The 72,089-nt window shown below is 42.9% G+C and overlaps 1 pseudogene; it reads right to left on the bottom strand.

Moving 5' to 3' along the window:
* Positions 1-53,511: 53,511 nt before the first annotated feature.
* LOC117348035 lies at positions 53,512-54,477 on the bottom strand (annotated as a pseudogene).
* Positions 54,478-72,089: the final 17,612 nt, after the last annotated feature.

The raw sequence follows: 72,089 nt of genomic DNA, 5'->3' as shown, positions 1-72,089 counted from the left end.
GTGCTAGCGATCTTTGTACTTCTTCGGAGCTGTTTCCTCTGTCGCGATCCCGCCCCTCCTCTGACGTCAGGGAGAGATGGTGTACCCTGGGGTGGTGGGAAAGGAGGGAGAGATGCTGGATGAAAGGGTAGTTGAGAAAAGGTGGATCTGTGGAGGGAGATGAAAAAAAGGAAAGATGCCAGACCTCCAGGGGAGGGAAGGGAAACGGAAGGGGAGGACAGAGATAGAAGACGGATGGTTTACAGGGAGAAAGAAGAAAGAAGGAGACCCTGGCAAGCAAGTTATCAGAAGACAACCAGAGCCTGAGACCAACAAAATTTTAATAATGACCAGACAAGAAAAGGTAGAAAAACTAATTCTATTTTCTGTTTTGTGATTACAATATGTCAGATTTGAAATGTGTATCCTGCTAGAGCTGGTGTTAGGATTTAACAGAGAGTTAGGATTTAACAGAGAGAGGAAAAGTCTTTTTTATTTATTTATTTTGTTTACACCACAGCGGCAGTGTGGTTAGGAGAAGGCAAAGGGGCTGAAGAGGGTGAAAATAAACCCACCAGGATGTTCGAAAAAAACCCACCCAATTGGGCAGGAAAATCGAATCGAATTGAAAAACCAATTCAAAAGACTGAATCGAATCGAATCAAAATTTTTTTTCCTGAATCGGGCAGCACACTAGTGTGCACATGCACAAACTCTTATGCATGCATTTACAGTCATACATAAATGCACTTGTGAGCACCATCTGGAAAAGAATGTGCATTCTTGAGGACATAGCTCTCATACCCCCTCCCCCCATTTTATGAAGCCATGTTAGGCTTTTTATCGCCAGACAGGGTGGTAAAAACTGCAATGCTCATAGGAATTCTATGAGCGTCAGAGTTTTACTGCCCGACCAGCGATAAAAAAGTCTAATGCGGCTTCATAAAAGGGGGGAATAATGAGCAAATGGCCAGGAACCCCCCAAACAAACAAAATGAATTTTCCTAGAAATGACATGGGAAACAAAACAAATCTTTTCTGGCTGTTTATCCCTACTTTCAGAATACTGTAAGTTATATTCAGCCCTGCTGCACTTAGGTACTCACAGTAACACCAGCTCTTTAGCTGCTATAAATGCAGGTGTGCCTATACTGAATCACACTAGTATCTTATAATAGGTTGTCAGGTGCCATTATAACACTATCATTCCAAGCAGGCAAATGGAACAAATGTTTAACCAACTTTATTTCAAACGCACTTTCTTATCAACTGTCAAAACTTAACTCTGACAAATCTCTCTGACTATACTTCTATTCCTAAAACACTCCCAGATAAACTCGATTAATCTCAACATGCTATTATAAGTTTGAAAGTTTTATGTATAGTCGCTGTCTGTATACAGTCTGTTCCTCTGTAAACCGCTCGGAACTATTTGTGGTATTGCGGTATATAAAAATAAAGCTATTATTAGTCTTCCACTGTCCCTTCAAACCAAATTGCTTTTACATATCAGTGCAACTCCATTTTCTTACTCTGGTAGTAGCAGCAGCTTCAACATGAAGTGTGATGAATTTTGGCAGTTTTGTACAGTTGAAAGACATTTAGAAAGTAAGGAAGAACTTGCCCAGGAAGTTGACTTCCAATTTTCTGCGTTGAGTTTTCCAAATTTACTAAAATTATTCATAAATGTGTATCTTGTTAATATTTTGGGGTTTTCTTCAGACCTGTTTGTTTTTAAGCTCTTGAATATGAGTCTTGCCAAATGAATTTCCTTCCAGAAATCTCTTAGGATATTCTGTGGAAAGAAGGGGTAGGGAAGGGATGGCTGCAGCATATGAAAAGCTGCTGTTCTGGTATAAATCCTTTAAACAATCTCTATTATCTTATTTTTTTTATCAACTAAATACTACTTATAGTCCAGTCTCACAAGACATCATATATAGTGCCAGAGATTACCCTCTGAGCAGCATAGCTCTGAAGGGTTACTTCCTCATTTTACCCGTGGGCACATCTGTTTCTATTATTCTTATATTTCTTCTTCTTCTTCACTTTTATATATTACTCTTTCATTTTATAAATATCTTGCTTATTCTTCACTTATATATTAATCTTTCACTTAACTTAGCTTTCAGCCATTGCTGGAAATCCCCTCAGCCAACGCGTTTCGCTCTCTTTTTCAAGGCTGTGGGGAGGCTATTTACTCTCATGTCACTCGTACAACCGTCTGCTCTCAAAATGAGGAAGTAACCCTTCAGAGCTATACTGCTCAGAGGGTAATCTGATATCCCTCTGGCACTATATATGATGTCTTGTGAGATTGGCCTATAAGTAGTATTGAGTTCTGGTATAAAAGCAGGTCTTGAATGTACAGTATGTCAAGTTTGGGCAACATTTCCTAGAAGCTGAAAGGACCATAATGGACTTCTAAAGGCAGCTATATGTTAATTCCTACTCTGCATTTTTGGAAGCACAAACAATGCTCTCAAGGTCATCAGTTTGCCTCACAAAAATCCGAGCACTTGCTTAGTATATCAGTCTTTGGGCACAAATGGAGTTTAAATGATAACAATGCAATATTCCAGCTCAAAATTGTACTCTTAAAAAACAACTATGCTATAGGTAGGACGTGACTAAAAATCTAGAATTTATTTTTAAAAAAGAATTTGCTTTGCTTTTTTTCTTTGTATTATTTGCTATGCAAGCAGTATGTTTTTTTGATAAATGTTCTATATAAATAAAATGGCTATTGTTGGTATGTCTTCTGGATATAGATAATTTTTGAATAGCCAACAGAATAATTAACTTGTGAAAACACAGTAGGTAGGTACAAATGGATAAACTGTGTAGATCACTATGCTTATCTATCATCTTCAATATTTCTCTGTACATTTCTCCCTCCATATAGGGCAGAGTGATGGGGGAGAGTTTGGCACAGTGGTTAAAACTACAGCCTCAGCACCCTGAGGTTGTGGGTTCAAACCCACGCTGCTCCTTGTGACCCTGGGCAAGTCACTTAATCCCTCCATTGTCCCAGGTACATTAGATAGATTGTGAGCCCATCGGGACAGACAGGAAAAAATGCTTGAGTATCTGAATAAATTCATGTAAACCATTTTGAGCTCCCTTGGGAGAACGGTATAGAATATTGAATAAATAAATAAAAAATTTTTTTTTAAAAATGAACAGACTCGCGAATACAGAAAAACCGCGAATAACTTTTTCATATGTTATTCGCTGTTTTGTATTAAAAACCATTGTGAATATGGTGAAACCGTGAATAACATGGTGGGAGACCTGGCCTGTTCCTGAAGGAGAGGCAAAACATGGTGAAGAAAGTGCTGGGAATCAGCGATTTTCTCTGTAAACACTTAGAATCAGCAATTTCTCTATGCAAGCTGATGCAATTTTGGGGGAGGAGCCAGCAAGCTAAAAACCACAAATAATCGAAACCATAATTGCTGAAACCGCGAATATGGAGGGAGAAGTGTATCATGTTTTGATAAAATTATTTATTGTTGTATATTTTGAATATACCAGGTGGACGTCAATCTATGGCCCAGAAATATCAAAGAAGAGACAAGTTAATTTAATCATGTATTTTTAATGAGAATAACTAATGAACAGACTGGATGGACCATTCAGGTCTTTATCTGCTGTCATTTAGTATCCACCTCCTTTACAAAGCCGTGCTAGCGTTTTTGGCGCTGGTCGCAGTGGGTAGAGCTCCGACGCTCATAGAATTCCTATGAACATCCGAGCTGTTACCGCTGTGGCCGGCACTAAAAACACTAGCATGGCTTTGTAAAGGAGGGAGTATTTTACTATACAACAGTAAATAACTTTATCAAAACATGACAAAGAAAAGAGTTTTATTGTTTCAAGAAAACTTTTATGAAGGCTGTTTCCTTATATAGTTGTAAGAATATGTTACACCCTCAGCAGGAAAGGAAAATAATAAAATACACACTAGTTGCTTTATATAATTGATAGTTTGAAGTATTTCCCTTATTTTGCGTAAATGTTACATGATGCCATGGCAACATGCTTAGTAAAATTTTACAGACAGTATTATTCAACATGGTAGATATCATATTCTGCCTTTTGTTCTGAAATGATTGTAAAACCCTAAAGTAACAAATTTGTTTGGAAATTTAATTAGTAAAAAATAAAATTCAGTACTGTACAATGTTAACCAACCTTTGATTAACATCAGAGGACACAGAGGGAACATATGCCACATAAGTAATAAATGATGTTAGTCTCTAATCTAATCAGGGAGGTGGAATTTCATATGATGTAAGTGAATAATCAGATTCATGCTGCATTTTTTCCCCACAGAGATAAGATTATAGGTTTTGATCAGCTCACTAATCCACTCTTTTTTTCAGGCTTCTCATACTGGCATACTAGTGCATTCACTTTGCAGCTCCTTGTTCTCTCTCCTCTGTTATATCCCCATATAACCTTTTTCCCAAACTTGATTTGTCAGGCAGCTGCTTTTATTTGTGCCCTTCTCTTCTACTGTTGGATCTCAACTATACCTTCTACTTTTATTTACCTAACATCTGTAATTAAACTCTGGAATTCGTTGCTGGAGAATATGGTGAAATCAGTTAGCATAGCGGGTTTTAAAAAAGGTTTGGAGAATTTCCTAAAAGAGACATCCAAAAGCCGTTATTGAGATGGCGTGAGGAAATCCACTGCTTATTCCAGGGATAAGCAGCATCAAATCTGTTTTACTACTTGGGATCTAGCTAGGTACAGTGGTGCCTCACACAACGAACTTAATTCGTTCCAGGAGCAAGTTTGTTATGCGAAAAGTTCGTTATGTGAAACGCGTTTTCCCATAACAATACATGTTTTAAAAAATAATTCGTTCTGCAGCATAAAATATGCTAAGATGACATAAAAAAAGATAAATTTGTCAAAATGGTGAAAATGGTGGTCTTGCTGAGGCCAAACTCTTTGACGAGGTCACACTGTTTTACCCCACATTCACTCCTTCTAATTATTTCCCGTTTCATTTCAACAGAAATCACCTTCCTGCTTTTTTTAGAAGCCATGATATATAAAAAATATTGAGTTTATCTTAAAAGGACGACTGTATACAGTGAGAGAGGGCAGTTAAGCGCAGTGACTAACGACTGCCTGCAGTGCCTGCGCGGAAGGATGCAATACATCGGCAGCTCGGGCGACTTCGTTGTGTGAAACGAAGTTCGTTGTGTGAAACGAAGTTCGTTGTGTGAATCAAGACATGAAGTTCGTTGTGTGCAGCGTTCGTTGTGCGAGGCGTTCGTTATGCGAGGCACCACTGTACTTAGGAACTTGTTGGCCACTGTTGAAAACAGGATACTGGGCTTGATGGACCTTTGGTCTGTCCCAGTACAGCAATTCTTATATTCTTATGTGAGCCTAGTATAAGACAATCAAGCCATTGTGACATCACTGATGAGTTTGACTCTTAGGCATTGGTAGAATGAGGCATTATGACATCACAATCTCAACTCTGGAATGTTGCTATTCTCTGAGTTTCTGCCAGGTACTTGGGATCTGGGTTGACCACTGTTGGAAACAGGATGCTGGGCTTGATAGACCTTCATTTTGCCCAGTATAGCAATTCTTATGTTCTTAATGACTGCATCAGGCTTCTCTTACCAGCTTCAAATCTGTCTACAAACTCACCTCTGAAGCCACTTCAAAAACTTGAACCTTAATTGCAATACAATACAGTGTCTTACATACCGCAGTTCTCTGCAAGGAATCTATGCGGTTTACAATAAGATTTAGATCAAGTTTTAGAAGTCACATTTTTAGAGTGATAGATGGTTGTTAGGAGGAGAGAAGGGAGATAAGGGAGTGGCTATAGAGCAGGGGTGTCAAAGTCCCTCCTGGAGGGCCACCATCCAGTCAGGTTTTCAGGATTTCCCCAATGAATATACATGAGATCTATTTGCATGCACTGCTTTCTTGTATGTTAATAGATCTCATGCATATTCATTGGGGAAATCCTGAAAACCCGACTGGATGGCGGCCCTCCAGGAGGGACTTTGACACCCCTGCTATAGAGAGAAGAGGTATGTCTTTAGTTTCTTCCTGAATTCAAGGTATGTGCAATGTTGTCTTAATTGTATTGTCAAATTGTTGCAAATGAGGAGACCTTGGTATTTAAAGAAAGCCTCAAACATCTTCTTCCTGTTCATGGCTTTTTGACTTTAATCCTTTCAGAATAATCCCAAAAATCTTTTTTTTTTTTTGGTCTTATTTGAGATACCATCATTTTTTCTAAAGCAGTTTACAAACTAAAAAAGAAAAATAGAGACCTCTCAATACAAAGAAACAAAAGACAACTTCAAAGACAGTCATAAGCACAAAGAGGGGATAAAAGTTATATTTTGCTGATTTTGTCATGACTTGAGGAAAGGAAATACCAAAATATGTTTTGAGGTAAGTATTTTGCAGGATAGACAACAAAGTGAAATTATGCAATTTAGACACTTTGAAATTATATATACTGTACATTCAGCAGAGCTAGCCACATAGCAAACACTGAATATACATGTACATGAGGGGGCCGCTGAAAAGTTCTCAGCCCAACCATAAAGAGAATGATGTGGAGCCATGAAACTTATATTCCACACTTTTCTTGACACTTTTCATTTCAATGATAGCAAATGAAACGAAAAGTGTGCAATAACTTATAAGTTCTATGGCTCCACATTGTAAGTTTCAAGGCTCCACAGCCTTCTGTTCTTGGCTTAGCTGAGAACTTTTCAGTGGTCCCTCATAAGTGGAATGTTCAAAGTAGACACTTCATTTATATCTGCTCTCTGTACACAGCTAGATGTATAAATTCATCTGGTGTGAGATAACATTAGCTGAACATTAGGTGACCTACCTGTTGGGAATATTGATTGGATGGTGGGGTGGGTAAAAGGGAGGGAGGTAAGATGTGTGATTAGGTGTTGTTAAGAGTATGTAGAATAAAGTATGTTGAGTGTAGAAGAGAATGTTAGAAAGGGTTAAGAGACAGAGTTTGTAAGAGAAAGGGATTGGGAAGATCTCAGAGGAGATGAGGGGTGGAGCAGTGGTGGGATTGGTTAGATGTTTGTGGAGGGAGTTCTGTAAGGAAAGGGGAAGAATAGAGTAGTCTCTTACAAAAAAGAAGAAGAAATTATCCCTCCCTTTTGTGTGTGTTGATGGTATGTTTTGTGTCGGTGTTGGGGGCGGGGTTATTGGTTTTATATGGATTTGGGTGGGTCTGGTCGAGCTTTTGGGGTTAGGGGAGGTGGTCACAGCTTTGGAAGGGACAGAAAATAGGGTATTTGGCCCAGTTTGAGTAGATGACACTACTGCACGGGGAAGCATGGTCTCTCGTCACCGTAGGTCATGTTTGGGGGATGTTATAGAGTTTAAAAGACTTAATGGGAGCTAGATTCGACACTGAATAGCTTTCTAGGGGTGTGTGAAATATGCATAGGGGGTTTGTTGGTTTTGGACATGGATTGTATTGTAAATGGGGATAATATTATGATAGATAATAAAGCTGCAGCCAAATATTTATTCCAATAAAACATTTGAGTTGTGTATTTATTGGTTGATGTTGTGAAGCTGTCACTTGCAGGTGACGGAGTGCAAATGCTAATGTTATGCAAGTTTCTTCTGCTTTTTTCTCTATAATTCTGCACTTATAGCAGTGTGTACATCCAGAATTACATGCTCAATTGTTCTGAAATTTTTTTTAAAGAAACGTATGCATTCTGCACAAGCAGCAAACACATAACCACTTTTCAATATTGACTGAACAAATTAGGGCTCTTTTTACTAAGGTGCGCTAGCGTTTTTAGTGCGTGTTAACCCTGTGCTACGCACCAGAAACTAATGCCAGCTCAATGGAGGCATTAGCGTCTAGCATGCGCGGATTGCAGCGAGTTCTAAAACCGCTAGCACAGTTTAGTAAAAAGAGTCCTTAGTCTAATAAGAAAACATCACCTTAAAGTATTATCCCCCTCCTTTACTAATGCGTAGTGTGGGTTTAAGCACTGACAGCAGCAGTAACTGCTCTGATGCTCATAGAATTTCAATGAGCGTTGGAGCAGTTACCGTCGCTGCCGGTGCTAAAACCCGTGCTATGCGTTAGCAAAGGAGGGAGTATATTTTTATTTAATCTTTATTTCTTTTCATTATACTGTACATGTACTTTGTTTCCCAGGAAATTAAAAAAAGGAATAATTATCTTGTTATGAGAAGAAAAATAAAAACTATTATATTGAAGCCTATTCCCCCCCCCCCCCCATCTGTTGGAATAGTCTTTTGGAGCTGTTTGTAGGGACAGATGAGTCAGATTGCATTAATCTCGTCACTTTCATCGAGATGTTTGGTGTGAGGGGCGCCAGAACCAGTTGTTGGAAGCCAATTATTTTCAAATAACAATGAAACTCCTTCTGTTTTATTTCCACATGGGATTTCTGATTAGTAGAATAACCCTGGCGATTGTGCCAGAACTCTAGCACACTGCAAACCTGTTTGCGATGTTCGTGTCAAAATTATTTTATTCGCTGACTTCAATGACAATTCCCCGATGGTCAGAGCAGCCCTATAAAGTTATTGGCGTGATCTTTATTTTCATTCTTACTTTTTAAAAACGTGACAACTTGAGTACTCCCTTTAGAGATGGAAAGAGGATGAATAATTAAGATGTAACCTTTAAACATAATAGTAGCTTCTTAAATCATCCCTTCTAAACAGATGGACTGATATTGTCATTGTCAGAAATAAAACTATTCTGATAAAAGGAACTGAAAATCAATGTGATATGAATTCTGCAAAAAAGTAATTAAGAGCTAGAAAAGTATCATAAAATAATCCCATGTATATGCTATAAAAAAAAAAAAAGCAAGCAACAGATAAGTTCAGCCCTCTTCTATTTTCTCTGCCTCAAAACTAATTCAGAATGACACCTGATGAATTCCAGATTTTGACCTAGAGTAAAGCACTCATGCCTGAACCACTCCAAGCAGATAATAATGCTTTCACAGAATCATTGTGCTTGTTTCTATAAAATGGTTTCTTAAAAAATATTTATGTAGTCAAAAAAAACTAACTAATCGATAGGTGGGTAAGGCATTGTCGCTGATGGAAGCTTAATAGCAAGGTCCTGAACAGTTGCACCTTTAAACCTTATCCATCTCTACCAAACTGCTTTGTTGGCTTAGAAGTCTGACACTGCACTCTTTCTACCTTATGACAGCAACTCATTGTGCGAAACAATTTCTTTGTTTTTTTCTTTTTTATTGATTTGAGACTTAAAAAATACTGGGTGTCAGAAATAAAAGGCGCTAATCTTGTGTTTCTTTTGGTAGTTTTTTTTGGGCTCTGGGCACTCAAATTCAAGAACTGGAAACATTTTTCAGAAAGAAAGCACTGGTATATTTAGGACAGCTGCATAGTCATTTTTCTGTGGGTATAAAATAGAAAAATCCTTCAGTATATCTGGTCCTAAATGCCATAGGGAGTGGGTGTTGTGGTCTGTATCTTGGAGGCACTGTTCCCTATTCTGGATGTGCCATGAGAGATTTCAGAATTTTACTTTATTTTTAAAAATTCCCTTCATAGGAGAAATATCACTAGAATAGATGACAGGAATGTCGCATACACTAGAGCAGGGGTGCCCAACGCGTCGATCACGATCGACAGGTCGTTCGTTCAGGCGACCCCAGTCGATCGCACAGCAGGTTCCCTTCTTCCCTTCTCTTTTTTTCCCCTCCTGACTGGCCCGCCTCTTAAAGAACGCTGGCCAATCAGAGTGCTGGAAGGGTGGGGTGAAGGTCGGTGGGGGACGGAGCTCAGCGCATCACAAGAAATAGAAGCGCCTGTAATGATTGAGGTAAGAGCGAGGCCTAATGCTACCCGATATACAATTTTAAAAATCCCAAAATCGGCCTCCCAATCAGTGGCGTACCTAGGTGGGGAGGTCCTCCCCCGCCCCGGGTGCACGGTTTGGAGGGATGCACAGCCGTCCGGGTCCTCCTGCCCTTCCTTTCCACCGGTCTGCCCACGGGGCTTGCACCCGCCGCCTAAATGGTGCTGTTGGTTATCACGAGACTCGCGGGAGTTGATGGCACCATTCGAGCATTGGCGCGGGACCAGGCAGGTGCAAGCCCCGAGCGCGGACCGGGGGAAAAGAAAGGCAGGATGACCCGGACCTGGCTGGCTGTGCACCCCTCCAAGCCGTGCACCCGGGCGGATCGTCCCTCTTCTAAATCCATTGTACTTGTCTTTTATTCAGTTCCACTAATGAGCATTGTGACAGGCAGTTCTTATGGGGCAGTTCTTGGAAGTATTTCTTTGTTTTTCTGTGCCTAAGTATTCTATTAATTTAACTTCCTTATTCCTGTGGGGATCTCCAAAGGGGACGAATGGGAGACGGCCGGTGGCAGGTGGTACTTTAGCAATTCTTACAGGTTGCCATAGGCCTCAGGAGCTGTCTTCCCTCTGCCGTGGTCCTGCCCCTCCTCTAAGTCAGAGACAGGCTTGGGGCAGAGAGAAGACATCTCCTGAGGCCTATGGCAACCTGCAAGGATCGCTAAAGTACCAGCGATCCTCTCTGCAGACTGCTCCCTGCTGGAATTAGGTAAATGGATGTGGGGAGGGTAGGCCTTCGGGGGGGGGGAGTGCAGTCCTTCAAGGGGTAGTGCAGGCCTACAGAGGGGGAGTCAACCTTTGAGGGGGAATGTGCAGACCTTCAGGGGGGGTCAGGCCTTCGGGGGAGGAGGGCTGTATAATAAAAAAATATTTGAACATAAATACAAAGTACACTCGGTGTGTATATATATATATATATATATATATATATATATATATATATATAAATATATATTTTTCCCTAGCAACAGCAGCAGATGAATCCAGAGACCAATGGGATAGCTCACATCTACCAGCAGGCGGAGATAGAGAAACTGATTAACAGGTGGTCCTATTGGCTGGCACTCCTCCTGTCTCATCAGTAATCTCTATCTCCCAGCAGGAAAAGGTCGCTATTCAACTAGCTCCTGAATTCTGGCTGTGGCTGGAACTTTATTTTCTCCTGTTGAGGTTTCTCTTCAGCGAGACTGCCATTCTGTTTCTCCTGTTGAGATTTCTCTTCAGTGAGACTGCCATTCTGTTTCTCCTGTTGAGGTTTCTCTTCAGTGAGACTGCCATTCTGTTTCTCCTGTTGAGATTTTCTCTTCAGTGAGACAGGGGTGTCCGGCTGAACGGTGCCAGCTTTAGAGGTTACACTTGGGCCCCCCCTTGTCCCTGCCTCTCTCTCCCTCCATTGCTAGAGGGTCTGACTGGGTCTCAATTTTTTTCTTCTTTCCCTTCTCTGTAAAAAAAAAAAAAAAAAATAGACCACAGTTGCTACATTATGCCATGCTTTTGCTGCAAATTGGCTTCAACCGGCCCTAACAACAAGCTGTGAGTATGTCTGGCTTTTACAGTTGTTTGAACTTCAGGTTCTGTTTGGGGGTTCGGTCATCGTACATTTAAGGCATGGATATTTTATTGTGGCTAAGTTTTATGACTAGAAATCCTTGGAGGGAGCCGGGACTTCCCGCCCTTTACATGCACGCGCTTGGTTTCCTTGTTGGTTACAACGCGGCAGTAGTGGTGCGATTTCTTGCTCGCACTTGTTCTCATTGTTGGGTTTCAGTGCAGCAGTAGTCCTGTTTATTCTGAGGCTCTCTTTCATCGGTGTTTGTCACGGCCAAATGCAGCTGATTGTGCAGGTGCCAGTTTATAGCAGCATGAGATGGGACATGTTTTTTCCGGCGCTGTGGGCCGTTCTTCTGGTTATTCCCTGAGTCTGATTTTATTTCTATGCAAGCCGCAGCAGGGTAAATTTTGCGGGGCTTGAATCCGTTGATGCAGCGGCCACGTGTCAGAATCAGGCGTGTGCTTGGGTCTCCGGCGATGGCAGGAGAGCTGTGGCGTTCTGGTAATTTATTTCCAGCTGACTTTGCTCAGGGTATGCCGAGGCTTCTCTCCTTTCCGGTTCAGACAAGTTGTATGTGTTTCACCAGCTTTGGGACAAGCTTGGGCAGCTTTATATGTCTATGTCTGTGTTCCTGCTGTACTCCCTTGAAGGAAGCTGCTTGTTTAATCGGACTCTGGGGTTAGCACTCAAGGGGTTTACCAGAGAGACTCTGACCTGTGCTAGGTCACCCAGTCTCGGTTTGTCTCCGGACTGGGGCGACATACGGCAACTCACGGCACGGTGAGATCAGCAGTAAGATAGTGCCCTGTATTTCACACAGGTATCTCATTGTCTCTCTTGGGGGTCCCTGCAGATTGAGTCTTTTTCTGTTGGTAACTGTCCTTATTTGGGCCTCTGTGCTGAGCTGCATGTGTCTAGTAGTGGCACAGGATATATATGCCTAAAGGTAGTACAAACAGTTTCCAAGTTTGGGCTGTCTCTGTGGGCATAATGACACTGCGCATCTTCCTGTGGCCAGGACTCTCTTTCTCTATTTCCGAGGGGGACTGGACTTGAGATTTCCATGCTTATCACGCTGGTTTCTCCTGTCACCATTTTCTCATGGCACATGCTAGACGGGCCCCCTCGAACAGACAGGAAGAGCTGTACAGCTCCTTTTAACCAGGAGCCAGTCACCTATTCTGTCAAATCCACGGAGGATCACGCGCTATGTGGCTGTTAGCCTCATTCCTGAAGCTCTCATTAGCGATGTGAGCTTTGTCTGCTACCTGTAAGGATGCTGTTGTTTTCCACAGGGCGGTATATGCAAAACCTTGATTGAGTCTAGTACATATTCACTTTAAAGGACATACGTATTTCGCTCATGTTGCATGGGGTTAGTACTGTTTTCATGGTTCCAGTATATTCCTCTTTACATTGTGAAACTTGATTTTTCCTAGGAGACTCTTCTTGCAGATCCTACAGTCTCATCCTGCCATTCCCTGACCTTCTGCACTTCATTCTGAGGGGATCTTGACTTCTTCCAATGACTCTTCAGGCTTTCTCATGAGGGAGAAGATGCTATAATGTCAGGTCAGGGGGCTGTGAAGATTTTTCAGGATGCTTGCATCTTTGCATCCTCCTCAGGTTTCCAGTTCGTTCTTGGAATCTCTATGTTTTGTATTTTCCTTTTCAGTGTTACTGGTCCTCAGGACAGTTCTTGTAGTCCTTCAGGAACTAAGGGACGTTGTTCCACTTACTGCAAGGTGCCCGAGACGGGGCCATTGGACAGGCTGGATCCCATTCTGCTGAATTAGTTTCTCGGGGTTACACATTTCTGCAGACAACCTGGGAGTATATTTACATTTTCTCTATGGACTCCGAATCGGCACTTGGTTTGCCTGCCTCTCTTGGAGCGGTGCTTTCGGTTTTGGCACATGCCATTTCGCCTACCCAAGGCTTCACGAACGTTTTAGGTGATGTGGGCGGTGGTACCGTTTTGGCGCTACCAGGCGATTCATCTAATTTCTTCTTGACTGCCTGCTTGATTCGGACGACTTCCAGTCGGGCCATTTGACTGACACGAAAAGGGTGATATCTTTTCCTCAGTTCTTTACACGTGCATCTTTGAATTTGTACAGCGCTCTTTTCTCCTGTACTATTTATAGGTATATCTGGGTGATGTTTTTATTCATATAGGAGAGACATGTGTTTTTTTCCGGAGACTTGGGCGTGGGGTCTCGGTCTCAGATTGGTATTCTTCTTCGCTTACCATGACCAAGAGTATGGGATTCTGTACAGTTTCTGGGATCCATATTGCTGACTCCACTGGGGACTTCGGCTTGCTTTCCCCTTCTTACGCTACAGCAGTCACTTTTGTTCCGGTGGTTCCTGGTATCTCAGGGCACCAATTATTTGGTATGCTCCTCCTGCATCACTCTGTATGATTTGGTGGCTCAGCGCGATTTCTCTTTTCAAGGCATGCCTCGGTCTTTGCTGGACTATCTCATGACCACCGACCATCCCGGGCTGTCGGGTTGGGGGGCTCTGTGGCTTCCATCCTCAGCTCCTGGAGTCTGGTCTTCAGAGGCGACTCAGTACTTGTTCATTCTTCTGCTCTTGAGCAGGGTCAGGCTACCTTTCTGGAGCTTCAGATCATTCTTCCGGATTGCTGCTAAGGGTCCTTTTGGTCAGTATTAGGATGGGGGTATTTCTCTACTGCTTGGGCAGTAGGTGTTGTACTCATTGGCAGGTGAAGTTGTTCTGCTTCAATGGGTGGACTCTCATCTTCGTCTTCTGTTGGCAGATCCTTTTATGGATCAGGATAAGAGTTTGGATAGACTTTCTCTCCGCGGAATCTGAGCATGGCCCATTTCTTGTATGTGACAGTGTACAGCGCTGTGTACGCTCTGGAAAGTGTGCATGTTAGCAATAGTGTAATCTTCTGCATCCTGGATATTGAGATTTGTGGCTCAGCGTTCTAGCTCTTTTTATGGACGTGAGATTTGCTTGACCTAGACCTCATGGCCTCGTCTCTCAATTCTAAGCTTCCTAGCTTCTTCGGTGGGCCCAGGGAGTGGGAATTAGAGGGGGTAGCTGCATGGCTCCTTTCTCGCTTCTGCCTTCTCTTTTTCAGTGTTTTCCGCTGGCTGATGATGGCTTGGATTTGCCACCTCGAGCTCGCTTTCCGGGCACAGTATTTGTAGAATCTCTGGATTGGCGGCGCCATCCTTACTTTGCGGATTTGATGAGTCTTTCGACAGCCGGACTTAGAAGTTTCCTGGTATCTCCGGCTTTGCTCGCCTAGGGTCCGTTCAACATGGATATTTGTACTACTTTAGTATTACGACCTAGTTTTTTTGAAAAATCTTGGCTGATGTGTAAGGGTTATGCGAAGCAGGTTGTTTCTTCTCTTATCCAGGTGCTACGGACGTCTTCTCCTGTGGCTTCTGCTTCCTTTTGGAGGTTTTTCCTTTTTTGGGTGCTTCTTAACGTTTGAACCACTCCAGAGTTCCTTTTTGGCACAGGTGTATTGCCGAGGGCTTAGCGTTCAATTCCCTTCAGCTTCTAGTGCCATTCTTGGCTTGTTACAAGGGCTAGGTATATTGCTTTTCGCTTACTTCTCAGCTTCATGTAGTTCAGGTCCTAAACAGAGTGCGGTATATTCATGCGCCTCTTAGAAAGCACGGTTTGGAATACAATCTTCACGTACTTCTTCTCAGTTTACCGAAGGCTTCATTTCATCCTTGTCTTTGGGACTCTAAAGAGCTGTACCGTTGAACATGGGGTTTCTTGTGGCCATGCTTCAGCTCTGCAGTTTTCTATGTTGCAGGCCTTGTTCAACGGGGATTCCTATTTCTGATTTCCGAAATATGGGGTATCAGTTCGGATGGTACCATTATTTCTTTCTAGGGGGGTGTCATCCTTTCTTTTATGTCATGCTCGCTTTTCCTTCCTTCTTCCTGGGAGGAGAAATTGGGAGCAGTGCTTTTATTCACTGCATTTTTTGATATGTACGTAGCGTTCTCTGTGAGCTTGGTTTCTAATGACTTTTAGTTGTTTATATCTCCTTTTTGTATTCTTCAAGGGACGCCTCAAACGTTTGGCAGCGTCCGAAGCCTCCATCGCTCAATGGGTCCAGGAGGACATTCTTTATGCTTGCTTGCTGGCAGGGAAGCGGTTGGCGAAAGAATTTCATGACCATTCCGCTGGAGCGATGGCTACTTCTTGGGCTCGGCCCAGAGGTTTTTTCCTTGGAGGAGATTTGTCTTGTGGCTAATTGGTCTTCCGAGAGTGCTTTCTCTCCGCATTTCTGTTTGGATGTGGGGGCGCATGCGGTAGGGGCGTTTTGTGCTTCGGTTGTTGCGGAGGCGGTGTTTGCTTCCCACCCAGATTGAGGATTGCTTTGCTACATCCCATTGGTCTCTGGATTCATGTGCTGCTGTTGCTAATGGAAAAATTATGTTCTTACCTGTTAATTTTCTTTCCCTTAGACGCAGCAGATGAATCCAGAGCCCCACCCTTTCTGGATATTGTCTCTCGGTTTTTTTCTTTTGCAACTTTCGCAGTTTGTTATTATGGCAGGTTGTTTTCTGTATTATTGCATTTTGAGATGTGTTATGGGAAAGAAGCTTTTTACATGCTATGCCTATTGCTGGTTACGTGTGCTTGGGCAAGGAGCTATACTGATGAGACAGGAGGAGTGCCAGCCAATAGGACCACCTGTTAATCAGTTTCTCTATCTCCGCCTGCTGGTAAATGTGAGCTATCCCATTGGTCTCTGGATTCATCTGCTGCGTCTAAGGGAAAGAAAATTAACAGGTAAGAACATAATTTTTCCTTATATATATATATAAATAAATATATATATGTTTAGCATTTTTATTGTTGGTAGATCATTTTGACTTGGTCATTTTAAAAGTAGCTCGCAAGCCCAAAAAGTGTGGGCACCCCTGCACTAGAGTCTGTCAATGTTATGAGCATATGTGTGAGTAAGGATACAACCGCCCAGACAAGTATCATTCTTTGACGTGATTGGTTTTTGAAAACTAATGGCAGATAATTTTATTTTTATTTATTTATTTTTTTTCCAGTAGTTATCCTAACTTGAGCAACAAAGCAATCAAGGCTATGTTATCTTTGTGAACTTAGATTTTTAGCTCTGAGAGAAATTAAATTAAAAAAAAGGAGAATGACTGCAGATGGTAGATGATGAAATGCGTGTTTGTTTGTCGATTACCGAGCTGCATTTTGAGTTAATTTATATTCAAAAGCAAGCACATCCACCGCATTGATTAGCAATTCTATTCTATCTACTTTAGTTTTACTGTTATTGCAATTACCCATACATGGCTTAAAGAACTTTTAATAAATAACTCTCAAATTTAATTTTTTGTTGGTTTTGCAATTTTATAATTTCAATTATAATGTGCCGTGCAAAACATTTGCTCCATTTAGTGTGCCAGAGCTAAAAAGGTTCGAGTGACACTGCTCTAAGTTTTCCAACTACTTTTCTGCCAATGGAGGGAAATGTTTCAATATTGTGTTTTCAATTGTAAGTCCTCCCCCACCCCGTGGCAGTGATATGGCAGGAGGGATGCCCACTCCCTCTTGCCACCAAAGGCTCACTCCCGCACCAGGTGCCCCCCAAACATCCTTTACCCTCCCCCTTCCCCCCTGAAAAAAAAGGCAGGAGGGATGCCCACTCCCTCCTGCCACTGGAGGTCCCCAACTGTTCCCTGCCACCCCACACTCCCCGTACCTTTTCAGAGGATGGAAGTTCAGTCTGTCTTGCTCTTAGGCTTGCTGCTCCAGAATTGGGAGGGGGAGCTTTCCCTCCCTGGTGCATCATATGATGCACAGGGAGGGGCCTAAGGCCTTGATCGATTCATAAGCCTAAGGGTCTTAGGTGTCTGAGCCAATCAGGGCCTTAGGCTCCTCCCTCTGTATCCCGGGATACAAGGGGGAGCAGTATAAGTTTCTTCTAGTGCTATATGAAGATTGCAAGCCAGATTTCGAGTTCTTCTTAGAACTTTGAAGAGATAAATGAAATAATGATGGCCTCTTGCAATATTATTTTGGAATTTATTTATATGGAGAAATATTAAGTGATAATTGTGCATACTGAGATGATAATTGATTGTCATAACCTTGTTTCTTCTAGTTCCATATTTTAGCTAAGAACCTAACTCTTCCCTCTTCTCGCTTCCCCCAGACTTTGTTGCGAGGGCTAAATGAGTCAAATAAATATGGGTTTTTTATAGTTTCCAAAGTGTCCAAAGGTATAAATATGATATAAGAAGAAAATATGGCATAGAGACCCTATAATCTTATTATACTATGAACTTGCAGTGGCCTCTAGTGGTGCTACAAAAGTAGTGAAGATTAACTTTTACCTTGCAGTTTCCAGAAAGGAGGCATTCCCTTTAATAAGGGGAGGGGACTCATTTTGGAGGGACTTGCCTGGGGTATAAAACCCTTAGCAGAATTCTAATTCTTGTCTTTGGCTCCTGCCTTCTTCGCCATTGACCTGCATGTGAGAAGAAAACCCATCCAGCTCAAAGGGTCCTAGCCATCTAAGCCCAAGCAAATGTGGAAGCCAAAGATACTTGGTTGCCTTAAGCCAAGACAGTCTGTAAGGAGAAACCTAGAGCCTTTAACAGTGACAGTAGTCACTTAAGCTTTGACAATGGGAATGGGGAGCCCATTGTTTCTATTCATGGGATAAAGAAGAAAAAGAGAAATTGAGCGAAATTGAGCATAATTGTATATGTCCAGCAGGATGCCCTGGACCACCTATCAAATTCAAGAATCCTGGAACAGTTCTAGAGGCTGAGGATATAAGAACTACTTATAATATATCCAACTAAATCTTGGGGATTATTATACATCTTTCCAGAACCAATGCTAGCGATTGAGTTATTTTCATTGCTGAGATATTTTAATGTACTCTTCCTCAGAAATCTGTAATTTTATCTTCATTGCTTTAGACTGTCATACGGCTGTTATTGACTGTTCTTGCTCGTTATTAATATGTACAACTCTGTCAAGTGTTCAATTTTTCTTGTATGATTTCATAAACAATAAATATATTGAACTTAAAAAAAAAAAAGTTAATGAAAAAAAGTAATGCTGCCAAGGACTGATTATACAGTCTGTCAGTGGTAGGTGCATATACCAGAACTCCAAGGACTGCAAAATGATTTCCACAATCATCAACGTCTGAGATACCAGTGTAGGATATTTCATTAATGTCTGAGGCCTTGCACTTTTTGCTATTAGCAAAATGGTCCTGAATAGCTGTAATTTTTATTCAGTCCTCTGTGACAGCATTGATACTTTTACCTGAGATCTAATTTGTGCTGGAGGTTACCTGCAGGTTTGTGTATCTATAGAGCAGGGCCAATAATTTTAAAGAATTCTCATAAAGGCAAAACCAGGAGGAAAAATATAGGCTCCATAAGCTACAATAGATTCTTTAAAAAGTAGGGGATGGATCTAATCTAATCTAATCTAATCTAATCTTCAATTTATATACCGGGTCATCTCCCAACGGAATTCGACTCGGTTCACATGTAATTAAGACTAGAGCACATAAGAGAGCATAAAAGAAAAAAAGTTGGATTATCGTCAATTCCCTAGCAACAGCAGCAGATGAATCCAGAGACCAATGGGGATAGCCCACATCTACCAGCAGGCGGAGATAGAGAAACTGATTAACAGGTGGTCCTATTGGCTGGCACTCCTCCTGTTTATCCAGTATTCTCTATCTCCCAGCAGGAAAAAGTCGCTATTCAACTAGCTCCTGAATTCTGGCTGTGGCTGGAACTTTATTTTCTCCTGTTGAGGTTTTCTCTTCAGTGAGACAGGGGTGTCTGGCTGAACGGTGCCGGCTTTAGGGGTTACACCTGGGCCCCCCCAGGTCCCTGCCTCATCCTCCCTCCAGTGATAGAGGGTCTGACTGAGTCTCAATATTTTTCTTCTTTCCCTTCTCTAAAAAAAAAAAAAAAAAGAGATCACAGTTCCTCCATTCTGCCTGGTTACTGCTGATCAACCAGATTTAACTGGCTTCAACTGGCCCTAACAACAAGCTTGTGAGTATGTCTGTTTGAACTTCAGATTCTGTTTGGGAGTCTTAGTAATGTGGGTTCGGTCAATGTACGTTTAAGGCATGGATATTTTATTGAGGCTAAATTTTATGACTAGAAATCCGTGGAGGGAGCCAGGACTTCCCGCCCTTTGCATGCACGCGCTTGATTTCCTTGTTGGTTAGAGCGCGGCAGTAGCGGTGCAATTTCATGCTCACACTTGTTCTCATTGTTGGGTTTCAGTGCAGCAATAGTAGTCCTGTTTATTCTGAGGCTCTCTTTCATCGGTGTTTGTCACGGCCATGTGCAGCTGATTGTGCAGGTGCCGGTTTATAGCAGCATGAGATGAGACATGTTTTTTCTGGCGCTTTGGGCCATTCTTCTGGTTATTCCCCGAGTCTGATTTTTATTTCTATGCAAGCCGCGGCAGGGTAAATTTTGCGGGGCTTGAATCCGACTAAGTTTCTAGGAGCGTTGATGCAGCGGCCACGTGTCAGTGAGAATCAGGCGTGCGCTTGGGGTCTCCGGCGATGGCGGGAGAGCTGCAGCGTTCCGGTAGTTTATTTCCAGCTGACTTTGGTCAGGGTATGCCGGGGCTTCTCTCCTTTCCGGTTCAGACACGTTGTATGTGTTTCACCAGCTTTGGGACAAGCTTGGGCAGCTTTATATGTCTATGTCTGTGTTCCTGCTGTACTCCCTTGAAAGAAGCTGCTTGTTTAATCGGACTCTGGGGTTAGCAGAGAGACTCTGACCTGTGCTAGGTCACCCAGTCTCGGTTTGTCTCCGGACTGGGGCGACATACGGCAACTCACGGCACGGTGATATCAGCAGTAAGATAATGCCCTGTATTTCACACAGGTATCTCATTGTCTCTCTTGGGGTCCCTGCAGATTGAGCCTTTGTCTGTTGGTAACTGTCCTTATTTGGGCCTCTGTGCTGAGCTGCATGTGTCTAGTAGTGGCACAGGATATATATGCCTAAAGGTAGTACAAACAGTTTCCAAGTTCGGGCTATCTCTATGGGCATAATGACACTGCGCATCTTCCTGCGGCCAGGACTCTCTTTCTCTATTTCTGAGGGGGCCTGAACTTCAGATTTCCATGCTTATCACGCTGGTTTCTCCTGTCACCATTTTCTCATGGCACATGCTAGACGGGCCTCCCGACCAGACAGGAAGGGCTGAACAGCTCCTTTTAACCAGGAGCCAGTTACCTATTCTATCAAACCCGCGGAGGATCATGCGCTATGTGGCTGTTAGCCTCATCCCTGAAGCTCTCATTCGCGATGTGAGCTTTGTCTGATACCTGTAAGGATGCTGTTGTTTTCCACAGGGCGGTAGATGCAACATCTTGATTGAGTCTAGTACGTATTCACTTTAAAGGACATACGTATTTCGCTCATGTTGCATGGGGTTAGTACTGTTTTCATGGTTCCAGTATATTCCTCTTTACATTGTGAAACTTGATTTTTCCTAGGAGAATCTCTTGCAGATCCTGCAGTCTCATCCTGCCATTCCCTGCCCTTCTGCACTTCATTCTGAGGGGATCTTGACTTCTTCCAATGACTCTTCAGGCTTTCTCATGAGGGAGAAGATGCTATAATGTCAGGTCAGGGGGCTGTGAAGATTTTTCAGGATGCTTGCATCTTTGCATCCTCCTCAAGTTTCCAGTTCGTTCTTGGAGTCTCTATGTTTTGTGTTTCCCTTTTCAGTGTTACTGGTCCTCAAGACAGTTCTTGTAGTTCTTCGGGAACTAAGGGACGTTGTTCCACTTACTGCATGGTGCCCGAGATGGGGCATTGGGCAGGCTGGATCCCATTCTGCTGAATTAGTTTCTCGGGGTTACACATTTCTGCAGACAACCTGGGAGTATATTTACATTTTCTCTATGGACTCCGAATCGGCACTTGGTTTGCCTGCCTCTCTTGGAGCAGTGCTTTTGGTTTTGGCACATGCCATTTCGCCTACCCAAGGCTTCACGAACGTTTTAGGTGATGTGGGCGGTGGTACCGTTTTGGCGCTACCAGGCGATTCATCTAATTTCTTCTTGACTGCCTGCTTGATTCGGACGACTTCCAGTCGGGCCATTTGACTGACACGAAAAGGGTGGTATCGTTTCCTCAGTTCTTTATACGTGGATCTTCGAATTTGCACAGCGCTCTTTTCTCCTGTACTATTTATAGGTATATCGGGGTGATGTTTTTATTCATATAGGAGAGATATGTGTTTCTTTCCGGAGACTTGGGCGTGTGGTCTCGGTCTCAGATTGTTATTCTTCTTCACTTACCATGACCAAGAGTATGGGATTCTGTACAGTTTCTGGGATCCATATTGCTGACTCCACTGGGGACTTCGGCTTGCTTTCCCCTTCTTACGCTACAGCAGTGGCTTTTGTTCTGGTGGTTCCCGGTATCTCAGGGCTCCAATTATTTGGTATGCTCCTCCTGCATCGCTCTGTATGATTTGGTGGCTCAGCGCGATTTCTCTTTTCAAGGCATGCCTCGGTCTTTGCTGGACTATCTCATGACCACCGACCATCCCGGGCTGTCGGGTTGGGGGGCTCGGTGGCTTCCATCCTCAGCTCCAGGAGTCTGGTCTTCAGAGGCGACTCAGTACTTATTCATTCTTCTACTCTTGAGCAGGGTCAAGCTACCTTTCTGGAGCTTCAGATCATTCTTCCGGATTTGCCGCTGAGGGTCCTTTTGGTCAGTATTAGGATGGAGGTATTTCTCTACAGCTTGGGCAGTAGGTGTTGTACTCATTGGCAGGTGAAGTTGTTCTGCTTCAATGGGTGGACTCTCATCTTCGTCTTCTGTTGGCAGATCCTTTTATGGATCAGGATAAGAGTTTGGATAGACTTTCTCTCCGCAGAATCTGAGCATGGCCCATTTCTTGTATGTTACAGTGTACAGCGCTGTGTACGCTCTGGAAAGTGTGCATGTTAGTAATAGTGTAATCTTCTGCATCCTGGATATTGAGATTTGTGGCTCAGGCGTTCTAGCTCTTTTTATGGACGTGAGATCTCCTTGACCTAGACCTCATAGCCTCGTCTCTCAATTCTAAGCTTCCTAGCTTCTTTGGCGGGTCCAGGGAGTGGGAGTTAGAGGGGGTAGCTGTATGGCTCCTTTCTCGCTTCTGCCTTCTCTTTTTCAGTGTTTTCCGCTGGCTGATGATGGCTTGGATTTGCCATCTCGAGCTCGCTTTCCGGGCACAGTATTTGTAGAATCTCTGGATTGGCTGCGCCATCCTTACTTTGCAGATTTGATGAGTCTTTCAACAGCCGGACTAAGAAGTTTCCTGGTATCTCCGGCTTTGCTCGCCTAGGGTCCGATCAACATTGATATTTGTACTACTTTAGTATTATGACCTAGTTTTTTGAAAAATCTTGGCTGATGTGTAAGGGTTATGCGAAGCAGGTTGTTTCTTCTCTTATCCAGGTGCTACGGATGTCTTCTCCTGTGGCTTCTGCTTCCTTTTGGAGGTTTTTACTTTCTTGGGTGCTTCTTAACGTTTGAACCACTCCAGAGTTCCTTTTTGGCACAGGCATATTGCCGAGGGCTTAGCGTTCAATTCCCTTCAGCTTCTAGTGCCATTCTTGGCTTGTTACAAGGGCTAGGTATATTGCTCTTCGCTTACTTCTCAGCTTCATGTAGTTCAGTTCCTAAACAGAGTGCGGTATATTCATGCGCCTCTTAGAAAGCCCGGTTTGGAGTACAATCTTCACGTACTTCTTCTCAGTTTACCGAAGGCTTCATTTCATCCTTGTCTTTTGGGACTCTAAAGGGCTGTGCCGTTGAACATGGGGTTTCTTGTGGCCATGGCTTCAGCTCTGCAGTTTTCTATGTTGCAGGCCTTATTCAATGGGGATTCCTATTTCTGATTTCCGAAATATGGGGTATCAGTTCGGATGGTACCACTATTTCTTTCTAGGGGAGTGTCATCCTTTCTTTTATGTCCTGCTCGCTTTTCCTTCCTTCTTCCTGGGAGGAGAAATTGGGAGCAGTGCTTTTATTCACTGCATTTTTTGATACGTACGTAGCATTCTCCGTGAGCTCGGTTTCTAACGGCTTTAATCGTTTATATCTCCTTTTTGTATTCTTCAAGGGACGCCTCAAACGTATGGCGGCGTCCGAAGTCTCCATCGCTCAATGGGTCCAGGAGGACATTCTTTATGCTTGCTTGCTGGCAGGGAAGCGGTTGGCGAAAGAACTTCATGACCATTCCACTGGAGCGATGGCTACTTCTTGGGCTCGGCCCAGAGGTTTTTTCCTTGGAGGAGATTTGTCTCGCGACTAATTGGTCTTCCGAGAGTGCTTTCTCTCCGCATTTCTGCTTGGATATGGGGGCGCATGCGGTAGGGGCGTTTTGTGCTTCGGTTGTTGCGGAGGTGGCGTTTGCTTTCCACCCAGATTGAGGATTGCTTTGCTACATCCCATTGGTCTCTGAATTCATCTGCTGCTGTTGCTAGAGAAGGAAAAATTATGTTCTTATCTGTTAATTTTCTTTCCCTTAGACGCAGCAGATGAATCCAGAGCCCCACCCTTTTTTGATATTGTCTCTCGGTTTTTTTTTCTTTTGCAACTTTCGCAGTTTGTAATTATGGCAGGTTGTTTTCTATATTATTGCATTTTGAGATTTGTTATGCGAAATAAGTTTTTTACATGCTATGCCTATTGATGGTTACGGATGCTTGGGCAAGGAGCTATACTGGATAAACAGGAGGAGTGCCAGCCAATAGGACCACCTGTTAATCAGTTTCTCTATCTCTGCCTGCTGGTAGATGTGGGCTATCCCCATTGGTCTCTGGATTCATCTGCTGCGTCTAAGGGAAAGAAAATTAACAGGTAAGAACATAATTTTTCCTTCTTTGATACTATAGTTAAGTCATATGAATTTTGTGTAAACAGCAGAGTTTTCAGGGCTTTACGAAATTGTTGTAGCTGGCCTATCAGTCTAATGAAGTCAGGCAGTCCACATCTCTACCAGCTTCAGGGCAAAGATTGACTAAGCTTTCCTACAGATTTAATACCCTTGAAAGAAGGGAAAGATAGTTTATATCTCTGTGTATTCTTCAAATGACAGGATCTGAAGGGGTTCCAATATAAGGGAACTAAAGGATCAAATATTGCATAGAGAAACTTAAAGATAATGCATACACATTTAAATTGAATCTTGAAGCAGACTGGAAGCTTGTGAAGCTTTCTCAACAAAGGAGAAACATAATCGTACTTTCCCTTCCCAAATATAAGCTTAGCAGCTGTATTTTGTATCAGCTGAAGTCGTTTTAGACAGCCCTGTTTAATGCCTAAATAGACTGAATTACAATAGTCTAGCTAGGCAAGCACTGTAGATTGTACCAATACTGAAAAATGTTCTTGATGGAACAATGATCTAACTTTCCTCAACATACGTAGACTATAAAAACACTTTTTGGTCAAAGATTTTATTTGTTTATGAAATGAAAGTGATGGATCAATACTCTATAGGCAATGAGATACCTGTATTCAATATAACAGAAGTAGGAAGTTTTTCTAATCTTTGTCCAATCCAAAGCAATTTGGTTTTAGCAACAGTCAAAGAAATTCCAGAGAACAAGGGATTAAAAGCTTCCCCGCCCCCTTTTTTTTTTACAAGCTAAATGCTAAGCCACCCAAAGGAATAGAATGGACAGCTTGGCATTTAGCTTGTGCTGCTCGGCTTGATTAAAAGGGGGGGAGGGGGGATGTATGTTAGATATAAAAATGAGTGTGAGAGGTGCAATCGTAGCAAAATCCAATGTAAAACAGCCACTAGGAATTGCCTAGAGATGTCTTTCAATAGTGTCAGAGGTTCAAAATAACAAAAAGTGTGGCCCATATCAGGTTTTTGTAAAGTTGGTGCTTTTGTTATTAAAATTAGTTTTTTTATTCCTTGGTCTCTGGAATTTCTTCGGTTCACCCTTACCTTTTTTTTTTTTAATTATTATTCTTTTTATGTGGGTTTTTTTTTTTCCATACTTGGTTCTATCTCTTTAATATATTCTTAGCCATTAGTATGTACTAATTCTTAAAATGATCCTTTTGATATCAACAATCAATTTTATCATGACCAAGATGCTTCTGACTTATTTAAAAAGTATTTTATTTCTATAAGCTGGCCTGCAAATGGCAGTAAAAACAATGCATAAATGGAATATTTCAGTGCTGGAAATAATCTAAAAATACAGGGATATTGGAGAGAGAGATATTTTAACGATGGCTTCCATACTCTCCTGAAATAGAGGAATGCCACTTTTCAGACAGCACAAGGGTGAAAATGTGCACAGCAATGGAAAAATACTTTCTCATAACTATTTCTGGTCTATATTATAAGCACTGTGCTAGAAGTGAGGCTGAGAGACAAGAGTTCTTGCAAATTATATCCGATATATCTATATTGGTTGATGTGTTAAGCATCGGATATTCGGCATACGCATATGTAATATGATAGCATTTTGTGCCCTTAGCTTTGAAAGATCATTCAAAACCTAAGTGGACAGCATTGTGCTAACTCTTGTATTCATCTCATGTCACCACTATTGAGTATGTAAGTACAGTGGAATCTACAGAGAATACAAATGTATCTCTTACTTTGAATTTGTAGAACCTAGCAGTGAAAAGCACATTTCTATACACTATTAGTCATTGCATGGTGTGATATGATATATTCTAATGAACTATTATAATTTCTTTTAGTGGGTTGTTGTCAGGTTTGTTATTACACATCTGATCAAGATATCAAAAGAGAGAGATTGGAAACAAAACATAGCTTGAGGGTGCCAGCAGGATAAATCAGTAACACCCCCCACCCATTTACAAAGCCGCGCTAATGTTTTTAGTGCTGGCTGCTGCGGTAACAGCTCCGACGCTCATAGAATTCCTATGAGCATCTGAGTTGTTACCACCCTGGCTGGCACTAAAAACACTAGCACAACTTTGTAAAGGAGGAGGTAAAAGAGAAAGAAATGAAAATATTGAATAAATTCTGAGGGTAATTTTTTGAAGACATTTTCATGCTTTTGCATGTAAATGACCTCTTACAAAATACACACTATGACATGGTGGCATATACTTTGCCAGTAGGTGTACATAAGAGTGGAGTTTGGCCAGATCATGGGCAGAGTTTGCAAATACACACGTAAATTATAAATAAAGTGTATCTACAAGCATACATCAATAATTTAGGTATGCGTATTTATAACTGTTTCAGAGCAGGTATAACTTCCTCTGCTGCCATATAGCTATCCATGTCCCTCATTTTGCCCTGTTCATAATCTGGACTTTTCAGTATAATAACCATGCCTGAGAAACTCCCTATCCCCCTACTTGTCTTATTTGTCTGTTTTGTTTAGATTGTAAGCTCTACTGAGCAGGGACTGTCTTGAATGTTTTAATGTATAGTGCTGCTTACATCTAGCAGCACTATAGAAATGATAAATAGAAGTAGTAGTAGTAGATGGACACCTATTTGTGAATACAGAGTGGGATGTCTTTCCTAAAGTGCCCCTCTTAGTGTTTAGGGCTCTCTGTAGCTCTCTCAGTGTATAAAAATACTGCATTAGTTACTGACGAGGTGCCATTTCAGCAAATGTTGCTTCTTTCTTCTTTCAAATACCTTTGCAGTGTTCTCCCCAGAAATTTTTTCCAGCCGGGTGGCATGAAAAAGTAGCCGGGTGGGCGGGGTGGGGAAATTTGGTAGTGGGGAAAATTAAATGTATACTATTTTTATTAGTTAATTATTATTATTTTCCAATGCTCGATATGACTTCCTTTTTTAAGGTTTGACACTTTACTAAATTTAAGAAGTATCCAATTCTAGAAGTGAATAATTAGATATTCACCCTCTTTCAAATAGTATAGAGGTTTAAAAAAGAGAAATGCGTTAATGAAGTCATTAGGTTCAATCTAACCATTTATTTCTGCATGAATTTAAACAACTAAAAAAAAAAGATAAATATAGCTCATCCAGTCATACAAGAAATGGCTGTACAACACCTCTAATAATGTTTTGATCACTAGGTTCCTTCCTGAGGTCTCACTGAGGATATGAAATAGATGCTATCCCCACTTCCAGTCCTCTTCCACATAATTTATGCAGAGGTGTTACTGAGCCTTGAAGGGCACCTGTGTGATTGATCTTTATCTGCTTCTTTTTTATTTTGCTATACTGCAAAGTAAGAGCTAGGGCAAAACAGTATAGGTAAAGGTGCAGGTAATAATTAGCAATGTATAAAAAATATTTTATTTTTATTTGCTTATAATGTCATTTGAAAGCTGCTTGATGATAATACAACTTTAATTCTTTATAATGGGTGTGTCTGTGTGTTGGGGGGACAACACCTATGTCAACAGTAAAGTTAGAATAGGGTCATTAAATCCAGTGGTGTACCTAGTATATATGACAGCCAGTGCTAATCATTTTTTTAACAAACCCTCCTCTATATAAAAAAATATATTTTTTAGTAATAATCCATGAGTCACACAATAAGGGTGCATCTAGGAAAAGGCAGCATCTTAAACACTGCAGTGAGCACGATAGCACCAACACACGCATTGTAAAACTAAACAAACCAGATCCTACACAGTCAATTGATCCCGTAGTCGATGCTATCAGAAAACCATGTCCTTTTCATACACACAGAACACAGATACACCCTCGCCCAATATGGAATAATCACAAACTAAAAATAGAAATATGTAGACAAAAGTTAAACTGAACAAAGAAACCAGACTCTGCATACAATGCAACACTATAGAAACAGTGACACATGTCCCCTAATACTGTGCAAAATATAAAGACAGTAGATGTAAATTTGAAAAAAACTTCTACATAACAGTCACCACTTTACAAATTAACAAATAGAAATAAAATAATGAGAAATATGAAAATACCATTTTATTGGACTAATCCATTTTTCAATTAGCTTTCAGAGGCCAAATCTTTCTTCAAGACAGTACAGTATACAGCTGTTATGGTATCCTGTCCTGACCTGAGGAAAGGGGTTTATTCCCCCCCAAAATTGCCTTATTTCCATTTCCTATTGATAAATTTTAATCAATACAGTTACAATACTACTTGATTCTACGTAAAGCAACAAAAATATTTTTTTTCTACCTTTTGTCGTTTCTGCTTTAGTCATCTTCTCTTCACTCTCTTCTTTCTATTTAGCATTTGTCCTCGCTCCCTTCCATGCAACATCTGTCCTCTCTCTTTGCCTCTTCCACCCTGCCTCTGCCCTCTCTCTCTCTACCCCTTCCATCTACTGTCCACCCTATCTCTGCCCCTTGCATCCTCTGCACTCTGTCCACCCTTTCTGCCTTTTCCATCCAGTGTCTGCCCTCACTCTGTTCCATATGGTATCTTCCCTCTTTCTATGTCCCTTCAATAAACTCTATATCCTGTGCCCTTTCTCTCCTTTGTACATGATTTATTTCAGCTTCAACCCCTCTCCATTTTTTGTCTCCACCCTTCCCCTATGCTCTGGCATTTCTCTCTTCTCCTTTCCTTCCTTCCTTCCTTCCTTCCCACTCCACCCCATGGTCTGACATCTCTATCTCCTTGCCTTTTCTCCCCCCTCTCCAGTATCTGCCTCCTGTCTTTCCCCTTTGGTCCAGGCTTCTCTCTTTCTCTCCGTCTTTCTTCTGTGAGGAGATCATATTGATCTTGAACACTGAATAATTCTTCCACATTCTCCATATCACTGTACTGTAGTCTGGTCCAGCAGACTACTTTGGCACTATTACATGGGTGATAGTAAATTCATTATGCATCAGCTTTCCACACAGAATGCCACAAGTCTCTATTTCTTGTGCTGTGTTTACATCTGCTAGTAGCAGAAACTTGTGAGACAGATCCCTTGGCAATGCTACACTTCGGAGCCCTTTGACCATCTGGTTCTGTATGGCTGCAGGCTTTAAAGCTCTGTTTACTGGATGAGACTGTCCAGCATACATAGTTGCATCGCTCTTAAGGATTTGATCAGAGATTACATTAGACAAGGTAGTATTTTTAGGCATGGAAAAACAGGACATGTTCTCCTCAATCTGCTCAGATGCCCTTTAATGTACATCTGATCTCGGGCTAAATCTTGCCTCCTGAGCTGATCTTCAAAGGAGAGCGGAGTGAGAGCCATATCGGCAGTGAGATCCATTTTGGGCCGCATGTTGTGCAGGGCTGGACTAAGGCAAGTTGTAAGCTTCCTTCTATCGCTGACCTAACTTCCATAAGTCAGCAACGGAGGGAAGCTTACAACTCGCTGCTCTCGCTTGCTTCGGGCCTTCCTCATTGCCGGGTCCTGCCTTCACGGAAACAGAAAGTAGGCAGGATTCGCACAATGTTCCCTCTAAGGATTGATGAGGTGTGTGCAAAAAAAAATATGCATGAGCGACAAGTTACATATTCCACAAATTAATGAGCAGGCACGGAGGACGCATTTTTAAACAAATGTAGTTTATCCTTGTACTCCTTATGTAATTTTAATCATCTATGGATATGTTTGTATGTTTATTGTTCAAATGGTTCTATTTATTTCCCAAAATTTATTTTTGTTATACACATTGAAAATATTTGATATTGTGTTTAAATCAAAATCTCAATAAACTTGAAACGAGTGCCCATGAGATTGTGGGAGGGTTAAATACTCAAAACTTAGAAGAATAACAATTTACTAAAGTTTTTGCTTCGCCAGCTTTCTGGTATCTTTACATAATGCAGTGGTGTACCTAGCATATGTAACACCCGGGGCCCATCATTTTTTGGCACCCCCCCCCCCATCTGTACGAAAAACATGATTTTTTAGTAACAAGCCACACGTCACACATGAGTACCTAGGAAAAGGCAGCATCTTACATATTGCAGTGAACAGTACATCAATACACCCATTGTAAAACTAAACAAGCCAGACCAGCACAGATCAATCCTACACCGTCAATCCTAACAGAAAACTATGTCTTTCGAACACACAGAACACACCTTCGCCTAGTATGGAATATGTAATCACAAACTAACCCCTCCCCCTTTTACAAAACTGTAGTGTGGATTTTAGCTACGGAGGTAACAGCTCTGATGCTCATAAAATTCTGAGCATCAGAGCCGCTACCACCACGGCTGGTGCTAAAAAACGCTTCACAGTTTTGTAAAAGGGGGGATAAAATAAAAATACATAGACAAAGGTTAAATTGAACCAGCAAGAAGCTGGACTCTGCATACAATGCTTCACAGAAACAGTGACACATGTCTCCTAAAGCAATAAATAAATATAATTTTTTTTCTACCTTTGTCTTCTGTGGTTTCTGCTTTCTTCATCTTCTTGTAACTCTCTTCCTTCCATCCACTGTCTGCTGTCTCTCTTCCCCTATATGGCATCTTCTCTCCTTCTATGCCCCTTCCAGAAACTGTATGCCTCCCCCTTCCATCTCTCCTTTCACCCCCATTGGTCTGGCATCTCTCTCCTCACCTTCCCTCTCCCACACCTCTCCTCTGCAATCCATTTCCCTTTTTTCCCTCATTTCCCTTTTCAATTTATTTTCTGCATCTGTCTAGATTATGTTCTTACTACCCTCTCATCAATGTCCTTTTTTACTGTCTACCTAAAGCTTGCCACCTCTTTCCCTCACCCCTCCAGTGTTTCCCTAACTCAATCCTTTTCTCCCCATCATGTGTCCTCCTTTTATTTATCCCCTCCTTCCATCATGTACCCTCTTTCTCCAACCTTTCCATCTAGTACCTTCTCCTCTCTCTGTCCACTTATCATCCAGCATCTGCTCCCCTCTTTCTCTCCTCCCATTTCCTTCTGGCATTTGCTCCCTTATCTCTCCCATCTGCACTTCCATCCAGCATAGGCTCCCCACTACCATCCAATGTCTGCCCTTTCTCCCTCCATCCACCCCTCTTCAATCAGCATCTTCCCCCTTTCTTTCCCTCCAATATCCTTCCCCCTTATGTCTCTCCCCTTTCTCTGTAGATCAAATTCCATCAGCACCACCCTTCCATACCACCCTGACCCCCTTTCTTTCCCTCCACCACTCTTCCATTCCAGCAGTCCTGCTCCTTTCTCTCCCTTCATGCAGCAAGGTCCCGCGATGATTGTAGCTGCCTGCTGCCAATCCACCCCACTCTGATGTACTTGCTCTAGAGCGGACTCAGCAGCCGCATGCTGGAAGGGCCCGCGATGACTCATCTGCTGGCTCTGCTCTGGAAGAAGTAAGTTACGTTGGAGGGGGTGGACCCGGCAGACGCAGGGAGTTGCGGCAAAGTCCCGCAATGACTGCGTCTGCCGGGTCCACCCCCTCCGACGTAACTTACTTCTTCCAGAGCAGAGCCAGCAGACGAGTCATTGCGGGACCTTCCTGCACCTTAGCGCGGATGCTAACTCTGCTGAAGAGAAAGTAAGTCAGTGGTAACGTGACCATTTATTTTTTTCATCAAAAGGGGACATCTATTAATTGACTGTGTATCCTTTCTTTCTTTCTGCACTCAGACCCAACAATTGTCCCTTTCTATTCCCTCCCTCCTTCCTTCCCATGTCCTTAGTGCCCCCAGTGCCTCCTTCCCGTGTCCATAGTGCCCCCAGTGCCTCCTTCCCATGTCCTTTGTGCCCCCAGTGCCTCCTTCTTATGTCCCCCCACTGCCTTCCAGATTTTGCCCACCCCCAAAGCCAGTCAGCTCTGCCACCTCTCCATTTTTTTCTCTCTGTCACCAACGCATCCCCTATGCTCTGGCATCTCTCTCTTCTCCTTTCTTTCCTTTGCACCCCATAGTCTGGTATCTCCCCTTCCCTGATTCTCTGGCATCTCTCTCCTTTCCTTTTCTTCCATCTTTCGCTCCCCCTCCATGCTCTCACATCTCCCCCTTCCTTTTCCCTTAGTCTGGCATACCTTCCTCCTACCCCTCCAAGCCCTGGCATCTCCTTTCATTCCCTCCCTCATCTTCCTTCTCCCTCCAGCTGGGTACCGCAACACTTCCCTGCAGCTCTGGACTTCCCCACAATTGCCATGCTTCGGTTCCTCTTCTTCCCCCACGGGACCCTGCGGCACCATCAACTCTTACTCCCTCTAACGTCAGCCCTGCAGCTCCGGACTTCCCCGCACCTTCTCCCCCCCCCCTCGGATCGCTATTATTTTAAATATTATAGCCGCGGAGCTGTATCCATCAGTGGAGACGTCTAACCTCGGCCTGCCCTGGAACTCTTACCGCAGCAGCCGCCCGTCTAGGCAGGAACAGGAAGTCACTGTTGCAGTAAGAGTTCCGGTGCAGTAAGAGTTCCCTGATATGCTGAACCGGCAGGGAGATCCCTGATTCCTCTCTCTTTCACTTCATCCCTCCCACCGATCCCCCAGAGACCCCTGAGCCCAAGTCCAACATCCTCACATATACCCCTTGTACCTTTGATGGAACATCAGCAGAAGGGATGCCCACTCCCTCCTGCTGGAAGGTCCTCCTCATCAAAATGGCAGGCTTTCCCCTTTCTGGTTTACCCTCGGATGCACTAAGGCCCTGATTTGCCCAGGTTCCTAAGACCTCTCTTATGGAAGGGGCCAATCAGGGCCTTAGACCTCTTTAATTGCATTTCAGGGTGTACCAGGAAGGGGAAGGCTACCAGCGAGCCTGCCAGCAGGAGGGAGTGGGGTATCCCTCTTGCTGATGCTCCATCAAAGATACAAGGAGGGTGTGTGGGGATGTCAGGCTTAGGATCTCTCTATGGAGGGGGTACTGAGGGGTTCAGTGGGTGGGTGGGAAGGAAGGAGAGAAAAATCAGGAATCTCTCTGCCAGTTCAGCTATGTATGCGCGATTCTGTCACCTTTTATTTAGGCGCTGGTAGGCACTTCAACCATGCCATTTCTAACAGTATTCTTCAATTAACTTAGGCACAGTAGGGCAGCTACCTGTGCCAGTTTTAGAATTTCCTCCTCATTTCCTATTGAGATTTCACTGTACAAGTTTCTTATCAAAATAATTCATATACAGTCAAACCTCAGTTTGCGAGTAACGCGGTTTGCGAGTGTTTTGCAAGACAAGCAAAACATTCCTGCAAATCGTGCCTCACAAACCAAGTGTTGACTTGATTTGCAAGTGCCCCCCCTGCAATCCGGCATCCTCCTCCCCATGATCCGGCATCCCCCCTCTGAGTGCCCAAACACCATCCCTTACCCTGATTTGGCACCAGCACCAACGCACAGGACATACCGGTGATGGTGCCTGAAGATCCTCCCTCTTGGCAGGGCTGGGCCTTGAGTATCTGCACTTGCTCAAGGTCTTCTGGTTCTCGATCTCTCCGAGATTCTTGGAGAGAGCCGGTGCTAAATCGGGGTAAGGGATGGTGTTTGGGTGGATATGGGATGCCGGATCGCGGGGGATGGAGGGGCAATGCCAGTTCGGCGGGGGGGGGGGGGGGGGGGTATGTGGCAGTGATACCGGTTCTCGGGGGGGGGGGGTGGAGCAGCGCCGGTGGGCCTTGAGGGTGGGGGGTAAGGTGAAGCAGCACCGGTGGCCTTGGGGGGGGGGGGAACGAATCAAGCGAGTTTCCATTCATTCCTATGAGGAAACTTGCTTTGATATACAAGCAATTTGGTTTACGAGCATGCTTCTGGAATGAATTATGCTCGTAAACCAAGGTTCCACTGTATATTCTTTGACCTTGAATAGGTTAGACAATTTCATGACACTAACCCCCCCCCCTTTTATGAAGCCGCGTTAAGCATTTTTATCACCAGCCGCAGTGGTATTAGCTCTAATGCACATAGGAATTCTACGAGTGTTGGAGCTAATACTGCCTCGGCTGGCGATAAAAAAGCCTAACGCCCAGATAAGTTAGTAGACAGGAATAGGATTGAAAGCAGTGCATGCACATAGATTTCATGCATATTCATTGGGGAAAGCAAGAAAACCCGACTGGATTGCGGCCTTCAAGGAGGGACTTTGAAATCCCTGCCCTAGATGTACAGCACCCAATGATCAGTTAAGGGTGCTTGCATGCACTTGTTCTGGACACAACACAGGTACTCAGATTTAACAGGTCTTTTGGTCCGCCCTATGTAGTAAAGACCACATGGGCAGACTATACAATATATTACTTGTGCTGAGTTACAATCTGTGTGATTTGATAAAAGGAACCGCTGATCACTATTGGGAATTACCACACTTTTAGTTTGTATGGCATGTGCACAAAACTTACAGTGTGCACAACAAAAGGGACCTGCAACAAAAGGGACCTGCATTACTTACTTGCAGGGTCACATTTTTTTGTTTTATAAGATACAGGCCCACTTATGTTGTGACCCCTTGTGTATGCAAATTTCAGATATCGCTGTAATTGTGAGTGTACTTGCAAAATGGGCCAATACTTATAAAGTATGTCTCTTATACCTCACGATTCCCGGGAGTATGATAGAACCATGCCTTGTTTTGTCATACAATGCTTTGTCATACTATCACCTTTTCTCTCTCATTCTACTATACTATATATTGTATCTTCCACACTATACTTGCCATACTATGTCTACCATGCTACGATTTCTCACACTATATTTGCTACAGTTTGCCGTTCCATGCCTACGTGCTATGTTCTATCATACTACGTGTCATATTGTCATGTCATACTAGGTTAGCCATGCTTGTAATATTATGTTTTCCATGCTATGTTTTGCCATACTATGCTCGTCATGCTATATCTCGCCATACCATGTTTGCCATATTATGTTTTACCATGCTTTGTTATGATGAAACACACTTTCACAAAAAACGAAAAAGAACAATGTCATATATGAATGTAGGCAGTGCTGCTTTAGTTCAAAGGAGAAAGTTCAAACTGAACTGGAGGAAAAGCCTCAGACAATAGCCCTCCCACCACCACAATGGTGGATAAAAAACTATAAGCAGGGCTGTCTATGCTTGATAGAAGAAAAAACTTTCCACTTATCTCAGTTGATCGGTACACCGACGATGGCCAGCGTTTCACTAACTTGCTGCCTCAGGGTGTATCAAAAGTCCGATCAAAACTAGGGCCAGAAAAGAAAATTACATCAGTATACTGGACTTAAGCATGACTTCAAGACAATCTTAAGAAGCCACTATGACATACCTTTAAGCAGGACGCCGCAACGTCTCATCTGATCAAAAAGATGGCTGCACCATAACTGTACCGGGTTATGAACTCCCGGGGAATGACGTCAAACCCCGGAAGTGGCTATGCAGTAAAACAGCTGACTAAGCTACTGACAGCCAGGGCCAGCGCTAAAAAATGCACTACAGTTTGAAAAAAGGGAGGATTGTAAGAGTGGAACTCAGAGTGGTGCCTAGTGATGTCTAACGACGTCTACCTGAAAAGTTGGTGTGGTTAGGGGTGGAGAATATGCTTGGTTGACTTAGGCATTGCTAGGCGTCCAAGTTAGGCCTAATGTACCAGCACCTACTTCTAAGATGCCTAGGCACCGCTAGGCAGGATTGTATAAAGCACAGTTCTTCAACCGCCGGTCCGCAGGAAATTTTTGCCGGTCTGAGCAGGGCCGGCAAGATTGACTCACTTCAACTTCCTGCCGGTCCGTGCAGGGCCGGCAAGATCAACATGTGAAGCGTGCGCTGGGCCGGAGAGATCTTGGGGAGCCTCCGACAGTGGCTTTCTCCCCTCTCTGCAGCTCTCCTTTACTTCCCAGCGCAGCGATTAACGAAGGCAGCCTTGGGGCTTTTGCTGAGTCGCGGCTGCCTCTGATGATGCAACTTCCTCTTTCCTCAGAGGCGGCGCGACCCAACAAAGGACCCGAGGCTGCCTTCATTAATCGCTGCGCTGGGAAGTAAGAAGAGCTGCTGGGAGGGGAGAAAACCACTATCAGAGTCTGGGAAGCTGCTGGGAAGGGGAAAAAAGGGACAGCTGCTACTGGAGAGGGAGAAGGAGAGATGCTACTGGGAGGGGAAGAGGGAAATGACTCTGGGAAGCTGCTGGGCAAGGAAAAAAAAGGGACAGCTGCTACTGGAGAGGGAGAAGGAGAGATGCTTCTGGGAGGGGAGGAGGGAAAGGAATCTGGGAAGCTGCTGGGCAACGAAAAAAAGGACAGCTGCTACTGGAGAGGGAGAAGGAGAGATGCTTCTGGGAGGGGAGGAGGGAAAGGAATCTGGGAAAGCTGCTGGGCAAGAGAAAAAAAGGACAGCTGCTACTGGAGAGGGAGAAGAGAGATGCTGCTGGGAGGGGAGGGAAGAGAATTACTGCTGGACAGGAGGAGGAGGGAAGGGAGAATGAAAAAAGGAAGGAAACAGCTGGCAGAGAGATTAGAGGAGGGGAAGGGGAGACACAGGCATGAGAAAGTAGAGAGATTGATGATAGGAAGGGTGTCAGCAGAAAATAAGCAGAGAGGGACAACGATGATAGATCTGGTGTAGGAGAGAATAAAAATGAAGAGAGCAGTGAAGCTGGAATGAATCATGTAAAAGGAGAGAGGGGGCACAAGCTGGATGGAAAGGAGGAGAGGGGCATAGAAAGAAGACAGATACCATATGGAAGGGGGAGAGGACAGACAGTGGATGGAAGGGGCAGATGCTGGATTGAAGAGACAGAGAGGGCAGGCGCTGGAAGGAAGAGAGTGAAAAGAAGATTGAAAGCAGAAACCAGAGACGACAAAAGGTAGAAAAAAATAATTTTATTTCTATTTTGTGATTAGAATATATCAGATTTGAAATATATATCCTGCTAGAGCTAGTGTTAGACATAACTGGGGACTGCAAAACCCAGGCAGTGCTTCTTTAGCTTCCAGCTGGCTTAGGGCGCTCTCTGACCAGGGGGCAGTTTCCCTAGTTGCACTCCCCTAAAACTATTTCTGTCATGTGTGACTGCAGTATTCTGTTAGCATGATATTTCTGTGTAGCATTCTGTAATAATTTGGTTTGTTCAGTTTTCTTGATAGTAGAAGGGATATATGTGAAGGGGAGGGGAGATAGGGGTTTTGTTGATCCTGCTCTGAATTATTTGTATTTATAAAATGACAATTGTACAGAATTGTTTCTTTTTATACTTTAATAAAATACATTCAATATTAAATCATAACTGAGGCTTGTGTGGATGGAATCAGATGATTTGTGGGGACCTACTCGCGGAGATGGGGCGGAAACGGGGTTTTTAAATTTTAGTCCTAGTAGTTTGCCGGTCCACAAAATAATTCTTTTTTTTCTGCCGGTCCACGGGTGTAAAAAGGTTGAAGAACACTGCTATAAAGAATGCCTAGCGGTTGATTGATAACAGCATGGAGCAACACATACAATGTAGGTACACTTGGGCGCCGTTTATAGAATCTGGCCCTAAGAGTTCATGGGTTATCCCTGTGCTTACCAGTTAGCGCACAATAATGTAGATGCATTGACTAGTCAGGGCAAGAATGCTCACTCTCTGCCCATGACACACCCCCTCACTAAAAAATAGAAAATTTTAGTGCATGGTTAGTGTGTGCACATTTTGGAGTTACTGCAGGATGCCTGAGTCTGTCCCACAGTACTCCATTTTTAGCCACGTTAGGTACGCATTAGTACCTAATGTAGCTTTGTAGAAGGGCCCCAAAGTGAATGTTAAGTAACACCAGTGTTGAAGTCAGTAGAGAATAATCATATATTATCAGTTCTGAATCCCACTTATTGCCTCTGTCTTTCTTTTCCTTCCTGATAGTGAAGGAGAAAGGTGCCAGACCATCCCCTCTAGGGTGTAAAATAACCATGGCAATATTATGAAATATTTCTCACATGCATATTTCATGGCAATAAATAATCATGAATGCTTCGTTAAATATTCATTGGACGAATGGTCTTGGAAATGCATTGTGACTTAGGGATGACTTTTTATTTTGCATTATAGTAGCATTTCAAATCAAGCTATTCCTAGGGTTGGTATGAATGTTATGAATAATTATGTTGTGAATCAACAAACTGAAAGTACAGGCAGAATTAAATAGATATAGGCACCATGTCAGCAAATATGATTAGCATTACAGACTAAGAAACTAGATTATATGTAAAGTAGTCAAAAAAACATTTTTTTGTGGATAAATGATGCAGTCAACTATATAAATGAAATCTGGGCAGCATAATGTGTTCTATAGAAAGTCACAAGGGGGATTTCCTAACTTTTTAAAATTACTACTACAAGTCACTTCTGTAGTGCTTCTAGATATACAAGATCTGACAATTAAGTTTGTGAGCTTGCCTCCATATGCTTACATTGGCAGCACTATATAAACAACTTGGTAAGGTTTCATAACCTTGGTATATCAGTTTCTCACAGCTGTGTTCGTATTGACGTGTGGCGGTGTCTTGAGTGACGTTCATTATTGTTGTTGAGTGTTTTTGTGTGCCGTTGTGAAAATATTGGAACTTGAATTAGAGCAACGAACAAACATTAAATTTCTTGTTAAATTTGGCAAGAGTGGAAGTGAAATCAGGGATATATTAGTCCAAGTTTATGGGGATAATGCCATAAAGAAAACAGCAGTGTACAAATGGATTAAACGTTTTAATGAGAGGAGAGAAAGTGTCACTGATGAAGAAAGGCCAGGGCAGCCAGTAATGAACAGAACTAATTAAAACATTGCAAAAATTAATCGAATTGTGCATTCAAAATTGTCAGCTGACTGTGAGAAGCATAGTAGAACAAGTACCGTATTTTCACTCATATACCGCGCACCCGTGTAAAATGCGCACACGGGTATAGCGCGCGGGAAACTGTAATTTATGTAAATAAATTTTTATATACCGCGCACACCCGTATACCGCGCATGCCGCCCCGACTCTCGCGTCGCCGCCCGACTCTCCTTTCGCCCGCCCCGACTCTCCTCTGGCCACCCTGACTCTCCTTTCGCCCGCCCCGATTCTCCTCTCCCCCTTGAAGTCCTATCCCCACCCTGAAAGCCTGATGCCCCCCCCGATGTCTGATTTACCCCCCCACAAGACCGCTCGCACCCCCACCCCGAAGGACCGCTCGCACGCACTCGCACCCGCACCCCTACCCCAAAAGACCGCTCGCACGCACTCCCATCCGCACCCGCACCCCCGCCCCGAAGAACCGCTCGCACCCCCACAGCCTCCCAACCCCCCCATCATGTAGATGCTCCTACCGTTGTCCTGCTGCTTCTTTTTGGCGGTCCCGGCCCTTCTGTGAGCCCTGTGTCTGCGCTGCTTCCTCTTCCGGCGGTCCCACCCTTTCTCTGATGTCAGAGAAAGGGCGGGACCGCCGGAAGAGGAAGCAGCGCAGACGCAGGGCTCACATAAGGGCCGAGACTGCCAAGAGGAATCAGCAGGACAACGGTAGGAGTTTCTACATGATGGGGGGGGGGTCGGGAGGCTGTGGGGTGTGAGCGGTCCTTCGGGGTGGGGGTGGGGGTGTGGGTGGGAGTGCGTGCGAGCAGTCCTTCGGGGTGGGGGTGCGGGTGGGAGTGCGTGCGAGCGGTTCTTCGGGGTGGGGGTGCGAGCGGTCTTGCGGGGGGGTAAATCAGATGTCGGGGGGGGCTGTGCGAGCGGTCCTGTGGGGGGGGTGAATCTTTTGTTTTCTTTATGGCATTATCCCCATAAACTTGGACTAATATATCCCTGATTTCACTTCCACTCTTGCCAAATTTAACAAGAAATTTAATGTTTGTTCGTTGCTCTAATTCAAGTTCCAATATTTTCACAACGGCATAGTCGGGGGGGGGACTATGTAAAAAAAAAGTTGTAAAATGCGCAAGGTTATGCACGGTTTGTAAAAATCGTGTATAATGCGCGCGTTATATGCGTGAAAATACGGTAAACATAGACCAAGTAAACATCAATAGAGAAATAGGAAAATCTTAACATGAGAAAGATGTGTGTAGAAATGGTCATGAAGGAGCTCACTGATAAACAAAAGCAAAGGAGAGTTGAAGTTTGCCAAGACCTTTTGGAGAGGCAAGATGATGTTTTGGATCATGTTATCACTGGTGATGAAAAATAGGCATCAAAGTACACAATGAAAGTCAGCCAATTCTCCACGAGCAAAAATATTCCACTAGTCCAAATAAAAAATCAAAACGATGTAACTAACCTTTTTTTATATTGGAGGAATTGTTCATTATGAATTTGTATCAACTGGACAAACAGTTAACCAAGTTTACTATTTGGAAGTGCTGAAAAGGCTGTGTGAAAAAGTTAGTCGAAAATTACTTTAACTTTTCGCCAACAACTCGTGCATCATGATAATGCACCAGCTCACACAGCACTGTCTGTGAGGGAGTTCTTAGCCAGAAAACAAATAACTGTATTGGATCAACTGCAGCAGACAGATCATGGTCTCAATTCCCCAACATACAATGGTCTGATCTCAATAAACTCTACAAAAAATACAGCCACGCCTCCTGTGACCTCAACCATTGCCCATCATACCTCCTCACTACCTCCAGTGTAAAATTTTGTACTCTACTTCAACAATGGACACAAGCCATGTTCACAGACAGCATTTTCCCCACTGACCTCAGCGAAATCATCATCACCCCAATTCTAAAAGACCCTAAAGGTCCAAAAGACCAGCCATCCAACTACAGACCAATTGCCTCAATACCGCTATACATCAAACTTACAGAGGGCCTAGTAGCTAAACATCTCACCAACTACCTAGAAGACCATAACATACTCCACCCCATGCAATCTGGCTTCAGAACCAACTTCAGCACAGAGACATTACTAGGTTCCCTTATGGACACAGCCAGACAACACTTTAGCACAGGAAAAAAAATGCTTCTCATACAACTGGACCTGACCGCAGCATTTGACCTAGTAGACCACAACATCCTCCTGCAAATCTTGGATGCAATAGGTATCTCAGATAAATTTTACTTTTGGTTTGAAGGCTTCCTAAAATCCAGATCTTACAGAGTAAAATCAGACAAAGAAAAATCTGAACCTTGGTCAAATCCCTATGGTGTACCACAGGGATCCCCTTTATCCCCTACTCTCTTCAACCTATACACTGCCTCTCTTGGAACACAGCTAGATAATCTAGGCATAACCACCTATAGTTACGCGGATGACATAACCATTCTCTTACCATTTGATCAGCCAAAGACCACCATGACAAATATACTACACCGATCACTAGAAACTGTTATGACTTGGATGAAAGATCACAAACTAAAACTCAACCCTGACAAAACCAAATTTATCCTCCTTGAAAATGACAAAATCCCAACCATAATCAATATAGAAATCAATTCAATCAACTATCCCATCCAAACCACTATAAAGTTACTAGGAATGATAATAGACAGATGCTGCACCATGCAACCACAAATAAATAAAACAATACAGAAATCCTTCGCAGTCATGAGAAACCTGAGACAAGTCCGGAAATTCTTTGAAAGAACACAATTCCAGCTTATAGTGCAATCCCTAATCCTAGGTCTGCTAGATTACTGCAACATCCTCTACCTCCCCTGCCCCACTACCATGACCAAGCAATTACAAACAATCCAAAATACAGCTCTGAGACTAATCTACTCACTGAGGAAACATGACCATATCACAGAAGTGTACATCAACTCACACTGGCTACCAATCCAAGAAAGAATACTATTTAAGTTCTACTGCATGTTATTTAAAACCCTATATGGAGAAGCCCATCCTACCTGAACAACCGCCTCATCCAAGCAACCTCAACCAGACAGAAAAACGCAATCCCCATTCATACCCCTCTTGATCAAAGAAGTAAAACGGAAAAAACTACACAATGGCCTCCTAGCCACTCAAGCCGCAAAACTAGATAACCAGATCTCTAACCTACTGATAACCACCCCAGACTACAAGATATTCAGAAAAGAATTAAAAACCATACTCTTCAAGAAATTCCTGAAACAATCCTGACATGTTCCACTCTTTGCAACTCTTGAAATGACAAAAGATCTACGCTCAACAACTCTAGAAAGGACAAATGTTCTTCCATTGTACAACCTGATAAAAAAAACAAAAAAAAACCCCAACAAATGATCTTCCTTAGTTTCCCTGTCTTCCTAAATTTCGACCTACTCCTCTCCACTTTTTACCTTTCAAATACTGACAAATGTTCTACTCCTTACAACTCTTGAAATGACAAATGATTTACTCTTTTCAACGTTAGTAATGACAAATGTTCTTCCATTGTAACCCCCCTTTCATAAATCTTTTGTAATCCGCCTTGAACCGCAAGGTAATGGCGGAATAGAAATCTCTAATGTAATGTAACACCCTCCCTACTCACTTGATCTGACCCCCATTGAATTTTTTCTTTATCTGAAAATAAAGGAAATATTGAAAGAAAGACATTTTAATGACATTAAGGACATCTAATATAATAAAATGATAGGCCGCGCATGCGCACTAAAAAAATGTGTTCCCTGATCTGTCGCGAAAAAACAATTGCGCATACGCGGCCCCGGCGGCGGCTTTCAAATAAAAAAAAATTTACATAGCTGCGGCGGCCTTCTTCACCCCCGGCTCCTCTCTCGAACTGGACCAGGATCGACAGAGAGGAGCTGTGGCGCGCAACCCGGTCCCCGCGTCTGCCTACCCTTCCCCCCAACCACAGCGCATTCCCCCCCTCCAACGAATCAATAAATGGAACTGGGTCGCCCTCCGCAACAGACCAGAGGAGTTCTTTGCCGCTCACCCCCCTTCCCTTGCTGCTGACCCGAATACCTACCCGGCGATTCAAGAAGTCTGTGCAGCAGTCTTCACACGCTGCTTCAGGCCCTTCTACTGCCCTGATTTGCTCTGCCGCGTCTCTGATGATGTCATCAGAGACGCGGCAGAGCAAATAAGGGCAGTAGAAGGACCCGAAGCAGCGTGTGAAGACTGCTGCACAGCCTGCTTGAATCGCCGAGTTACAAGGGAAGGGAAGGGGGGGGGAGGGCGCAAGGACTCTATCCCAGTAAATAAAAAACTCTGGACAGGGGGAGCAGGAAGAGGTGATGATGGACAGGGGGGGAAAAAGGAAGGGAGGCCTATTGTTGGACAGGAGGAGCAGGAAGAGGTGCAGGGGGGAGGTAAAACAAAGGGAGAAGGACTGCTGCTGGATAAGGGGAGCAATGAAGAGGTGGTGGTGGACAGGGAGGAAAAATGAAGGGAGGCCTACTGCTGGACAGGGGGAGCAGGAAGAGATGCTGATGGACAGGGGGGAAAAATGAAGGGAGGCCTACTGCTGGATAGGGGGAGCAGGAAGAGATGCTGATGGACAGGGGGAAAAATAAAGGGAGGCCTACTGCTGGACAGGGGGGGCAGGAAGAGATGCCGATGGACAGGGGGGAAAAAAGGAAGGGATGCCTATTGTTGGACAGGGGGAGCAGGAAGAGGTACTAATGGACAGGGGGGAGGTAAAACAAAGGGAGAAGGGCTGCTGCTGGATAAGGGGAGCAGTGAAGGGGTGGTGGTGGACACAGGGGAGGTAAAAAGAAGGGAGAATGGACAGGAAAAAGTGGCTAAGGAGACAGAGAGAGAAAAAATAAAGACACACACACACACATATTCTAGCACCTGAGGGAGGAAAATGCTGCACAGGGAAGTAGGGAGGGGGGAAATGCTGATGCACAAGGAAATGGAGGGGGAGGGAATGCTGATATGGCTACTGTACAGGAAAGTGGACAAGGGGAGATAAATGCTGCATAGGGGGCAGAAAGAGAGACAAATAGAAAGAAAGACAAATAATAGGAGGGAGGGAGACAGAAAGAAAAGAAGAAAGACACAAGGGCAGGGAGTGAGACAGAAAGAAAGACAGACAGACATATATTCTAGCACCCGTTAATGTAACGGGCTTAAAGACTAGTCAAGGGTAATATGATGACAGCTCTGATGGGCATTCTAGAAAAAGAATTTCAAAATTGCTTTGAATGGAGGACTAGGCGCTGTTGTCTGTGCATAGCTTCCGAAGGGGAGTATTTCGAAGATGACCGTAGTGATATTCAGCAATGAGGTATGTAGCACTTTTTCTAGAATGAGTTTGCAAACTTGTCAGACCTCATCCACACTGCTATACACATTATATGCAAGTACTTTCTTTGTTCCTACTGGGCTCAGAATCTAACCCCACTCCCTTTTATGAAGCCGCATTAGGCTTTTTTTATTTGTGCCTGTGGTGGTAAAAACTCCTATACTCACAAAATTCCTATGAATGTCAGGATTTTTACTGCTGTGGCCAATGATGAAAAAGCCTAATGCATCTTCATAAAAGGGAGCCTAAGTTTTTTGTACTTAGGGCAATAGAGGATTGAGTGACTTAACCAGGATCATATGGAGCTGTGACAGGAATTGAACCCAGTTCCCCAGGATCATAGTCCACTGCCCTAACCATTAGGTTATTCCTCCACCCCTATTGTGGGAGCAGATGCTGAATATTGACCTTATTATTATTTTTAAAAATGACTATGTGCAAGATCACCAGGATTAAATTTATGCTGGGTTTTTACTAAACTATAATCTAACTAACTGCACCTTGCGCAGTGGTTAAAGCTACAGCCTCAGCACCCTGGGGTTGTGGGTTCAAACCCATGCTGCTCCTTGTGACCCTGGGCAAGTCACTTAATCTCCCCATTGCCCCAGGTACATTAGGTAGATTGTGAGCCCGCCGGGACAGACAGGGAAAAATGCTTGAGTACCTGAATAAATTCATGTAAACCGTTCTGAACTCCCCTGGGAGAACGGTATAGAAAAATTGAATAAATAAAAATAAATAAATAAATAAAAAAATTCATTAATTTTGCTCAACAATCATTCATCAATGATTCATTGAGAAGTGTGGTCTAGCAGACCGTGGACCGGCAGAAATAAAATAATTATTTTGTGGACCGGCAAACTACTAGGACTAAAATTTAAAAACCCCGTTTACGCCCCATCTCCGCGAGCTCGGTCCCCGCAAACCATCTGATCCCATCTGCACAAGCCGCAATTATGATTTTATATTGAACGTATTTTATTAAAGTATAAAAAGAAACAATACCATCAAAACCCCTGTCTCCCCTCCCCTTCACATATATCCCCTTTACTATCAAGAAAACTGAACAAGCCAAGTTATTATAGAATGCTACATAGAAATATCATGCTAACAGAATACTGCAGTCCCCAGTTATGTCTCTAGCAGGATATATAATTCAAATCTGATATATTCTAATGACAAAATAGAAATAAAATTATTTTTTTCTACCTTTTGTTGTCTCTGGTTTCTGCTTTCATCTTCTTTTCACTCTTTTCCTTCCAGCATCTGCCCGTTCCATCCAATGTCTGCCCTCTCCCCCTTCCATATGTATCTGACTTCTTTCTATGCCCCTCTTCCTTGTCCATCCTCCTCTCCTTTTTACATCATTCATTCCAGCTTCACTGCCTTCTTCATTTTTATCTCTCCTACACCAGATCTAGCATCTTTATCCCTCTCTCATTTCTCTGCTGACCCCCTTTCCAGCATCAATGTCTCTCTACTTTCTCATTCCTCTCTCTCCCCTTTCTGATCTCTCCATTCCACCCTGACCCCCTTCCCCTCCTGTAATCTCCCTGCCAGCTGTTTCCTTCCTTTTTTCTTTCTCCCTACCCTCCTTCCTTTTTTTCCTTCTCCCTTCCCTCCTCCCTCTATCCAACATTAACTCTCTTCCCATCCCTTTCCCTTCTCCCTCCCAGCAGCATCTCTCCTTCTTCTCCCTTCCCTCCTCCCTCTATCCAACATTAACTCTCTTCCCATCCCTTTCCCTCTTCCCCTCCCAGCAGCATCTCTCCTTCTTCTCCCTTCCCTCCTCCCTCTATCCAACATTAACTCTCTTCCCATACCTTTCCCTCCTCCCCTCCCAGCAGCATCTCTCCTTCTAACTCCCTTCAAGTTCAGTAACAGCTCTCCCTTTTCCAGACCTTCCCAGCCTCCTACAGTGGCTTCCTCCCCTTCCAGCAGCTCTCGGTACTTGCCTGCAGGAAGTTGCCGGTAAATCACTTCCCTGGCAAATTGGAGAGCTAGTGGGAGGGGAGACAGCCACTGTGAAGGCTCCCCAGGATCTTGTTCGCACACGCTGACCATCTCCCTCCACCTGCACCTGAATCTACAGCTCTCTCCGGTCTAATCGCAACTTCCCCGCGGCCCTCATCAGCAACTCGGCAGGGGTGGCGATCAAGATACGCTGCCGACGTCGGAACTTTCACTCTCTGAGTCCCGCCTATTTTGTTTCAACTTCCTGTTTCCGAACAGGCGAGACTCAGAGAGGGAAGGCCCCGACGTTGGCAGCCTATCTTGATCGCCTGAGGCTGGGAGGAACCGCAGTCGGGAGGAACCGCAGTCGGCAGGAAATTTAACTGCCGACTTGATCTCGCCGGCCCTGCGCGGACCGGCAGAAATTTTCTGCAGACCAGCACCGGTCCGCGGACCGGCGGTTGAAGAACTGTGGTCTAGATGGATGGCGTATAACTATTAGGGACCCGGCCTTGAAAAAGCTCTCTTCAGTGAAACATGTTGGCAAAAGGAAGTCCCTAAGAAAGAGAGACCACGAACTAAAAGATAAGTTAAAGTTTAAAAATTAAATTCATGGGGAGCAGCTTACTGGACTGGAGGAGAGTTGTGGGGTGTCCCGTTGCTGGTCCCGGACTGTACAGCGGCGGCTTTTCTTCTCTGCTTTGGCGGCGCATACAGGCACTTACAGAGACGGACCCCTGACGTCACTGGGTCCGTCTCCGACAGCATTTAAAGCACCCGCTGCTGTAGCCACACTGGGAGCAGCTTACTGGACTGGAGGAGAGTTGTGGGGTGTCCCGTTGCTGGTCCTGGACTGTACAGCGGCGGCTTTTCTTCTCTGCTTTGGCGGCGCATACAGGCACTTACAGAGACGGACCCCTGACGTCACTGGGTCCGTCTCCGACAGCATTTAAAGCACCCGCTGCTGCGGTTGCGGCCGCAGCCGCGCGGCCGAAGGCCCCTTGGGAGCCCCTTAAGGGCCACGAGGAGTCCGGGAGCCGGTAGTAGGTAATTTCATTTGGGGTACATAGAACCCGGATCGGATCCTGCTCCCTATTACTGGATCTAAGATATTTTTTCCTTGTCTGCTACAGTGAGGTCGGCGTTGAAGTTCTTTTTTCTTTCTTTTTCTAATAATGCCGAAAAGACGAGGAAGGAACACCGGAGGAGCCTCCCGGCGACCCTTAACTCCAGTGGTCACTATTGATGATTTTCTCCGACGTCTACAGCGGGAACAAGAAGGGTCGGGAGCTAGCTCGTTGCAGATACCCCCGGAGAGTAGTGCGGAGGGTTCTCCTGAGCATGATGTCACTCTTAGCCCCGACGTTAGGACGCCACCCCTCCAACCGACGCCGCAAGCTGCCAGCTCCCCACGGGACCAGAATCCACCTGAGGAGGTGGTTACTTCTTTGTCCACAGAGGCTAGTATGGAGGGCTCGCTGAATATGACAACGGGACTTGCGACCGGGACAACAGAGGTTGGAGGACTACAAGACGTCACTGAAGTAAAGCTAATTTCAGAACATTTAGATACTACACCATTACAACTTTTCTCACCTACGAAACCTCCTACAGTCACACTTGAAGCATTATGGGACTTGGTAGTGAATCTAGGGAATTCCTTAAATCCTCAAATAAAAAGTTTGGATAAAGAATTAAAAGAACAAAAGGAAGAAATAAAAGTTTTAAAGCAGGACATATTACAATTTAAAACTGAGACACAAAATACAAATAAGGAGCTAACGTTACTGAAACAAAATCAAGATATGTTGGTTAAAGAAAATATATTACTCAGGAAGAAGTTGGAAATGCAGGAGAATAATGGTCGAATAAATAATTTGAGATTTATAAATTTTCCAAGAATCCTGTCAACTTCTCCCAGAGAAATGGTGAAAAGATATTTTATGGAAATTTTGGAAATTCCTGAAAACTCCTTACCTCCTCTTACAAGAGTGTATTACTTACCTGCTAAGCCCCAATCCAAAGAAGAAGAAAAAATTGAGGAACTCCGGGAGAGGTCATTGGACATTTCGGCTATATTGGAACAATCAGATAGAGAAATGGCTGTTCCAGCTACTCTCTTGTTGTCTGTTGCTTTGGCTCCAGACAAGGATTGGATATTAAAACTTTTCTTCAAAAATAGATCCAAAGACTTCCTGGGGCAGCATATTCAGATTTTTCCTGATGTCTCTAGGGAGACTCAGAAAAGAAGGAAAGAATTTTTAATTCTAAAACCTGGAGTGACTCAAATAGGGGGTATTTTCTTTTTGAGATATCCATGTAAATGTGTAGTTAGATATTTATCATTGAAGTATATATTTACAGAGCCATCTCAACTGATTAGTTTTCTCTCAATGAAACGTCTAGAAAAAGGAATAACAACATAAAACGTCTATGAAAAGTTAGTTCCCTGCACTTTAGTCAGATAAGGATTTTTCTTATTTAATTAATTTGAATTATATAAGTTCTACTCTTAATGATGGATCCAATAATATTGAGGACTAGTGTGAGATCAGCTAGATTAAGTATTTCCTTGTAGTAATATTAATTATGGGATTTTAGTTTAATATGTTGTTTGGTCTCACTTTACTGTACAAGATGTATATGCTTGGAAATATTGTAAAATTTTATAAATAAATAATTTAAAAAAAAAAAAAAATTAAATTCATATAATTATATATTTATAAAGTTAAACATAGACTCATAAATGTATTTATAAAATTGGATCCGGTGAAGACAATGCACCTTAAGCTTAACGTTATGAAATTGAATTGAACGTGGAGTGGTGCATCTGAGGATCTAGCTGGCAGACCTGTTTCGAAAAGGGAACAAGTTTGATGTATGGGTTTTACTAAACGGCACTAGACGTTTGTAAGCAAGGGGCAGCGAGGTAAATGCTCTGACACTCAGAGGAATTGAATGAGCGTTGGAACATTTGCTTTGCTGGCCCACAGTAAAAACCTCTACTGCGGTTTGGTAAAAGGAGCCCAAAGCTAATACTTCATGAAAAAAGAACAAAAAAAGAATTTGGAAGGTTTCCACCTCACAATAACTTTGCCCCCCCCCCCTTTTACAAGGCCATGTTAGAGGCAGTGGCATACAAAGGATGGGAGGTGCCCAGGGTGGTGGCATCTCCCGTGCCTTCCTTTCCACCTTCTTCGCTCCTTCCCTGCCTCCCCACGCCACATTCGCACTCTCCCTTCTCTCTGTACCTCTTTAAATCTTTGCCAGCATGAGCAGCTTCTCTGGCCTGCAACCAGGAAGTGATTTCAGATGGGAGCCAGGCCAGCGCGAGCAGCAGGCTGGAGGAGTTGCTCATGTTGGTGACGATTTAAAGAGGTACGGGAGAGGATGTGAGCGTGGCATGGGGGTATGGAGAGGTGCCCTCTCCTAAAGTCACTTCATTGACTTCCCATCTGTTTCTGAATACAATTCAAACTCCTCTTACTGATCTACAAGTAAATTCACTCAACTGCCCCTCGTTATCTCTCTTCACTTATCTCTTCCTGTGTTCCCTGCTGCGAGCTCCACTCAGCTAGTAAGTCCCTCTTATCTGTGCCCTTCCCCTTCTCTGTCAACTCCAGACTCCATCCCTTCTATCTTGTGCCAAACGCCTGGAACAAAATGCCCAAATCTCTATGGTGGGCTCCATCTCTGGCAGTTCAAGTCCAAGTTAAAAGCCCAACTCTTCAAGACTGCTTTCAACTCCTAACTCTTCTCACCTTCGGTTCTGCATCCCCAACCCTATATGTCATTTCTGTCTGTTCAAGTTACATTGTAAGCCCTTCTAAGCAGGTACCGTCTATTTAATGTCAAAATATGGAATGCTGTGTGCTCCCTTTAGCACTATAGAAGTGATAAATAGTAGTAGTAGGTGCTGGCGTCCCCACCAAGATGGTGATGCCACTAGGTAGAGGTTTCTACCACAGGGCTACAAAGTAAATGATCCAACGCTCATCAGACTTCTATGAGCATTGGAACATTTACCTCACTGGACCACAGTAGAAACCTCTATTGTGGCTTTGTAAAAGCCAGAATTTATTAAGTAATCAGAAGAAAGATAAAAATAGAAGGGAATTCCTATTACATATTTCTCTCATTAAGGAAAGTGAGAGAACATTAATTATAAACCTCAAAAATGTAGTAATCCAAACATAGATCAGTATACTAATTAAACTACAAACTGCATTCCTTAAATCAGTTAATTTCCACAAATATGGATATTAATTAGTTTACAAGATACAATAACCTTAGAATATTTTTAAGCTATGTGCAAAAATTAGAAAATTAATCTCAAGTGCACCATTAGTAAAAGTCCTACTGTAAGTAGTGATGATATAAGAAACTATGCCAAGCGGGTCTTTATAATTAATAATCAAGAATACATGACAAATATTGCTGTCTATGAGAAGTAAATAAAGGAGTAAATAAAATACAAGAAGCATTCATTTTCCAGTGAAAGAAAATTTAAGAGCAATGGATTGTTCTATAAAGTGAAATCGAGGTAACAAAAGGAAATATTTCTTCTTTGAAAAAGAGGCTAAATGGCTCCTAATGGGACCGGTAGAGGCCAAAACAATCCTATAAAGTGCAAGGTAAGCGCAGAGAATCCTTTATTGGCAGGGTGGTGAAGATAAAGCCAGAGATCGAGCAGAGTTTCCCCTTTGTTGATAAAGCTTCACTGGCTCCCAATTAGCTTTAGGATCCAGTTTAAATGCGCATGCATAATCTTCAAGCTTCTCTATGGAATATTTGATCTTTTTGTCCCCTTATGTTGGAATACCCTTAGACTTTGCCATTTGAGAAACACACAAAGATATGTTAGCCTTCCCTTCCTTTAAGTGAATTAAATCTGCTGGGAATCTCAGTCGATCTTTTGTTTTCAAGTTTGTAGAGATCTGGAATGAACTTCCTGACTCCATTAGGCTTTTAGGCCAGCTGCAATTATTTAGTAAATTTCTGAAAACTTTGTTTTTCTCGCAGTTTTTAAATGGTTTAACTACAGCCTCAATGAAATGATAATATTATAGTTCAGTGTTCTCCCCAGAAATTTTTTCCAGCCAGGTGGTATGAAAAAGTAGCTGGGTGGGGTGGGGTGGAGTGGGGAAATTTGGTGGTGGGGAAAATTAAATGTATACTATTTTTATTAGTTAATTCTTATTATTTTCCAATGCTCAATATGACTTCCTTTTTTAAGGTTTGACACTTGTGCCAGAATATTTTTACTAAATTTAAGAAGTATCCAATTCTAGAAGTGAATAATTAGATATTCACCCTCTTTCAAATGGTATAGAGAGGTTTAAAAAAGGGAAATGCGTTAACGAAGTCATTAGGTTCAATCTAGCCATTTATTTCTGCATGAATTTAAACAACTAAAAAAAAAAAAAAAGATAAATATAGCTCATCCAGTCATACAAGAAATGGCTATACAACACCTCTAGGTTCCTTCCTGAGGTCTCACTGAGGATATGAAATAGATGCTATCCCCACTTCCAGACCTCTTCCACATAATTTATGGAGAGGTGTTACTGAGCCTTGAAGGAGACCTGTGTGATTGATCTTTATCTGCTTCTTTTTTATTTTGCTATAGTGCAAAGTAAGAGCTAGGGCAAAACAGTTTAGGTAAAGATGCAGGTAATAATTAGCAATGTATTAAAAATATTTTATTTTTATTTGCTTATAATGTCATTTGAAAGCTGTTCGATGTTAATACTTTAATTTAATTATTCATACTGCGGAGAGGGGGGGAAGGGGAGGAGGGGACAACACCACTTACGTCAACAGTAAAGTTAGAATAGGGTCATTAAATCCAGTGACATACTTAGTATATATGACAGCCAATGCTGATCATTTTTTAACAACCCCCTCCTCTATATAAAAAAGTTATTTTTGGTAATAATCCATGAGTCACACAACAAGGGTGCACCTAGGAAAAGGCAGCAGCTTAAACACTACAGTGAGCACTAGAACACCAACACACGCATTGTAAAACTAAACAAACCAGATCCTACACAGTCAATTGATCCTGTACAGTTGATGCTAACAGAAAGCCATGTCCTTTTCAGACACACAGACCACAGAAACATCTTCGCCCAATATAGAATAATCACAAACTATAAATAGAAATATGTAGACAAAAGTTAAAACTAAATCGCCAAGAAACCAGACTCTGTAACACCACAGAAACAGTGACACATCCCCTAATACTGTGCAAAATATAAAGACAGTAGATGTAAATTTGAAAAAACTGCTACATAACAATCACCACTTTACAAATTAACAAATAGAAATAAAACAAATAATGAGAAATAAGAAAATACCATTTTATTGGACTAATCAATTTTTCAATTAGCTTTCAGAGGCCAAATCTTTCTTCAAGACAGTACAGTATACAGCTGTTATGGTATCCTGTCCTGACCTGAGGAAAAAGGTTTAGTCCCCCCCCCAAATTGCCTTATTTCCATTTCCTATTGATAAATTTTAATCAATACAGTTACAATACTTCTTGATTCTACGTAAAGCAACGAAAATATTTTTTCTACCTTTTGTCGTTTCTGATTTAGTCATCTTCTCTTCGCTCTCTTCTTTCTATTCAGCATGTCCTCGCTCCCTTCCATGCAACATCTGTCGTCTCTCTTTGCCCCTTCCACCCACCCTCTTCCCTCTCTCTCTACCCCTTCCATCTACTGTCTACTCTCTCGCTGCCCCTTACACCCTCTCTGCCCTTTCCATCCAGTGTCCGCCCTCTCTCTGTTCCATATGGTATCTTCCCTCTATGTCCCTTCAATAAACTCTATATCCTGTGCCATTTCTCTCCTTTGTACATGATTTATTTCAACTTCACCCCCTCTCCATTTTTTGTCTCCACCCCTCCCCTATGCTCTGGCATCTCTCTCTTCTCCTTTCCTTTCTTCCTTCCTTCCCACTCCACCCCATGGTTTGGCATCTATCTCCTTCCCTTCTTTCCCCCCTCTCCAGCATCTGCCTCTTGTCTTTCCCCTTTGGTCCAGGCCTCTCTCTTTCTCTCCGTCTTTCTTCTGTGAGGAGATCATGTTGATCTTGAACACTGAATAATTCTTCCACATTCTCCATATCACTGTACTATAGTCTGGTCCAGCAGACTGCTTTGGCACTATTACATGGGTAATAGTAAATTCATTATGCATCAGCTTTCCACAGAGAATGCCACAAGTCTCTATTTCTTGTGCTGTGTTTACATCTGCCAGCAGCAGAAACTTGTGAGACAGATCCCTTGGCAATACTACACTTCGGAGCCCTTTGACCATCTGGTTCTGTATGGCTGCAGGCTTTAAATCTCTGTTTACTGGAGGAGACTGTCCAGCATACATAGTTGCATCACTCTTAAGGATCTGATCAGAGATTACATTAGACAAAGTGGTATTTTTAGGCATGGAAAAGCAGGACATGTTCTCCTCAATCTGCTCGGATGCCTTCAAATGCCCTTTAATGTTCATCTGATCTTGGGATAAATCTTGCCTCCTGAGCTGATCTTCAAAATAGTTAAACTGTTGCTGCCGCATCTGTACAATTCGCTTCTTTTCTTCTTCGATCATTTGCTGCTGCTCAAATTTCTGTAGATATTCGGTCTGCAGTTTGTTGCTGGTATTCCATTCCATACTTCTTTAAAATAGTTTTCTTTAACTTATCTGTTCAGGGAAAGGCCACATCCTTCAATTTCTTCATAATATCTTGTTTCTCTGGTACAGCACACTGCCGATAGTCTCGATGATTAGGGAGTTTTTCTACAAATAAGATTATAAACTTGTTATAAAGAACAAATACATTTTCCAGGTTTCCCTCCTCTAAATATACAGCTGCTATCCATTCCATCTCTACCCCTGATCAGAAGTAGCGGCGTGGAGTAATGGCCTCATTGATTGTGACATTGCAGCCAAGTTTACTTAAAGCGCACACCCGCTCTTCAGGACTCAAGGATATATCTGTATGGTCAGGCATTGCTGCCAGTTTCTTCAGTGAGCCAACAGAAAAAGGCTGCTCCTTATTGTCTTCTTTTTGCAAATTTTCATATTCACATCATCTTCCCAATCCTTCTATCCTTGGAAGTATTGTCTTCTGGATTTTCCCATTCTTGTCAAGAGCCTGCTGCGAGGCACAGGATCCCGCATGCGACAGCAGAACAGCTTTGCCTTGAGCCATTTCTAGGCAAACTGGGACGCTTCTCCTGCTCCTGGGCCTTCATTTTCACAGCTGGACTTCCCTCAACACCCCTTTCCCCTTCTTGCGTCGAGGTCTATTCTTGAGAAGCACGCGCGAGAGTGACGCTTCCAGCTGGTGGTTCCTGTTAGTGGGAGAAGCTGACACGGTCTGAACCCCAACGGGCAGGAGAGCGGAGTAAGAACCATATCGGGTGCGGGCCACAGTGAGATCCGTTTTGGGCCGCATGTTATGCAGGGCTGGACTAAGGCAAGTTGTAAGCTTCCTTCCATCGCTGACCTATCTTCCATAGGTCAGCGATGGAGGGAAGCTTACAACTCGCTGCTCTTGCTTGCTTTGGGCCTTCCTCGTTGCCGGGAACTGCTTTCATGGAAACAGAAAGTAGGCAGGACCCGGCAGTGAGAAAAGCCCGAAGCAAGCAAGAGCAAGTTGTAAGGTGACCTGTCTCCTGTAGCGAACCCATGCTCTGGGGCTCTAAAGTGTGCATGCTGGCTTCCCTTCCCTTCCCCCCCCGGGACATGACTTCCGGTTTCGGTGGGAAGAGAAGGGAAGCCGACATGCACATGTTAGAGCCCTGGAGCATGGGTTCAAGTCACTTGCTGGCGTTAAAATTTTTTTTAAAAAGTCAGGCTCCTGCGATTCAGGCTGTGCCAGTCAGTCTGGTAAATCTCCAAGCCGGTGAGAAGGTTTTTGTTTTTTTTAAATGTTGAGCAGCAGCAGAAGCAGCAGGATTGCGATCGAGATGACAGCCGGGCGGTCATCTAAATTAGCTAGGCGGAGCGCCCGGCTAAAAGGCCCTAGGGAGAACACTGTAGTTATTTTTCTTATGCTTTTCTTATGTACTTTAGTTTTTAATTAGTTCTTCCTTCTCTTATGTTTTCTGCTATGTACTCTAATCTTAATTATATGTGAACCGAGTTGAGCTCCACTGGGAGATGATCCGGTATATAAGCCAAAGCTTATATACTCTAATATAAACCGGGATTTTGGGGCCAAAAAATTGGCCCAAAAATGGGGGTCCTGGTTTATATTTGAGTCATCCCCCAGTGACCACCCAAAACCCTCCCGGACTTCCTGCAGGCTTGCCTTAGGCCCTCCCGTCTCCTGCCCCAGCCGACACTAATAATTACCACCTTCCCTCGCGTACCTGTTCCCTGGTGGTCTAGCGTGTATTCCGCGCTGAAATCCTTTGTAAAGGTAGCAGCCAGCGGCGCACCCGAGCTGACTTTAGGCCGAGTGAGCTTTAGGCCGCCCCGAGAACTGCGATTCCCATGAGAACTTGCGGTAGCCTATCAAGGAGCAGTGCAGGGCCAGCTGGCAGCACAAAAAGCTCGCTCCTGCGTGCTGGTCCTGGTGCACTGCTGGCTGCTACCTTTACAAAGGATTTCAGCGCGGGATACATGCTGGACCACCAGGGAACAGGTACACGAGGGAGGGAAGGAGAGAGGGTGGTAATTATTATTGTCAGCCAGGGCAGGAGATCCCTCCTATCCCGGCCTACCACTAGGTGGTTTAATTTAAGGGGAAGGGTTAATCTACTGGCTGGGTTAGAGGGCAGAGGGGAGTATGGGACAATCAAGCCATTGTGACATCATGATGATGTTGGCTCTTTTTAAGGGGAAGAGGGTATAGGGAAGGAAGGTGGGACAGTGTTCAGAGCCTGGCAGGGAGGGGGGACAGTTTTCAGAGCTTGGCGGGGAAGGGGGCTTGGTTCACAGCTTGGTAGGGAATGGGACTGAGTGCAGGGCATGGAGGGAAGGGGGTTGGGTGCAGAACTTGGCAGGGAGGGGACACTGAGTGCAGATCCTGGCAGGGCATGGCACTTGAATATTAAGCCCCGACTTATATTCGAGTCAAACATTTTTCCTCCTTTGTGAGGGGAAAAATGGGGGTCTTGACTTATATTCGAGTATATACAGTAGATTAGATTTGAGTTTATGGCATCACAACAGAACAGTAGAATATAGAAACGGAGAAAATGAAGGCAGATAAAGACAATGGGGCCAATATTTAGAGTGATCTAAGTGGTCTGGAGAGTCTCTGGCTCATTTAAATTGCTTGTTAAATTGCCCAACCGCTGATTATTCAGCAACACTAAACTGGGCAGCGCCACTGAATATCACCTCTCACTGACTTTCAAAAAAGTGTTGGGAAGAATCAGAACTTATGTGGGTGCTGGCAATATTCAGGGTGACAAGAGTGAGGGGTCTCTGCTCCTTTCATGACCACTACAGGACCATCGGAGATCAGAGTAGGCCTGGGAGGGGGGCTATCTGACCTACTGAGGGGTGGGAGGGATTTTGGAAGGGAAGAAGGAAGGAGAGAGGGGGGTGTGTCGGGGTTCAAGGGGCTCACGTTTAAAAAAAAAGTTTTTACTGATCCTGGCCCAATATTCAGCTGAGGACTGCATAACTGTCTTATGTAGGCTCAGGTGAATATCGGCCTGGCTCACATAAGCTCCAGGAGGCCAGCCCACCCAGAATAATTCCCTAGAATTCAGTCCCATTGCACGGACATGGCCCAGTGCTGAATATCAGGGGATAATTTAACCAGCAACAATTAGCATTTTAGAAAACGCTGAATGCTGCTGACTGAATACTGGGGACATCTGGTTTATCCAGTATGCCCTTAGCATCCACTATATCTTCTTTTCCCTTACAGATCCTATGTACTTGTCCCTGGACTTTACATGAGAGATTAAGGAAGTTGGTTTCCTTAATCCCATGTAGTTTATATCCATCTCCAATTGAAACCAAGTTAAAATTATGGCTTCACTATTTAATTGGTGCCACTTAAATGTGGGAGTTGTGAAATCGCAATTTCCACTTATAAGCGCTGACACCTGGCAGGTACAGGGTTTGATTCCCAATGCAGCACCTTGTGACTCTGAGCAAGTCGCTAAACCCTCCATTTCCCCAGGTCATAATAAGTATCTGTATATAGGGTTACCATATTTAAAAAAAAGAAAACCCTGGTCATATGATCACGCTTGGTTCTGCCTCCAGCCCCACCCGGTTCTGCCTCTAGCCCTGCCCCATTCTGCCCTCCAGCCCCGCCCCTAGAAAGTCTCCTTTCTTTGCTACGAGCTCCGGCCGTGTCTGGAGGGTCTAGAGCAGTCTCAGATGCATGTAACATCACCCGCACATGCTCAGAGGCCCTCCAGATGCGGCCAGAGCTTGTAGGGACTTTCCAAAACCTTGACAAATGCTAGGTTTTAGAAAGTCTATCTGGGAGCCTGGACAGTCCTCTAAAAAGAGAACATTTCAGGGTTTTTCCGAACGTCTGGTTTGACTGCAGCCACTGAAAAGTGGTATATCAAATCCCATCATTTTTTTTATTGAGATTTAATAATGTATCCAAACAAGTATACAGGATATGGAAATTTAAAAATTCCCAAATCCCATCCTTTTTTCCTTTAAAAACTGACTTCTATATCCCACAAGAGAAACCATAATTCATGAAAGGTGGAAGCAGCAAATTACTGAAAGAAGACAATTTACACCGAAAAAACATCAAAACCTCTGAAAAATTAATATGCAAAAGTGTCATCTGCTCTTCAGGCTGCTTCAGATCTCCACTGACAGTTTCTTGCAGTGAGCACAAACATTGCCAGCTTGCATATATGATGCTGTCAAGAAGTTTTGTATAATTTATTTAGGAAATAAATCGTAACATTAGTAGATAAACATTCTAGAAAAGGAGAAGAGCGCAGTAAGGATATGACATGATTTTAGGTTACTCTTTTCATGCCTCTGGTATTTCTGGGAAGGGCAGAAGTGATCTTACTTCTTGAGTAATTGCTGCTGCTTCTGTTCATAGTACAGATCGGAGAAAGTCATAATGCCGCTTTATAGAGCAATGGTCAGACCACACTTGGAATACTGTGTCCAACATTGGTCTCCCAAACTAAAGAGGGATATAAAACTGCTGGAGAGGGTGCAGAGACGAGCAACGAAGCTAATAAGAGGTATGGAGAACTTGGAATATGAGGAACGACTCAAGAAACTAGGACTGTTCTCCCTTGAGAAGAGGAGGCTGCGAGGGGACATGATAGAGACGTTCAAAATACTGAAAGACATCGATAAAATAGAGCAGAAAAACAAATTATTTACACTGTCCAACGTGACACGGACAAGAGGACATGGTTTAAAGCTAAGGGGGGACAAGTCCAGGACAAATGTCAGGAGGTTCTGCTTTACGCAGCGAGTGGTGAACGCCTGGAATGCTCTTCCACAGGAGGTTATTAAGGAATCCACTGTGCTAGGATTCAAAGGCAAATTAGATGCACATCTCCTTATGAGAGGCATAGAGGGATATGGGTGGTAAAACTACATCAGGTGTATACCTGACTGGGCCTCCGCGTGTGCGGATCGCCGGACTCGATGGACCATGGGTCTGATCCGGAGATGGCAGTTCTTATGTTCTTATGTTCTTATGTTATAGAAATAAAGCAAAAGCCAAAGGAAATAAGGTAATACCTTTTTTATTGGACAAACTCAATGCATTTTATGATGAGCTTTCAAAGGTAACCCTTCAGATCAGTAGAGATAGAAACAGGAACATGGACCAGTTCTCCTCAGGCTGTGATTTTCTGAAACCATGTTTAAAATTACAAACATTACAGCATTTAAAATATCACATTTATTCAGGGCTTTTTTCATGGGATACTTGGGGGGGAGGGGTACTAAGTACTGGTACCTTTTCAATTGTCTTTTAAAATTCACCCGTTTCCCAAGTATTAATGAAAGAGCCCAGGCTCTTCATACCAATTCTGTCTTTTCGTAGATTTTGTGAATAGTTGTGTGTGTGTGGAGGGGGGGGCAGCTTGGCTATTGGTAAGTAGGTCCATCATTGATCACCCCACCCGTGAAGTATGGCCTGGTATTTGAGTACTGCCATGCTTTTACTAGAAAACAAGCACTGCATTTATTTAATATTACTTTAGGGACCTGTCACCCTCAAAGTATGGGTATGATTGTTAAAGGTAAAATGTTATAGATTGCCATGAGTTAACGCAACCTACATTAAGGGGATTCATTGATTTGTAGCAGGCTACTCTGCTAGAAAACGTTTCACTCATTCCCACAGCTACTCAAATAAGTGGCACCTATGAATTGTGTTGAGAAAGCAAAATATGGATTAAACGTATGTATTATATCAGCTGTGGCCATGTTCCTGTGGTTAAGATACTACTGTAAGTCTGCAAAAAGAAAGATGGCTGGGGGAAAACATTACTGTCAGTGTGAGAGATTGCTCTTCTTTCCAAATTTTAAAGAAAGCCTTACTTGACCAAGTAATGAAAAAGAAACAAGACAGACGCATGTAAAAACTTCCTAAAAACATAAGGCCTTTATTTTTCTAGTAAGGGAAGGAAATCAGTGGGATGCATTTTTCCCCTCTAAGCTCAGCAGGGATCTTCCAACTGCATTGCTACCAGTGGGGCATGGTACTTCAATATTGTGTTTCCATTTCTAGGGATGGGCAGGTTCCCTGAAGTCATACAGAGCTCACTATAGAAAATATAATAGGAAAACAGCATCCACCACTGATGAGGCTGTAGGTAGAGGACTTCTGCTCAGCTTAGAGGAAACAGTGGTGGGATATCACACTTCACACCATTTAATAGAGGATAAGGCAGGGTAGGGTTTTACTGTCAATTAGACCAATGAGAGTGTAAGCGAAACTTGGTGGGGTGCAAGGGGAGCGGCTATTCCCCCAAACAGCTTCACATGGATGCCTATTTTATAAAAGATCTGCTCCCCCTGACATCAAAACCTGGCTATGCTTTTGGTGCCAGTGCTTAACTTAGCATGGTGAGCATGCTGCCTGAAAATTTACCCTATAATTTTAATACATAGAAATATGTATAGATACAATGCCACTACCTGGCCCCTGTTGTCCGCAGCAGGCTCCTTGGTTGTGGCAATTCAAAATTATGGCCTGGTGTGTCTCCCCCCCCCCCCCCCAACTAGGGGTATCCTTTAGGTCTTTGTGGAGCCCAGGCAAATGTTTAGACTGTACTTTGACTCCCTCTCCATTTTGATTGACAGTACAGCCTTTCTGAAATGACATTCTATACATATACTCTCTAATCTGGCATTATCAGTCTTGATCTTCTTTTACGCTTCCTGCTTCTATTCCTTGAGGCAGATATGTTCAATCCGTTCTCTTCTTGATGAGAAATCCTTAAATTTTTATAGACTCACTTATTCTACCAAAATTAGATTACTGTAATAGCATTCTCATTGGACTTCCTCAAAATCAACTCCACAGGTTGCAAATAATTCAGAATACAGTTTGTCTCATGCTTCCTGTTTCCATCATCTTACTCCTCTATACATTCAGCATCACTGGCTTCCTATTACTTTTTGCTTACAATTTAAGATTCTGGTTCTGACATTTAAGTCATTAAACAGTATCATCCCAGCTTACTTATCCATTTTTATCTAGCCTTATTTGTCCCTCTAGGGCACTGTGTTCACTAAATGACCAACACTCCCATTTAACTCCAGTTTGCGCAATTCACTATGAAGTCACTAGCAATCAGGCCTTTTTTTTTTGTATTTCACCTTATTTTATAGAATTTTCTCCCCAGTACTGCTTGCCTGGAGTCTACCTATTTTAAATTCAGATCTATTTTAAAAGCTTATTTTTTAATGCTGTTAGTTATATGTTGATTATTGTTATTATCTATTGGTAGTTGTTATTGTACTACCTCCATTTGTGCATTGATTAATTATATTACTTGTTTCCCTTTTTTTAAAATGTTTAATGTGACTATTATTGTATGGGACAAATGTCGGTTCCTACATATTATAATCTGTTATTATTTATTTGTATCTCAAGACTTATTCAAAAAAGAGAATTAAATAAATCAAGTTTCAAGTTTCAAGTTTACCTTTATTTGATGAATCGCTTATCAAGATATCTAAGCGATGTACAGTTAAAAAACCATCAGAGTGTGGTAATACAATTTAGGTTACAAGGTCACTTAAAAGACAGACATACATTTAATTTACTAAATTCATTTTTAGGACAAACGAAGATTGACAAACAAGAAAGGGTGGGAAGGGAGGGGAGAAATTACAATCTTATTATTTGTTAGAGTTTGACATCAAAGGATAAAAACAAATTAGGTAATAATGGGTTAAGAGAAAAAAGAAAGAAGAATACAGAAATCTAGAAGGACAGTGTTTTATAAGTCAAAAGCGTCCTGGAATAAATATGTTTTCAAGTTTTTCTTAAATACTACAAGGTCAGTTTCATTTTTAATAAAATTTGGGAGGGCATTCCATAGTGTGGGAGCTTTTACTGAAAAAATGTCATTGCGTCTAGTACCTATGATTCTTAGCGATGGGACTGAAAGCAAATTAGATGAAGAAGATCTTAGCGAACGAACAGAATTATGTGGGACAATCATTTTTGAGATAAATTGAGGTTCATTGGTGCTTAATGTTTTATAGACTAAAAATAATATTTTAAAGGTAATTCGATGGGTTATGGGCAGCCAGTGTAATTTAATTAGTAAAGGTGAAACGTGGTCAAATTTCTTTGCATTAAATATTAATTTAACTGCTGTATTTTGGATAATTTGGAGACGTCTATTTTCTTTTTGGGTTATGTTAATAAGAAGCGCGTTACAATAGTCCAGTTTAGAAATGATGAGAGAGTGAATTAAGATATTAAGAGATTTAGTTTCCAAGAAAGTAGAGATCGAGCGTAGAAGCCGTAATCTGTAAAAACAGGTTTTAACTATTGCGCTGATATGGTCATGAAAGGATAAATCAACATCGATTATTACACCGAGGATTTTCAATTTGGATACTGATTCTAATGGAATAATTTTAGGTATACTAAAAACAATACTAAAAAATATATATTGATTGTGCTCAGTGAAAGCCAACAAGCTATTAGTACAAGAGCTCAGGACTCTACCAGCTCAGGCTTATAAACATCATAGCACCCTTCCTACCTATCCATAATATAAAAATCACACTGTTAGGCAGGATAAACAGATGTCAAAAAGATATAGGAAGGGTACTTATCTTGACTGGCAAAGTTAAGTCCAGAGTTCACAATGCTCCAACTCCAAAGTGCTCAGTGTTCCCCAACAATCATCTCAATGCAAAAACACCCAAAAATACAAAAGCAAAATCCATGTCTCTTATTCATCAAGTCGATGGCACCCAACTAACTAACATGATTTGTGGTTCTTTTCTCATCTTATGATTTTTATTAGTATAAACTGCTCTGCTATTCCCTAAGTAAGGATGGTATATTAAATAAAATTAAACTATAAACCATATATTTAGCTCTCAAAATTCTGCATACAAATTTGGGCATGCGCCCAAAATTGTACACATCATTTACAAAGCCATGGTAGCAGCTGCTGCGCGGCAAATGCTCTGACGACCATTAAATCCCTATGGACGTCAGAGCAATTACCGTGGCTTTCTAAAAGGAACCCTTAATGGTTTATCAAACCAATTGGCACAGATAAATGGGCACTAACAATAAATTATTTGTGCTACTTGGCAATAATTGGGATTTATGCATGCATCTTTATAGCCATTAGATATACGCATACATTTTTGGGTGTGGATCCAAAAAGGAAGCATGGCCATGGGAGGAGCATTGGTAGGTTAGAGGTGGTTCTAGGATTTGCACACAGTGAGAATTTGGAGGAGTCCTGCCTAATTTAGGCAAGGGGATCTACCCTAGGCTTCAATTGGTGTAAATCCTTTTCAGTGCAGATTCTGTTCTTTAAATGACATCCAACTTGGATCACCGTTTGTAGAATAGAGCTTAGCAAGCACCATTTTGGTGCCATTTTCAGAACTGAGTCCATAATGGTACAATTTAACCATTGCAACCAGCATTTATGCTAAAATACTGACTACCACTGCTGAATATTTCCCCTTATACAATTAGCATAAACCTGCAGCTGCATGTTTCCATTAACAAATACAGTTTAGATTAATGAAATGAAAGTTTACTAAGAACATTAGAATATAATATATATCCTATATAATAAAAGGTTAGCGGCGCATGCGCTTTTAAAAAAGCGTGATTACTGCCGCCGTGGTGTGTGATCCGTGGCCGTGTTCCATTTTAGAACCCGGCCAATGATCACTCTGGCCACTCCCCTCCTCCCACCCTCACTCACCCTGGAGCCAGGCAAGCTCTTTTCCTGCTCGCGTCCTCGGCAGGGAACACACCTCGGCCCTCATTCGCCGCCGCCGCTGCTGCTGCTGATCCTCCTGTAAAGAGCAGCCTGCGATGGTGGACGGCTTTAGGGAACCTCACAGGCCGCTCTCCAACTCGGTAGCACGTTCCCTCTGACGCGATCCCGTGCGTCAGAGGAAACGTGCTACCGAGGCTGGAGAGCGGCCTGCGAGGTTCCCTAAAGCCGGCCACCATCGCAGGCTGCTCTTCAGGAGGATCAGCAGCATAAGAGGAGCCGCCACCGGCACTTTTAAAACTAACCTTCGGCCGCAGCAGGCCAGCCCGCGGGAAGGGGGAGGGGCCGAACGGAGCAGGCCAAATCGCATTAAGAGAAGGGAGGAGCTGAACGGAGCAGGACAGCTCACGTAAGAGAAGGGAATTGCTTCACAGGGACCTGGAGGGGAAGGGAAATACGCTGCTGCTTCTGTAAAGGAAATTGGGGGGTGGGGGGCTTCACAGGGACCTGGAGGGGAATGGAAATACCGCTGCTGCTTCTGCAAAGGAAAGTGTGTGTGTGGGGGGGCTTCACAGGGACCTGGAGGGGAACGGAAATACCGCTGCTGCTTCTGCAAAGGAAAGTGGGGGGGGGGCTTCACAGGGACCTGGAGGGGAATGGAAATACCGCTGCTGCTTCTGCAAAGGAAAGTGTGTGTGTGGGGGGGGACTTCACAGGGACCTGGAGGGGAACGGAAATACCGCTGCTGCTTCTGCAAAGGAAAGTGGGGGGGGGGCTTCACAGGGACCTGGAGGGGAACGGAAATACCGCTGCTGCTTCTGCAAAGGAAAGTGGGGGGGGGGGGGGAGGAGAGACATAAAGAAATACAGACAGACAAAGGAGGCCAGGGAGAGACAGACAGAAATAAAGACAGACAGACAGACAGACAAAGGGTGCCAGGGAGAGAGAGAGAAAAATAGCAGGAGGGAGAGAGACAGAATGGAAGGAAGAAAGAGACAGGAACAGGGAGAGAGACATAAATAAATAAAGAAAGACAGACAGGCATATATTCTAGCACCCGTTAATGTAACGGGCTTAAACACTAGTTATTTATATAAATATATAAAGAATTCTTATGTTCTTAATAACTTCCCATACAGGGTCAGACCAATGGTCGGTCTAGCCCAGTATTCTGTTTTCATAGTGGCCAATCCAGGTCACAAGCACCTGGCAAAAATAGCAACATTCCATGCTACCAATCCCCATGTCCGTCTCTGTAGCAGACTATGAACTTTTCCAAACATTTTTTAAAACCAGCTACGTTAACTGCTGTTATCACTTCCTCTGACAACTAGATCCAGAAGTTAACTATCCTCCTATTGATTTTGAAAGTATTTCCCTGTAACTTCGAGTGTCCTCTAGTAATTTTTGATGGAGAAAAAAAAAAATCGATCCACTTGTACCCGTTCTATACCACTCAGGATTTTGTAGACTTCAATCATATCTCCCCTCAGCCGTCTCTTTTCAATCTGAAGTGCTCTAACCTTTTTAGTCTTTCCTTATATGAGAGGAGTTCCATCCCCTTTATCATCTTGGGTGCTCTTCTTTGAATCTTTTCTAGTTCCGCTATATCTTTTTTGAGATAAGGTGACCAGAATTGAACACAATACTGAAGATGAGGTTGCATCTTGGATCGATACAGAGGCATTATAACATTCTTAGTCTTATGTACCATCCCTTTTCTAATAATTCCTAGCATCTTGTTTACTTCTTTAGTCACCACTGCACATTAGCTATGATGATACCTAGATCTTTTTCTTGGGCACTAATCCCCAAGGCGGACCCTAGCATCTTGTAACTGTGATTTGGGTTATTCTTCCCAATGTGCATCACTTTGCATTTGTCCACATTATATTTCGTCTGCCATTCGGACATCCAGTCTTCCAATTTCCTAAAGTCTGCCTGCAATTTTTCACCGTCAGCATACGTTTTAGCAACTTAGTGTCATCTGAAAATTTACCCCTCCTTTACAAAGCTGCACTAGCGTTTTTAGCACCGGCCACCATGGTAACAGCTCAGATGCTCATAGGAATTCTATGAGCATCTGAGCTGTTACCACGGCGGCCGGCGCTAAAAATGTTAGCGCGGCTTTGTAAAGGAGGGGGTTAATCACCTCACTCATTGCAGTTTCTAGATCATTTATAAATGTTGCTAGTTTATTCTCATTGCATATACTGTGAATCAACCTAAGCGAGTTTCTTTCAAAAAACAAAAATGCGATAATAACAAATAAAAATAATAAACCAATGCAGTAGAACCACAGAAATTCCAGTTAGTTTGACCAAAAAGCTTGTTTCACAGCTGTAGTTCTGTAATGTATTTTCAGGGTGTGATCAATTCTAAAATATATTGCACTAATTATTGTCTAAAGATCTGCAAATAATATCTATGTTCTAAATGCTAGATGCACAAGCATTTGTGAAGAGTAAAATCTTATCTCACCAGCTTGGCTTACAGAGAATATACAATTGGCACAGCTTGTCTATAAAAGCATTCTGTAAGTACTTAGAAGGGAACACTCCTGCCAGCTTCTGGAAGTAAAGAAAATATGATTTTTACAATACATTTATTAACAAAAAAAAAAAAAATCTAATAATATAGTGCAGCTGTGCCTACTGTATGCTAAACCATTTCTAAATGAGTCATCAGAGTTGTTTTCTTTGCCTCAAGAGTGGTTCACTGGGAATAATTGTGCTTCAGCAATCATATTCACTTTCCAACATTTCTCTTGGTGTTATGAAGACTCTCAAACTGAACTACTTCAGCAACTTATGTTCCTTTTCAAACTGGACATTTTATACTGTTCAACATGTTTGGGGAGAAAAACAGTAAATGGAAATGCATACTAATTGAAGTTATGCTAGTAATAATAAGTACACATTGATTTGGAACTGGAAACCTCCAGCAAGCCTGCTATATGATGGTATGGAAATGTATTTTCACCTGCTCAATAGTCACGGAGAAATGCTGGAGCTCTGAGCATTTTCAAAACCTGTAACCCAGTTTTGCTGATTTTATAATGGATGAGATCGGAGCTGACCCACAAGTTTTTAAAAAACTTACACTGCTGGCATTTTCCTGTGAGTTTTATGCCAGGTAGGCAGGTGTGTAAGTGGTGGCAGCAGGAGGGCTAGGGAGACTACAGAATTTTGAACACTGTGGCTTAGGAGTAAGAATCTTGTCAGGGGATACTCCCATCAGGCAATGAACATCAAAAGGGACCTCCTTCCCTGCCCAAAGAGGCAACATCTTATCCAGAGGAAATCCTTCAACAATAGATTTTAAAGAATTCTGTATTTTTATAGACTAGATCAAAAATGTTTGTCTTTCTATGATTTTTTTATGCAGACAATATTATTCATATAGGGGCTGATTCTATAAATGGCACCTAAAAACTAGGCACAGGCTGTATGCCAATCACACTTAGGTGCCATTTAAAGAATTGCGGCTAGCAGCACCTATGTAAAAACTTAGGCGCCTGAAATGTAGGCGAGGGTCTTTTTTGGAGAATCACGTTTAGCAGTGCCTGTCTCATGCTCTGCCCATAGAAACACCCACTTAGGCATTAGGCACCACTAAGCACATTGCGATAGGTGCCTATCTTTTATAGAATTGGATGGGCACCTATCACACAATTTTTTGTAACAATTACTGAACCTATTAAAGGTGCTTTGACAATTAAATTATGTGCCCTTTATAGAATCAGTTCCATATAGTATACACATGCATATTGGGGATGAGGGAAATGAAGGCTAGTGATCTGAACTTTCCTATTTCCCTTCCTTTCATTTTTGAACGAAATGAAAGAAAAATGAATCAAATTTTGTGTTTCAATTTTCTTTAAATTGATTTTCTTTCCCCCCATCATTAAAGCAATGAAAAAGCACCTTCTCTGGAGACTTGTATGATCCTAGGAAAAATGGAAGATGAAGCCATTCAATTTAATCTAGACCACCTTAGTCTTAAACATTATGAATCTGGGAATCGGGCAGGGAAATTATTAGCACACAACATTTACAGGGTAATATTTTGCGCATACGATCTGAACATGATGATCTCCTGTCAAAAGAGAAGGATATCCATGATAGGTTTGTAGAATTTTATAAGAAATTATATTCATCAGAATATCATGGACAGGAAGTATCTTTGTCACAATATTTGCCTCTTTTAGAATTAAATAAGCTTCAAGAATCAGAGGCCCAAAGACAGGATGACGATATAACAGAGGATGAGACACGAGGAGTAATACATCGTATTAAAATAGGCAAATGGATGGATTTACAGGATTGTTTTATAAAAAGTTTATATCTTATATAACTCCTCTTTTAGTAAAATTATTTAACAACTTAAAAGATAGAGAACAATTGTCATACTTTATGAGATTAGTGGGAATCACAATATTACCTAAACAGGAAAAGATAACACATACTGTGCTAGCTATAGACCTATTATTGGGAATAGATACAAAAATTCTCGCTGATAGACTGTAATCATATATGTCATCACTTATTCATCCTGATCAGGTAGGCTTTATTGTTGGGAGGCAGGCTTCTGATGGGATTAGGAAGGTGTTAGATTTGGTATGGAGGGTTAAAAAGGAAGGAACAGGATGGGTGGTAGTCTCGGTCGATGCTGAAAAAGCATTTGACCGAGTCGAATGGAGGTTTATGGATGCAGTCTTGGGACATATGGATTTTGCCATACTTTATGAGATTAGCGGGAATCACAATATTACCTAAAACATATCATACGTCTTGCTTCAAACGCTAACCAATGCAATAATTGCTAATATGGACTAATGTGGTCGTTTTTCTTCAGGCCAAATATCAATCGAGAACCAGGTCCAGTTGGTGGCCCTTTTTATGGTTTTTTGTTAGTGATACTGTGGAAAAACCTAATGAAACTAGCATAGAAAATATGTCTTTAACTTCTAAATTTTCACGATGTTCCAGATGGACATTTAAGTCCCCCAATATAGGAACCTACCAGTGTGTTGGTTAAAAGGAATTCATAAAAGTCTTCTTTAACCCCTAACCATTTTTTTTTGGGGGGGGGAATGTAAAATAATGTAGTTATCAGTGAGTCTTCCAAGTGATTATTAGAAATCTTATAAGTTAGGATTTCAAAATCCTCCGTGGATTTTGTATCAAATCTTTTGAAATTAAAAGAGTCTTTCATAATTATGGCCAAACCACCTCCTTTTTTCCAACTTCTGGAAAGTGGAAGGATTCTATAACCCTGAGGTAAACATTCTATTAAAGCAATATCTTTATCAGAAACAGTCCATGTTTCTGTTAAGAACAGAAAATCAGGGTTTATATCCTCCAACCAATCTTTTAGAATTTGAGTTTGTTCCTTATGGAACGAATATTTAAATAGTAACCCTTAAAGGTTTGATAATTAGAAACTACTGGTAGACCTACATAGTGGAAGTTTTTAAAAACTATCTCTAGATGTTTTCCTATATGATCTACTATTCCTGCGGTTGGTGAACACCACAGGGATAGGAAAAGGACCTAGTTCTGAACAGTCATACAGAAATTGATGAGAGTTAAATGATTTAACTATTTTGAAAGGACGGTATCTAGAATAGTGAATTGGAATAGGCTTGAGGTATCGTTCATCATTACACCAACAGTTGTAACAAATCAAATATATCGCAATTATTAATTTAATTTTGTTAAAAAATGCCATCTTACTAAAAATATAAAAAGAATAAAATTCAATTAAAAATACTAACAGACGTCAATTTAAAATAATGGAACATCAATACTTATCTATCTTCCTCAGTCCTTCGCAAAGTCACTTCGCAAGGTGTGCGCTAAGGTGCACGCCTTTGACAAGCGCCGAACGGCAGTGCACCATTAGGCACTGGGGATTTAAATTATCACGGTGCTCACATCATACAAAAACAAACAAGTAAACAAACAAAACCAAAACAACAATATACGTCTGAGCCCAGAGAGCAGAACAGGAAGGAGAAGAGAGTTGCGAGGCAGGAAAGAAGAGGGGAGGCAGGAGAGAGTGAGGGGCAGGGGAGAGAGGTAGCTCCGCCCACCCCTCCAACGTCAGCAAAGCACCGATCCGGAGCTTCCCCTTAAAAGGGGAGGTGCCAATGGTGCTCAGCTGTTCGGCGCGCGTTGAAGGCGAGTGTTAAAAGCGCTCGCCTTAGTGAGTGCCTTTGCGAAGGGCCTTAAGAAGGGACGCATCACTGCAAAGAAGAAGCGTTAAGGAAGGACACCTACACAGGCAAGTACCACAAGGGCAACAGGACAGACAAGCAGTAGATAAACAAACACAGCAGACACAAAGGACACACAAGCAACAAACATGCAAGGGTAGCAGGTCTAAAATCAGGTGAGGGACCACACAGTAACATCAAGGACACTACATAAAGAAACAGGGAGAAGCCATTTCAGACAGCAGACCGGCAAGCGGACAGCAATGGAAACAGCAGACAGAAGCAGGATGTTGAGCTACCCAGTTTTATGCACCGTTGTCATATGTATGACTACCTCCCCTCTGGGAGGCGGTCTTATGTATGCACTCGATACAGGGAACTGGCAGGCCTGAAGAAACAAGTTAGACTCCTGGAAGGCAGAATACAGGAACTAGAAGCACTTCGAGCAGTGGAGGAGGAGGACAGAGAGTCAGAAGACTTCAAGACAGAGGAAACCATTGAGGAAGAAGTCCAGGAGTTAGAGAATTTCATCGAGGAGGCATACAGGGAGGCCATGGAAAATCACCAGTATCAGTGGAACTGCCAAGATACAGCTACAGTGAAGGAGGACCACCTGGAGGACAACCACAAGGAAGAAATGGGTGACACAGCAGCGAGACCTGGAAATAGCGGAGGGAACCCACAGGAAGACGAGTCCGGTTCAAGCCAACGGCAGGATGAGGGAAGATGGAAATGTACAGAGGACACGGATACACCGCAGACACAGACCTGTGGCTGGAGAGACAAGAGAAGATAGAGAGGACAGCAATCGTCGTGGGGGACTCCATCATCAGACAGGTCGACAGCCACATAGCGGGAGGAAGACAGGATCGGCTGGTGATCTGCCTACAGGGAGCCAAGATAGACGATATAGTGAGCCACATCAACAGGATCATTGACAGCATGGAAGAAGAAGATACGGCGGTGGTGATCCATGAGGGGACAGACAACGTGAGCAACAGGAACTACAGCAGGGAAGGACTGAAGGATCAGTTCTGGATGCTTGGAAGGAAGCTGAAGACCAGAACGCTGAGGGTAGCGTTCTCAGAGATCCTGTTGGTACCCAGGGCCGATGAGAAGAGGCAGATGGAGCTGAAAGCAGTCAACGCATGGATGAGGTGCTGGTGTGAGGAAGAAGGATGTCACTTCGTGCGCAACTGGACGACGTTCTGGGGTGAATAGCAAGCTATACAGGAAGGATGGACTCCACCTCAGCGGAGATGGAATGAGGCTACTTGCAAGCAACATCAAGCGAGAAATTTTTAAACAGGAATGATTATGAATGGGATCACAAACAGATCAGAGAAGGTTATCACGCTGTACTGGGCCATGGGTACGCCCTCATCTGGAATACTGCGTCCAGCACTGGTTGCCGTACATGAAGAAGGACATGGTACTAATTGAAAGGGTCCAGAGAAGAGCAACTAAAATGGTTAAGGGGCTGGAGGAGTTGCCGTACAGTGAGAGATTAGAGAAACTGGGCCTCTTCTTCCTTGAAAAGAGGAGACTGAGAGGGGACATGATTGAAACATTCAAGATAATGAAGGGACTAGACTTGGTAGATAAAGACAGATTGTTCACCCTCTCCATGGTAAGGAGAACGAGAGGGCATTCTCTAAAGTTAAAAGGGGATGGATTTCATACAAACGTAAGGAAGTTCTTCACCCAGAGAGTGGTGAAAAACTGGAATGCTCTTCTGGAGGCTGTTATAGGGAAAACACCCTCCAGGGATTCAAGACGAAGTTTCAAGTTTTTTTAAAATTTCTTAAACCGCCTAATCAAACCTTCAAAGCGGTGTATAAAACTACCAAAACAGTGTACCAAATCAAATCAGAATGTAATCAAAGACAAATTGGGGAAAATGACAAATTTTTAAAGACATTGACGAATGGGAATGAAGGGGAAGAGGGGTTGGAAGTACAATTGATACAAAGAGAAAGAACATTTAAGGAAAAGAACAAGAGGAAGGGAAACTGAAAGTAAAAACCT

Source organism: Geotrypetes seraphini, chromosome 14 (assembly GCF_902459505.1).
Source record: "Geotrypetes seraphini chromosome 14, aGeoSer1.1, whole genome shotgun sequence".
Lineage (NCBI taxonomy): Eukaryota > Metazoa > Chordata > Amphibia > Gymnophiona > Dermophiidae > Geotrypetes > Geotrypetes seraphini.
The sequence above is the reverse complement of the archived record's forward strand: the minus strand, read 5'-3'. Positions and strand labels throughout refer to the sequence as shown.